Raw genomic sequence first — 72,089 nt, forward strand, 5'->3', positions numbered from 1 at the left:
AACTAACCTGTTTGGAGTTGAATCGGATAGAAATTTTGCCCCAATCAGTGATGAACTTGTGACAAACTTCTGACAACAATACAAGACCCAATCGGTGATGAACTTGTGACAAACTTGTGACAGCAATACAAGACCCACAAAATCCTTAACCCAAAACAAAACCTAAATGGAAGCTTGACCCATGGAGCTTCAATCTAACCCAAACAGAAGCCTAATCCCCTCCCTTGAATCTTCGGTTTTGAGATGAGAATATGAGTTTCAAAACTGGGTTTTTGGGTTTGGTCAGGGAGAGAAGAGTGGGTTCAGTATGGGTTCACTCAGAGGAAGAAGAGGTTGTGTTTGTGATGGTGGTTTGGTCAGAGGGAGTAGTGAAGCGGAGATGGGTTTAGCAGCGTTGCAGCGTGGATTGAGGGAAGGGAAGAGTGGCTTGGGTTGAGGGAGAACGAAGAAAAAAAAAATTAGACCAGGCAGAGGTGTAGGCATGAGAGAAAGAGAGAACCAAAAAAAATAAAAAAAAAATAAAAATTGTTAAGGGAAAACCAGTGGAGATAGGTGCGAAAAGGGAAGCGGTAGAGAGGGAAAGTGATTAAACAATATATTTTTTTTTTAATTTTTTTTACAATCTTGCTACAGTGGGCTGCTAGAAATAATAGTCTACTGTAGCCAGATTGCAAATTTTATAGGAATTAAAATCTTTGATGGAGCATGCTTTTTAACATTTATAGCATTTAGCATGTTAAATTTTAGCATTAATACCATTTAGCATTCTTAATGGGAATGCTTTTACCCTTGCCATACCCTGCCCAGTATCATGTTTACACATCTTATTGATCATTTTGCATCCTTAGCATGTCGTGCTTACTTTATGCTTTGTAGCATTTTATTTTTAATGTGTTTTATCTTTTGTTTGAGCTTAGTTTCTCATTCGTGATATACCCTATGTGCATCCTATCCTTCTTCATATCTTCATTTCTTTCCCTCCTTCTTGGAGCATTTGTCTATTCATGACAAAAATGAGGAGAGTATTGTCATTTGCATATGACCCTTGTGCACATTCTCAAGAGAAGAAATTCTATTTCTTGTGCATATGCATAAGGGAAGAAATTTCATAAGAGAGATGCATATACCAAGGAAGAGAAGATATCTTTATATAAGAAAACTTTGTTTTGTATTATTTTACATTATGTTTGTTTTCTTGTTTTCTTGATTTCTTTATGGTGCTTTAAGTTATTTTTAGTTTTTATACTTTGTTATTCTTATTGCATCGTGTTTGTGTGTTGGACATGCATACATACTTATGCTATTATCTTTTATTGATTGCATGTCCGAATGATCATTTGTTTTGCTAAGTAATCATTGTATCATTTCCATATGATTGTCATGTGTTTGATCTAGTTGCTCATATGTTTCACATCATATTTACTTGATCGCATTTTTACTTGTTACTTTATACTTGTCATTTATTACTTGCTTTACCTTGAGGGTCTAATGTGATTTGTGCAAGTGTTTTAGGATACAGGTATTTGATTTCAAGTTCATCACAGGTTTTAGATTTAGATGTGAGTGAATTTTGTCATTGTTCTCAAATTAACGTTTAAGTCTAGACTCTGTTATAGGGTGTTTTTGTCATGGAATAGCCAAAAGGGAAGATTATTAAGTTATGGTTTTTCACATAACATTTATGTTGACTTTATTTTATGATAAAAAGTGTTGTAATTATATTAATTTATTTCCTTGTATTTTGTGGGATGTAATTGTAATAGGTTTAATATTAAGTTGGCGAAGATTGCTCAAGACAATGAAGTTCATGCCTTGATCATGATTGACTCATGAGTGGACGACTCACGAAAGGTCACATGAGAAGCACATGCTAGAAATTGAAGAGTCAAGTGTCAGACTGTATTTCATGAGTCACTTTGCTACTTGGCTAACCTGCGAGTGACCTGTGAAACTCTCTGCTTGGATAATTTTAAGTGTGACTCTTATATCCTTCACTCATATTATATATAGCCTCATTAATCACAAAACTATACGGAGGTTATTCAGAAGAAAACCCTAGAAATGTTTTTACAACACACTTACCTTATTAGAGAGAGAGCTACTCATCCTCAAGAGATAAGTCCTTGTAATAATTTACCTTATGTTAAATTTTATGGCTTTGGAAATTATATTATTAGTGCTTATTGATTATAGTATATAGTTTCATGGTATTTATTTCGAGAAACTTTATTTTTCATTATTTAATCATTCTTGTCATATTATTATTGAAAATAATCTTGCAGTATTCGGTTAGAAATTTCCCAAATTAAAACATGCTTTGTAAACTGTTCATCATTATGAAACTTGCATTTCCTTCACCCCCAGTAATTATATTACTTACTAGGCTTTGTCTCATCCCATTCTTTTACAAAAATTTTCAGAGTAGGCAATTATCATTTTTAGACATGTTTTTGTGGCTAGCAGTAATTAGACAAATTATTGATGGAGGCTAGACTTTTGTGATGATGATCTTTAGATGATATACATCCTAGAGTAGACTTGACTTATTTTTTTGTATATAATAGTAGTGATGATTTTTATTCCCACTGATAGAACAAACTAAAGATATGTAATTATATTTATTCAGACTTCCATTCTTTTGTAGCCAATAGTCTTTGTAATTATTATATAAAGTTATGACTTACTTTAGAAGTATTTTTACTGAAATTATTATGAAAATTCTTGATGTTAATACTTGGTATGAATTATTTAGATTGAAGTGTCAAAAAATGAAAAATTTATAGGTACCTTTGGATTGTATTTCTCGTGCTTTGAACCCTATTGGGTATGGGGCGTGACACCTAAGCTTTCAAAAAAAAAAAAAAATTAAACCTTACATTCTAATTTAATTAACACCAACCATTAACCATCAAAAATCAAAAAAAAAAAAAAAAAAAAATCAAAAAGAAAAGGGGGGAAGCTTAAACTAAACTTGATGATTGATAGAGAGATATTGCCACATGCCGCCTACCATTCGCCTTTTTCTTGTGACAATAAAGTGCAGCAAGAAAACCTCAAATCAATTGATAAAACGATAAACTCATCAACAAATCAAAGGAAAAAAGATTAAATGAAAAACTCCAGTGAGATGAGTGAAACACGAGAGAATGAACTCAGAATATTGGTCATATATTCGAAAGATGAAGTACATATACATATATAGCATACACAAGAAAGAAATACTGAAATATACAGTAACAACATATAACCTTTACATTATCTATAGTTTCGACAGAATCTTGACTCTCGAATTAACACCAATAATAATAGCCAAAGCCAATCACACGTAATATAAGTTACAAACTTATAATAGCTTCTTCTAATGTACAGCACAACTCGTAGCTAGCTTCCACAGTTCGATAATGAAAGATGTCAATATGTACATACACGACATGTCCCTTTGTCATTCATGTGATGCACGACACGTTGTACTGCTTATCAAGAAGTGCATGCACTTTGTAACCCAATCAATAGACAATTAATAACCCATGAAACCATCCCAACTGAGAGACAAATAAACCACTGAAGCAAAGTCAACCTTGCATATGCTAACACTGCCAGAATATGTGTAATTTCAATAAAAGCCACCTGCAGTAACAGAATAACACCCACTGCCAACCAAAACAATGGGTTACGAGGAAAGTGCTCAACCACAGTCATCTTCTTCACTTGTCTTGCATTTATAATGTTACAGACTTGGCAGAGGACAAAACTATTGAAGATAATGGTATTACTAACCTCCTTGTTAATACCAATCATGGTCTGCCATTTGAATTGCCATGTCACTGAGACGCCAGATTGATACAGAGCTTGGATGACAACGTTAGTCCACATGGTCATGTTGATAAGTGGTTCAGTTTTTCTCAATGGTGGCTTTTCCATCAGTTTCTTTGATGGTGGCTCTGTCAATAATCCAAGGCCACCAAGAAGAGTCACAAAAAAGTTTACCCAGACTAATTGGATGGTTGTAATTGGAGAATATCCGTAAATCGTGGTCGTGATAAAGGTTATCAACAACCCTGATATATTCATGGTGAGCTCAACTTGCATATACTTGCGAATATTGTCATAAATACATCTTCCGCATCTGACAAGAGTCACAAGACTGTCCAAGAAACTGAGATTTCCAGCCACGATGATGATGTCAGAACTTTTCCTAACCATTTCACTGCTAAAAGTCTGTATAGTGATCCCTACATCAGCTTCCTTTAGTGCTGGAATCACATTTGTTTTAATTCCAACCATTGCTACTGTGTGACCTTTTTTCTTCAAACATTGCACTAGAAGGAGCTTGTCAGAAGGGATTAAACTTCCCATTAAGATGATTTTATCCACTTCATCCATCTGCTTTTCGTTGATGTAATTTTGAAAATCTTTAGCCTCAAGCTTCAATTTATCTGCATTGGGAAGTAGTCCACACTTGCAAGCTATGTCTTCCAATATTGAGACATCATCTTCTGAAACTAGTATGATATTAACTCCAGCATTTATCCAAGCTTCTATTTCTCTTTTTGTCGAGTCAGCTGCCTCTGAGTTTACTGATCGCCAACCACTTTTGTCAATACAGACAGTTGTGACTGAATTCATGGTGAGACAAGCCAAGGGTTCTTGAACAATGGCCTTGCCAAATAGCATCTTCTTATTCCAATAACCAATGGCAAGAGTGACTACAAAAGGTATCCCTTCTGTTACTCCAAACAGAAACGTAAGAATTGAAGTTGATAACGTGTTGAACTTCCCATTTGGCGTCAAGAGAATTTTCTTACTCGTATCCATGATCTCTTTACTTGCAACTGCTTTCCCCTTGAGGTCTGGGAGGTTAAAATGAAATCTTTTCTTTTGAAGCATAAAATGGAAGAACAACACTACAAGGTTGAGGATGGAGAGTAAAAGCCCTGTAATTTGTATGCTAGTGTTCAGCTTATCAAGTTGCACTGGTAATGGGGTCTTGTTGAGGGGGCCATAGGTAACCTTGTTTAACAAGTCACCCAATGTCGTGTTCATGCCCACTGATGTAACTAGCATGCGACCTTTTCCATCAATCACCTTTGGACCATAGAACAGAAATGGGTTCTCGTTGTTAATGGTAGAGTCAAGATCATCATCCAGTTTTATGTATTCACCAGATACGAGCAAACCATCAGCAGGGACTAGAGATCCCCTCTCGAGGCATACTATGTCACCCAACAAAACATCTGAGATGGATACTTTCTGCGAGCTTCCCCCTCTAATGACCTCAACTTCCACTTGGTGCATTTCCGAAGTATTCTGCCTTCTTGACATCTGCCGCGAACGTTCGAGCCAAAGTTTCCGTAAGGAATGAAGAACCACAAGCACCATGATGAAAAGAATTGTGATGACACCTATATGCCAATCTTTTGGGCTTTTCATAACGATCCCAAAGCCAAGTAACAGCATTGCATACACACAGAGAAGAATAATAATCCAATCATTGCATGCTTTCAAGAGTGATTTGAAGCAGCCTCGTGCAGGAGCCTGTGTTAGGGAGGGTGATGAATTAGCAGTATCTATGCGTTGAGTACATGGATCTTGCTTAATGGAGACTTGAGCTGATGCAGATGAGATTTCCAAATCCTGGGAAATAACAATAAGATGATATATTAGAGTTTTGCCAATAACATAATTATTTACAATACAATACAATACAATACCCAAAAAAAACTGTGACCTAACTCAATAAAATGGGTATGTGCCATACTGCCATGTGTAACTCATTTGGGAACAAAATGATGCGAACATTTACAAAACATAGTTTCTATCTTTTCATGCTTTCTCTTCAAGAAACATTTAATAACTCAAATGATCAAATATGCTAATAACCCTTATGCTTAATATGTGAACAATTGTTTTCATTATCAAGTTAAAATCTGCATCTCATTTAGCCCAAAAGAATAAATAATCATAATCTGAAACTTGATTCGAAGATGCTAAACTTGACAATTCTACCACTGCACTTTTCCGTGGCAATGATAAGGCAGCTTCTTATGGAAATAGAATATTGAAGTAGCAATATAGTCTTCTATGTTTTTTCTTTTTTTTTGGATAATATATTGGTTCATTATATAACCATATTTTTTGGCGAAGACTTTGATAAAAAATAAAATAAATAAATAAATAAAACACACACTTTTTGATGTGAAATATACCCAATATCCCACACTTTCACACCAAATATCTATATTTTACAAATGGTATGAAAGAATGAAAACATGATGGGGAAGAATGTGAATACTATTAGATGTAAAAGAATAATTTCCTAGAAATAAAACCCAGGCCAAAATACTAAGGAGTACTCAATATTCTCTAAGTGTTTTTTTGGTCATGGACTAATTGCATGGGATGCCCTCTTGTTAATAGAAAGATCAAATTGATTGAATGACTAAAAACTAAGGGCACTTTTGGTATATTAAATGGAGATCACGATAGCAATAATAATCTTTACTATTAAATATAAAAGATAATGTAATGAACTATTTTTATTCATAAGTTTAGTTGTAAAACGAATTGTTACGTATAAAAAGTTTGTAAAAAGATTATGTATATGAATTGTTTGTATTTTTTAAAATATATTAATTTTAAAAATGATTACATGTATTAAAGAATTACTATTATATTTATAGTAATTTTTTATACAACATTTCTGGTCATTTTGGAGAGTAGTAACTCCTCAATTGAAAGAATAACTTCCTTTTTTTTGGGGAGAAATAACCATTCCCTACAACGAATATGGAACCAAATAATTGAATAATAATTATTTCACATAAATAATAATTCATTATAGGACCTATTACCGCATAACCAACATGCCCCAAGAGTCCACCTTACAAGTTACAAGTTGCATTTAAGATTTTATTTTCAATGTGTAATTAATTAAAGATCTTGCGATTAATTTTAAATAGTTTCCATTTCTTGTTTATGAAAGGAAAGGAGACTAGAAAATTTTGAGATGTTGTAAAGCGGAAACTGTTAACATAAAATAACAATAATAATAATAAAATATTTCATTGTATGTGTTGCTTTGTGCACCACACACTAAAAAAAATAATTAAAACCAAATGGCATGATGCCAAAATATACAACTCTTTAACTATAATGACTTTAGAGTTTTGACATAGATGTAGACTGAATCTACTATATATGGACACTTATTTTGAGTTAGGTCTGACCGAATATTTTGAACTCAACCTAATGTTTTTCTAAGATAAATCATTTTCACTTTTATGTTGCAAATTTTTTACGGGAAAAAGTAGTGCTTTTTAATATTTCAAATCGTATTTTAATATATATATATATATATATATATATATATATATATATGGTAAAAGCATGTACAAAAAAGTTCCAAATCACCTATAAAAAAAAAATAAAAAATAAAAAAAATAAATAAAAGAAAAGGAGAAAAAGAACTCGGGCGAGTTTAAAGCAAGGCTGTCGAAATATGCCCCAAGATTTTCAAACCAAGCCAATGACCATCATGTGATTGAGCCGAAGTATATATGCCCTAAGATACGATCGACCAGCGTCTTCCAGGCCCTTTAGGTAGAGGGTAAATACAAGTTTGTGAGTTTTTCACATCAAATGAAGTATTTATGGATCTGATTAATGAGTGTTCTTAGAGGATTCATTAACTATTTTAGAAAAAAAATTTATACCACTTTTGTTATTAAAAAAAAAATAGTCATAAAATTCAGTTGATTTTTCTTTTTCTTTTTTTATAAAATGTTTTAAAAAATATATTCTAAATTAATACCTTTAAACATATATGTTAAGACCTGTTTGGTACCAGATTTCAAATATTATTGTTCAAAATGATGGAAAAATTATGATTTAAAAATTGTTATGAAAATACGTGTTTAAAGTATTTAATATTTATAAAGAAAAAAATATATTTGGTACCATGTTTCAAATATATTATTTTAAAATATAAAAAAACATAATTGTGTATTTAATATGAGTGTGTATTTTTTTTTTTTTTAAAGTGAGTATTAATTTATCCGACATGTATAATGATTTACTATTATTTTAACACTAGTATTATGCCCGTGTGTTGCACGGTTTTAATTATAAACTTTTAGTATAATTTTATTAAGAAATAATAAATTAATAATCACTTGAATATAGATTATATAAATTGCAAATAATTTATTGTTCTAAAAAGTATAATGCAATCACGCAACATATTTATATGAAAAAATTCATAAATTTAATAACTAAAAACCTATGGAAACTTAACCAAAGCTATTTCATTTGCCAAAAAAATAAACATAATTCTCTTTTAATCAATATAAGAATACAATAAAAAAAAACTGTATTTATAGAAAATTTTCAATTGTGAAGATGTTAGATTTCTAATCAATTTAGGAATTATAAGAGAAATAGAATTATTAGGAAAAAAATATGTATTAAAAAATTATCACAATTAAAGTATAAAAAAAAAAAAAAAAACAAAAAAACAAAACGTAAAACTCTTCACTTAGGATGCATATTTATCCAAAAAACTTGGAAGTTAGGACTTGGGAGAGTTCTATTAGACATAGAATTTCAAATTATATTGAAGATAAATTATAAGAGAAATTATTAGGTAGTTTGGAATTAAAGAAATACCTATCCTATGTGAAATTCTAATCAATTATATATATATATATATATATATATATATATATTGTTAAAATATGTTTCTATCCAAAAAAAAAAAAAAAATAGCGTATATTTTTTTCTAAAATTATTTTTTATCTATAATTTTAAATTTTAAATAAAATACTAATGGTTACACGATCCTAATCTAAGTAAATTAGTTATTTTATCCATGTTTTATTTTATTTTTTACTTGTCTTATCATTTTAAATCTAAAAAAATTATGCAATATGGATTAGACCTTGTTTTTTAGTGTAGTATTTAAAAAATGAGAAGAATTAGATTACACAATGTCTACGTTGCTGCAATTTAAGATGAATTAGACCTCTTTGTTTTTTAGTATAGTATACGTCGCTGCAATTTAAGATGCATTAGACTTTTTTTTTTATAATACACTACACGTAAAAAAATAAGGATTACATGGATAAGATGAAGAATTTGGATTGTAATCAAATAAAGATTTTTATCAATTTAGAAATTATAGGAGAAGAAAAATTATATATATATTTTTAAAATCTAAAAATTTTAAAAAATTTCTACAATATGGTGAAGTTACTTGGCGCAACCACGGCATCTAAACTCAGCTTTTATTATATAGTATATGATTTGATGAGAGAGAAATTTCATCTCATTACCGTTGGCCCTCTCCATTCTTTCTCTTCATTTTTGTTTTCTTCTACTTCATCCATCTCATTTTCTCGCTATCTCCCATCTCTTCTGTCAAATTCTTTAAAGACTCACAAATAATACCCAAAAAAAACCTAAAGAAATCCCAGCAGTAAGACTGTTCAAATACCAAAACCAATCATCCACAAAATCAAATCCACACTTTCTTTCTTATTGGAAAATAAAGAAAGAAATTAAATCAAACCCATGCCACAAAATCAAATCCACCCATGAAATCAAGTCAAATCCATGTCACAAAATCAAATCAACCAAAATTGAGAACCTCTTCTCTTCCCACATCTTTTTTCTTCCGATCTGAACACTACTAACACACAAATTTGCAAAAAAAATAAAATAAAATAAAATAAAATAGTTCGCAAAATTTCAATTTGCAAAACCCATAAAATGACTCAACACACCAAATCTGAAAACTGAAGAGAGAGTCAGCTGGAGATAGAGTGAGAGAAAGAAAGAAAGAAAGAAGAGAGCATGCATGACTGAAAGAGGCAAAATCAAAATCAAAAAACAAAAAAACAAAAACAAAAACAAAAAAGAAAGAAGAAGAAGACTGTAGGGAATTAAACCAAATTCCCAACTTGTGAGAAACAAAAATAGAGAAAACACACGCTAAAGAAAAACAATCACACGCACAAGACAATATTTACGTGGTTCGGCAATTTGCCTACATCTATGGAGTTGCAGGGATTTCACTATTATCAGGGAAGAATACAAAGTACAACATGCGGCTACAATCTTTTCTATCTATATAAAACACAACCTCCTTAAAACCCTAATCACCAAAGTCGATTTCTACATATACATAATGGGCCAAAAAAAATTTCTCGGGGGTGTTGCCCTCGGACCCCCAAGAGGCTTCTCCATGAGCGCTCCAACTTGGGCCGCTCCATGAACTAAGTCTCAGTAAATCTCCCATTAAAAACCACGCAATATTATTCAGGTCGGGTCGTCAAACCGGATCAAATAAAACTAAACTCCATAAAGCCCAACAAAGAAAGCGTGCAACATGCAAGAGAGAAAGAGGGAAAAAAAAAGGAGAAGAAGTAGAGAGAGTGGCAGCATGCAAGAGAAAAAGGGAAAGGAAAAGAAAAAAGAAAGAAAGAAGAAGAAGAAACGGTTTGCAACAGAGAGAGAAATTTCTTAGTATTGTCAAATCCATGGGTCCCATGCTTTTGTAAGTATTTACAAAAATACCATTAAACAATATATAATTTGAAAATTAAAATTAATATAGAAAGTTTTTTAAATACAATATTTAAACATTCTAAATTGAAAATCATGACACAAACACTCCTACCAAATATGTTATTTCTTTTTAAGCTAACAATTCTTAAATTTTTAAACACTGAAATTGTCACTTACTAAATAGGTCCTTAACTTTTGTCTTTTACTTTTTTATTTTTTTTTGGGCCCACTTTCAGCCTATAATCCACTACTTGAAAGCCTCTCTCGGAATCTACGAGGAAGGCAAAAGATAGCTGTGATTTTTTTTTTCCACAGTGCTCTTTAGGTCAGATGAAAAAAAATAAATCTTGGCCGTGAGTCCGTGACTTGTATATAGTTCCATCAAATCAAGTATAAAGTATAAACCCAAGTTAGCTTAAACAAAACAAAGTTTTACTATCAATCATCTCTATAGACTATAGAGAAATAAAGAGATCAAATTTAATTTTACGATTTTCTTTTGCTTTTCAATTTGATAATTTATAATATCGCGATGAATTGTAATGATTTTTATCAAAATTATAAAATCTATTTAAAATAATAAAAAATGCTTTAGAAAAGAGAAAACGTATACTTTCACAGCTTTATCTGCTCTTATAGTACGTGAATTTGCTCCTTTTTAATTCAGTTTCAAAACAATTTCGTACCAACGGTGTCTTGCAGATATACTTGACAAGGTCTCTACCATTAACAGAAAGAGTAAGCGTGTAATTCAGATCAAGTATATGACTTATAAGCTCAAACAAATTAACCAAAGTCTACCATAGATCCATAAGAGAGAGAGAGAGAGAGAAACTTACTGCTTCTCTTATGTCACTGGGGCTGACATTGTCTAGAGCAATAGAACCTTTCTCAGATTCGCCACCCTTTCGATCCCGTAGCATTGAAACAATCCATTGCCAACCGTTTCGGGCACGGGCCTGTGTTGGGGAGAGTGTGTTAGGCTTCTGCATTGAATCCAAGTCCCCCTCTACCATCAAGGCAATGTTTGCTTGTTGCAGTTTTGCATCACCAATACAGTTGTTGGAGATTTTCACAGGCTACAAAATATCAATTAGATTATACATTAGTATTCTTGCTATTCTTTAATGTTATGTTTGGAAGAGGGAGAGAGAGATAAAGAGGAGTGAAGAATAAAGGTAAAGCAGCAAAGGTGATATCTATCCATATCTTCCTCCATTCAAACCTACGTTAATTTTTTAACTCAGTTGACTTGAAGGCAGACACAAGCATTAAGAAAGTATATTCCGGTCACCTTATCCTCTATTCTCCTCTTCTTTCTCCATGACCCTCCATCAAAACACGGTTAAAATCTTAAACTTTGTTAATGACTCGAAGGCATACTTCATCACCTCTTGTCTCTTCAAGATAACTAAAGCTCTTGATCATTCATCTACAAGTAGGGGAAAAGATAGCAGCGGTGTTTTTTTTCTTCTTTTTTTTCATGGCTTTGGCTTGTGGGGAGCTCAAACAATAAGCCCAAGCTCAAAGAAATTTAAGGTATACTTTTTACCATATATAGATCCATGGGAGAGAAAATAGAAACTTATACTTACTGCTTCTCCTGAGACATCCTGACTGATATTAGAGTACGAGGAAGTCCTTGAGGAAATTATATCCAGAGCAAGAGAACCCTTGTCAGCTTTATCTGCTCCTGGATCTAGGTCTCCACCATGGCCACCACTGACCTAATAGACCCAAATTATGAGTTTTTTTTCAGGTCACTAAAATTTTCACGTCTTTCAAAGTTACAAAAATAATATCGACACATACATTTTCTTACCTAATTTCGTAACTTGTTGAAGCAATCAACTATGAGGGCTGGAAAAAAAAAGTATAAACCCAAGCTAGCTTAAACAAACCAAAGTTTTACAATCAGTCATATAGAGAAATAAAGAGATCAAATTTATTTTACGATTTTTTTTTTTTTTTTTTTTTTTTTTTTTTTTTTTTTTGCTTTTCAATTTGAAAATATATAGTATAACGATAATTGTAATGATTTTATCAAAATTATAAGATGAATCTATTTAAAATTAAAAAAAAAAAGAAAAAAAAAAAGAAGTGCTTTAGAAAATAGAAAACGTATACTTTCAAAGCTTTATCTACTCTTATAGTACGTGAATTTGCTCCTTCAGTTTCAAAACAATTTCGAACCAACGGTGTCTTTCATTACCAGCACTGACCCAAAAGAGAAACGAACTCTACCTTTAAGGCCCTTAAATTTTTCAAACATACAAAGTAAGCATGCTCAAGGTCTCTACCATTAACAAGATTGACCTAAAAGAAATAAGAACTCTATCTTTAAGGCCTTTCAATTTTCAAACAGACAAAAGTAAGCATGTAATTCAGATCAAGTACATGACTTGTAAGCTCAAAAAAATTAACCAAAGTTTCACTATCTACTACTATAGATCCACAGGAGAAAAAAAAATTACTGCTTCTTTTGTGTCACTGGGGCTGACATTGTCTAGAGCAACAGAACCCTTCTCAGATTCATCTCCTTTCACTATGAGTTTTCGATCCCATAGCATTGAAACAACCCATTGCCAATGGTTTCGGGCAGGAGCTTGTGTTGGGGAGAGTGTGTTAGCTATGCGTTGAGAGCATAGATCTAGCTCAAGACCAGGGAATATTCCCTTCTCTAAATCTGTATCTAGAGCCTCTGCAATTTCTTGGATGCCTCCAACCTTCTGCATTGAATCCAAGTCCTCCTGTACCATCCCAGCAACGTTTGCTTGTTGCAGTTTTGCATCACCAATACAATTGTTGGAGATTTTCATAGCCTGCAAAATATCAGTTAGAATATACATTAGTATTTTTGCTATTCTTTAATGTTATGTTTGGAAGAAAAAAAAAAATGAGAGAGACGAGAGGAGAATAAAGGTAAAGGTGATATTTATCCATATCTTCCTCCATTCAAACCTACGTTAATTTTTGAACTCAGTTGACTTGAAGGCAGACACAAGCATTACGAAAGTATATTCCGGTCACCTTATCCTCTATTCTCCTCTCCTTTTTTCATGTCCCTCCATCAAAACACAGGGTTAAAATCTTTAACTTAGTTAATGACTCGAAGCCATACTTCATCACCTCTTGTCTCTTGAAGAGATAACTAAAGCTCATTCATCTACAAGTAGGGCACAAGAAAGCAGCGGTTTTTTTTTTTTTTTTTTTTCATGGCTTTGGCTTGTGAGAGCTCAACCAATAAGGCCAAGCTCATTTACCATATATAGATCCATGGGGGAGAAAATAGAGAACTTATACTTACTGCTTCTCCTGAGTCATCCTGGCTGATATTAGAAGTCCATGAGGAAATTTTGTCTACAGCAAGAGAACCCTTGTCAGCTTTATCTGCTCCTAGAGCTATGCTGGCCATTGACAAGACCGTTTGTTGAGACTCTAGGTCTCCACCATGGCCACCACTGACCTGAAATAAGACCCAAAATATGAGCTTTCTTTTTCAGGTCATTAAAATTTTCACGGAATTCAGAGCAGTCTTTCAAAGTTAGAATATTTAGACAAAAACAATATCGACACATCCATTTTCTTACCTCGTAACTTGTTGAAACAATCAATAAGTGTTGGAAAAAAAAAAAAAGTGCCTTTTAACTCTTATTGTCAACCACTTCAATATGTTGTGATATTGGGCATGTTACTAGATTTATTCATATGCTTAAGCACAAACAAACCAAAGTTTCACTATCGATCCCATTCAGATCGACCCAAGTTCCAAGGGGAAAACATATATAGAAAACTTACTGCTCCTGTGTCATCTAGGCTGATATTACTGTAAGAGGAAATGGATGATGAGGCTACAGGAAAAAGAGAACCTTTCTCAGATTCATCTCCTCCTGGAGAGACCGTTTTCTGAGACTCAAGGACCTCATTTCTAGAGCTTTTGCTGGTTAACATTATTTAGCTTGTCTAAATTAGGCACTCCACAGTATGCCAAACCTTGCTGGAAAAGACACTTTCTGCAATAAGGAAAAAAATACAAATAAATAAATAGGGTAACCTAAACAAAACCGTTATGGAGAAAAGGAAAAGATTGAAGAAATAACTGTATTGATGGTGAAGAAGAAGAGCTTTATAAGTAGATGACAATGTACAACATCTCCCAAACTATTCTCACTAAGATTATAATAAGAAATGAAAGCTTTACAGCAGCTTCGTCGAAATGACAAAGAAAGGATGAAAAGAAATTAATCTTTAGACTGAAAGCAGCTTCGTCGAAGCCTCGAAGGAATGAGAAAGAAATTAAGAATGCTAGACTGAAAGAAAACTTATCCGCGTTATCAATCTTTAGATTTCCATTTCTCATATCATCTTGACTGACTTTGAGTCGTAAAAAAGATCATTAAGCGCCATATCTGATGACATGCAATTAATGATAATCTTAGTCTCTCGACTGACTCTGGGGACGGCCGTATACGTGAAAAAGAATCATGATATGGACTTATAACGGCGGAAACGTCGACCCCGTTGTCACTTGGGGAGATCCACAAAAACAAATATGGTATTATTATTTCATCAAACTATAATTAATTTATAAAATATGTCACTTGAGTGAGCAGAAGGTGAAGGACAATCTTAGAGAATATGAATGAGAGTTTAATTTTAATAAACCAATTTAAATTTTGATTATTTCATCCAAAAAGAGAAAAGAAAATGATAAATGACAAGTTATGATTGACATAAAACAAAGTAAAACACTAAAAATGAGATAGAAAATTTCTAAATTTCTGTTCTAGCTAAACTATTTATAAAGAAATTTTGTTTATCGTTTACCTTTGGCAGCTTCATTAAACTAATGATTAATAATAGGGTTACAAAAATTTCACAACAATTTTATGTGAAAAACTATTAATGGTAAGTAAAAATGTGATGTCAATGGTGAATTCAGATAAGAACCAGATAATAATATATTGTCACCTAAGATTTGTTGTGAATTTTAAAATTTAAAAAAAAAAATGTGAGAAGGTCTATAGACACACAAAATATACAACAAATTTGACACTTATTTATGGAGATTGTTAGTAATATGTAAAAATGTAATATTAGTAATAAACTTGAATGAAAATCAATATAAGCTTACCACATCAATTAGTATTAAAAATTGCACATTTTCTTTTTTAGAACAAACACACACAAAGAATTGAAAAATATATTCTAACACAAAAATACATTACAATCCCCACTCAAAAATTATAATAACTTTCAAGAAAAAGTTGTCAAAAAGTTTTTGTATACACTAACATTCCTCTTTGTGAACTAAAATCAAAGCCAATGAAACCATGTTGTTAACGGGGAGGCATAATGGATCTAGAGGTGAAAACTAACGTAATACACAAGTAATACAGTCTATAATTGTATGTGTTGTGTATGGAAGGATATGGTGGATAATGGCGTTTTTAGTATAACTTTCATCACGTAGTCACGTGTCAACCTAGTGTCCATTATCCACTCGTGGAGCTTAACACGGTAGGCTAATAACACAACTTATTTCCAAATGAAAAATCTATTACCAGTTTATTTCACTTTTTTACTACCTTTGTGATGTGAAAAAAAAAAAAAACAATTGTAAGTCTATACGTAAATGAGAGACAACAATTAGGACAAAAAGTTATAAAATAGCGTATGATTCTAAAACTACTCATATAGGGTGTGTTTGGATAAAACTTATTTTGCTGAAACTGAAAACTGAAAACACTGTAGCAAAATAATTTTTAAATGTGTGAATAGTGCTGTAGGACCCATTTTTAATGAAAAATTAATAAAAAATGAAATTTGTGGATCCATAAATAGTGCACATGTGCACTATTCACTGCAAAAAGTCAACATTTGCGATTACTGTTCAATGAACAGTAACCGCAATACTCCAAAAACGCGTGAAAACCAAAAAAAAAAAAAAAAAAAAAAAAAAAAAAAAAAAGAACAAAAACGCAGAGTAGAAAACATGGACGTGAATAAGTTGAATACAAACACACACTATAACTCAACTTTTTCTCTCAAACCTATATCATCTTGAATTAATTATTAATATTACTTTTTTATATATACTAATCACAATTTATCATTTTATCAAACCATAATCAATTTATAAAATATGTAGTGGGCATAAAAATTTTTATATATATTTAAATATACTCGTTATTATGACTTTGAGGACATGTACGATTTTCATCTCATATATATATATATATATATATATATATATAAAAGCAAATGGAAAAGCATTTTCACCCGTTAAAAAAAACGCGGGGGGAGGGGGGGGTGGGGGGTGGGGTGGGTTGTAAGCACGCCAATGTTGACCAACGCGGTTTTAATTAGTTCATACATACACAATTTTCACTTGGCTGGGGGTCGGCAAATGGAACCATTGCCGTGAATAATGGAGCAGGAAAGAAATCCTTCTTCTACACGAAAATGTTTCACCTAATTGAGATAAGACTAGTCTTTTATCATTTTGCACTTATTTAAAATCATATACTATATATATAATATAAGCTAGACTTAAAAATTATGGTTGCCCTAAGTAATTGTATCAAATTGCAACAATTTTTTTTCTCTAAGAATAAAAACAAGGCTTTAGTTGTTCTTATTGATAATGGAACCTACTAAAAAGTAGGTGGCTATTTTTAATAGATCTTTTTGAAGAGTAATGTTAGAGATATAAATTTTTTTACAAACTGCTAATGTAGTAAGTGGTTATGGGTAAATAAAAAAGTGATATTAAAAATTGACTTAGATGAAAATCAGTAAAAAATTGACTACATCAATAATTTGTAAAAATATTATAAAAAATAGTTTGTAATTTTAACATTATTATTTTTTTTTTAATCATCATAACTACTTTTTAATGCACTACATGAATTTAGCGACATGGCATGACCATTTATGATGGGACAGAAAACTAGATCCGTAACATAATTCAAGTAAATTCATGGTATTCTTCTATTAAAAAAAATTTAAAGGTAAATTCGTGGTACTTGCTTTCTTTTGGCATTGTAACTTGATTTGGTGTGGTGTTGGGAAATATTCCTAGGTTGGAACATTGATATGAAATCAATGTCATGCACCGATCGACCTCAGAAATTTCAACGTCTTGCAAGTCCTGACCAAGACCAATCACATCTTAATGATCAAGTGGACTCTTTAGTCTTTGCTAGCAGATGAGAGGATAAAAACTGACTAATTAAATAATCATAAGAGCTCATGAGTGGTAGATGGGCTGGCAGTGATTCTGATCCATACGCTGGCCCTGATATATCCAATGTCAGCGAAGGAGGAAAACAAAAATACTGGTGACATTAAATTTTATTTCGCAACTTTTTTTATCATTTAATTATAAATGTTAATCAAAGTAATACCACTTTTTCATATACTTATCATGAATAAAAAAAACTTTCATATATCTTTTTTTATATATAAAAAAAAAAAGATTAAGTTACTTTATAAATTGAAAAAAAAAAAAAAATTTCTTTGGAGCATTAAGACATGATTTTTACTCACTTATTACTAACAATAGTAGTTTGTAACCCGTTTGTACACATGGATAAATTTAAAAATAAACATATTTTAACCTTATCCCATTTGTGCATTTTCCATACTTTGGTAATGCAATGCACTTAGACACCATATGTGTTTGCTACCTTTGCCATACCCTGCTCAATATCATGTATATACATCTTATTGATCATTTTGCATCCTTAGCATGTCATGTTTACTTTATACTTTGTAGCATTTTGTTCTTAATGTGTTGTCTTTTGTTTGAGTTTCATTTCTCATTCATGTTATTCCCCATGTGCATCCTATCCTTATTCATATCTTGATTTCTTTCCCTCCTTCTTGGAGTATTTGTCTACTCATGACAAAAATGGGGAGAGTATTGTCATTTCTATATGACTCTTATGCACATTCTCAAGAGGAAAAATTCTATTTCTTGTGCATATGCGTAGGGGAAGAAATTCCATAAGAGAGATGCATAAACCAATGGGGAGAAGACATCCTTTTATAAGAAAACCCTGTTTTGTATTGTTTTACGTTATGTTTGTTTTCTTGTTTTCTTTATGGTGCTTTAAGTTACTTTTAGTTTCTATACTTTGTTGTTCTCATCCCATCGTATTTGTGTGTTGGACATGCATACATCTTTATGCTATTATGTTTAATTGATTGCATGTCCAAATGATCATTTGCTTTGCTAAGTGATCATTGTAGTCATTTCCATATGACTGTCATGTGTTTGATCAAGTTGCTCATACATTTCACATTATGTTTACTTGGTCGCATTTTTGCTTGTTACTTTATACCTGTCCTTTATTACTTGCTTTACCTTGAGGGTCTAATGTGATTTGTGTAAGTGTTTTAGGATACAGGTATTTGATTTCAAGTTCATCACAGGTTTTAGATTTAGGTATGAGTGAGTTTTGCCATTGTTTTCATATTTTGTGGGATTTAATTGTAATGAGTTTAATATTAAGTTGGTGAAGATTGCTCAAGATAGTGAAATTTGTGACTTGGTCGCGATTGACTTGCAAGTGGATAACCCGTGAAAGGTCACATGAGAAGCACATGCTAGAAGCTGAAGAATCAAGTGTCAGACTATATTTCGCGAGTCACTATGCGACTTGACTAACCCGCGAGTGACCCGCGAAACTCTCTTCTTGGATAATTTTAAGTGTTACTCTTATATCCTTCACTCATACTATATATACCCTCATTAACCATAAAATTGTAAGGAGACTATTCAGAAGAAAACCCTAGAAAGCTTTTTACAACACACTCACCTTGTTAGAGAGAGAGCTACTCATCCTCAAGAGAGAAATCCTTGTAATAATTTATCTTATGTTAAATTTTATAGCTTTGGAAATTATATTGTTAGTACTCACTGATTATAGTATATAGTTTCATGGTATTTATTTTGAGAAACTTTGTTTTTCATTATTTGATCATTCTTGTTATATTATTATTGAAAATGATCTTGCAGTATTTAGTTAGAAATTTCCCAAATTAAAACAAGCTTTGTAAACTGCTCATCATCATAAAACTTGAATCTCCCCCACCCCCCATTAATAATGCTACTTTCTGGGTTCTATGTCATCCCATTCTTTTACAAAAAATTTCAGAGTAGACAATGATCATTTTTAGACATGTTTTTGTGGCTAGTAGTAGTTAGACTAATTACTGATGGAGGTTGGACTTTTGTGATGATAATTTTTAGATAATGTACATCCTAGAGTAGACTTGACTTATTTTTTTGTATATAATAGTGGTGATGATTTTTATTCCCACTGATAGGACAAACTAATGATATGTAATTATATTTATTTAGACCTCCATTCTTTTGTAACCAATAGTCCTTGTAATTATTATATAGAGGTCTGACTTACTTTGGAAGTATCTTTATTGAAATTATTATGAAAATCCTTGATGTTAGTACTTGGTATGAATTATTTAGATTGAAGTGTCAAAAAAGGAGAAATCTATAGGTACCTTTGGGTTGTATTTCTAATGCTTTGGACCCTTTTGAGTTTTGGGCGTGACACCTAAGTTTCCAAAAAAAAAAAAAAAAGAAAAAAAAGAAGAAGAAGGTATGGGGTGGGAGGCTTAAACTAAACTTGATGATTGATAGAGAGACATTGCCACATGCTACCATCCGCCTTTTTCTTGTGACAATACAGTGCCGCAAGAAAACCTCAAATCAATTGATAAACCGATAAACTCATCAACAAAACAAAGGAAAAAAGATTATATGAAAAACTCAAGTGAGATGAGTGAAACGCGAGAGAATGAACTCAAAATATTGGACATATATAAATATATGAATAATGCCGTGAAACTCATTTTTAATAAAAAAGTGACTAAAAAGTAGAGTTTGTCTGTTTGATGAATGCACGGTTCACGGGAGAATAATCAAAAATTGCAGCTGAAAAAAAAAAAACAAAAAAGAAAAAGTGCAACGTGATCCAAACCCCACCATAATATATACAAGAAATAAATACTGAAATATACAGTAACAACATATAGCCTTTACATTATCTATAGTTTCGACAGAATCTTGACTCTCGAGCTAACACCAATAATAACAGCCAAAGCCAATCACACGTGATATAAGTTACAAACATATAATAGCTTCTTCTGACGTACAGCACAACTCGTAGCTAGCTTCAACAGATCAATAATGAAAGATATCAATATGTACGTACAAGACATGTCCCTTTGTCATTCATGTGATGCACGAGCACGACACGTTGTTCTGCTTATCAAGAAATGCATGCACTTTGTAACCAAATCAATAGACAATTAATAAACCATGAAACCATCCCAACTGAACGACAAATAAACCACTGAAGCAAAGTCAACCTTGCATATGCTAACACTGCCAGAATATGTGTAATTTCAATAAAGGCCACCTGCAGTAACAGAATAACACCCACTGCCAACCAAAACAATGGGTTACGAGGAAAGTGCTCAACCACATTCATCTTCCTCACTTGTCTTGCAATAATAATGTTACAGACTTGGCAGAGGACAAAACTATTGAAGATAATGGTATTACCAACCTCCTTGTTAATGCCAATCATGGTTTGCCCTTTGAATTGCCATGTCACTGAGACGCCAGATTGATACAGAGCTTCGATGACAACGTTAGTCCACATGGTCATGTTGATAAGCGGTTCAGTTTGTCTCAATGGTGGCTTTTCCATCAGTTTCTTTGATGGTGGCTCAGTCAATAATCCAAGGCCACCAAGAAGAGTCACAACAAAGTTTGCCCAGGCTAATTGGATGGTTGTAATTGGAGAATGTCCGAAAATCGTTGTTGTGATAAAGGTTATCAACAACCCTGCTATATTCATGGTGAGCTCAAGTTGCATATACTTGCAAATATTGTCATAAATACATCTTCCACATCTGACAAGACTGACTAAGACACCGAGATTTCCATCCATGATGATGAGGTTACAACTTTCTCTAACCATTTCACTGCTACAAGTCTGTATGGTGATCCTTACATCAGCTTCCTTTAGTGCTGGAATCACATTTGAACTAACTCCAACCATTGCTACAGTGTGACCTTTTTTCTTTAAACATTGCACTAGAAGGAGCTTGTCAGAAGGGATTAAACCTCCCATTAAGATGATTTTATCCACTTCATCCATCCGCTTTTTGTTGGTGTAGTTTCGAAACTCTTTTGCCTCAAGATTCAATTTATCTGCATTGGGGAGTATCTATACTCAGAAGCTATGTCCTCCAATATTGAGACACTATCTTCTGAAATCAATATGATATTAACTCCAGCATTTATCCAAGCTTCTATTTCTCCTCTTGTCGAGTCCATGTCAACTTCCACTGGGTTTAGTGATCGCCAACCACTTTTGTCAATACAGACAGTCGTGACTGAATTCATGGTGAGACAAGCCAAGGGTTCTTGAATAGTGGCCTTGCCAAATAGCATCTTCTTATTCCAATAACCAATGGCAATAGTGACTACAAAAGGAATCCCTTCTGTTACTCCAAACAGAAACGTAAGAATTGAAGTTGATAATGTGTTGAACTTCCCATTTGGTGTCCAGAAAATTTTCTCACTCGTATCCATGATCCCTTTACTTGCAACTGCTTTCCCCTTGAGGTCTGGGAGGTTAAAATGAAATCTTTTCTTTTGAAGCATAAAATGGAAGAACAACACTACAAGGTTGAGGATGGAGAGTAAAAGCCCTGTAATTTGTATGCTAGTGTTCAGCTTATCAAGTTGCACTGGTAATGGGGTCTTGTTGAGGGGGCCATAGGTAACCTTGTTTAACAAGTCACCCAATGTCGTGTTCATGCCCACTGATGTAACTAGCATGCGACCTTTTCCATCAATCACCTTTGGACCATAGAACAGAAATGGGTTTTCGTTGTTAATTATGGAGTCAAGATCATCATCCAATTTTATGTATTCACCAGATACGAGCAAACCATCAGCAGGGACTAGAGATCCCCTCTCGAGGCATACTATGCCACCCAACAAAACATCTGATATGAATACTTTCTGCGAGCTTCCCCCTCTAATGACCTCAACTTCCACTTGGTGCATTTCCGAAGTATTCTGCCTTCTTGACATCTGCCGCGAACGTTCGAGCCAAAGTTCCCGTAAGGAATGAATAACCACAAGCACCATGATGAAAAGAATTGTGATGACACCTTTATGCCAATCTTTTGGGCTTTTCATAACGATCCCAAAGCCTAGTAACAGCATTGCATACACAAAGAGAATAAAAACAATCCAATCATTGCATGTTTTCAAGAGTGATTTGAAGAAGCCTCGTGCAGGAGCCTGTGTTATGGAGGGTGATGAATTAGCAATATCTATGCGTTGAGTACATGGATCTTGCTTAAGACCGGGGATTCCTTTCTCTAAATCAGTACCTAGAGCCTCTGCAATTCTTTGGATGCCTCCAAAATTTTGTATTGAATCAAAGTTCTTCTCCTTTACCATCTTGGCAATATTTGCTTGTTGGAGTTTTACATCACAGATACAGTTGTCATTATCACCATCCAAATTTACAGTAATGGAGACTTGAGCTGATGCAGATGAGATTTCCAAATCCTGAGAAATAACAATAAGATGATATATTAGAGTTTTGCAAATAACATAATTATTTACAATACAATACAATACCAAAAAAAAAAAAAAATTGTGACCTAATTCAATGAAATGGGTGTGTGCCATACTGCCATGTGAAACTCATTTGGGAACAAAATGTGATGCGAAAATTTACAAAACATAGTCTCTATGTTTTCATGTTTTCTCTTCAAGAAACATTTAATAACTCAAATGATCAAATATGTTAATTAATCCTTACGCTTAATATATAAACAATTGTTTTCATTATCAAGTTAAAATCTGCATCTTATTTAGCCCAGAAGAATAAATAATCATAATCTGAAACTTGATTTGAAGATGCTAAACTTGACAATTCTATTTGAGAACTACCAGTCTACCACTGCACTTTTCCGCATGGCAATGTAAATGCAGTTTCTTATGGAAATAGAATTTTTTGTTTTTTTGGATAATATATTGGTTCATTATATAACCCTATTTTTTGGTGAAGACTTTGATAAAAATAAAATAAATAAATAAATAAAAATAATTACTCCTCGATTTAAAGAATAATTATTTTTGAGAAACAACTATTCCCTACCATGAATATGAAACCAAATAATTGAATAACTATTTCACATAAATAATAATTTATTATAAGACCTATTATCGCATAACAAACATGCCCCAAGAGTCAACCTTACAAATTACAAGTTGCATTTAAGATTTTATTTTCAATGGGTAATTAATCAACAAAGATCTTGCGATTAAGTATAAATGAATATAGTTTCCATTTCTTGTTTATGAAAGGAAAGGTGACTAGAAAATTTTGAGATGTTAACATAAGAAGAAAAAAAAGAATAATAATAAATGCATTTTAATTTCTACGCATGCTTTTTCTTTAAATGGATGATGAGAGAAAGTAGTACTTTTTAACATTTCAGGTCGTATTTTAATATAATGGTAAAAACATGTACCAAAAGTTCCAAAACACCTATTAAAAAAATAGAAATAATTTAAAAAGAAAAAAAAGAAAAGGAGAAAAAGAACTTAGGCAAGTTTAAAGCAAGGCAATGAGTCGAAATATGCCCTAAGATTCAACCAGCGTCTAGACGTAGACAGTAAATACAAGTTTGTGAGTTTTTCACATTCCATGAAGTATTTATGGGTCTAATTAATGGGTGTTCTTAGATAATTAATTAACTATTCTAGAAAAAAATTTATACCATTTTTTGTAAAAAATATAAAAAACTGTCATAAAATTCAATTGATTTTTATTTTTTATAAAAAAAATTTCTTAATTAATACCCTTAAACTTATGTTAACTTTTCTCTTTTACCTTTTTTTTTTTTGTTGCCCACTTTCGGCCTATATTCCACTACTTGAAAGCCTCTCTCGGAATCTACAAGGAGGGCAAAAGATAGCTGCGATTTTTTTTCCCTCAGTGCTTTAGGTCATTTGAAAATAAATAAATCTTGACCGTGAGTCCGTGACTTGTATATAGCTCTATCAAATCTACTTAACCATATATATGAGTCAAGGGCTCTAACTACGGTTCTTTTTTAGTTTATTCAAATTTTGTCTTTTTGTAATAAGTAAAAATGGTGAGTTTGATGAGAAAGAAAAGTTTTTAACATTAAATTTTAACAAGTTATTATTAACTATTATTAATGAAAAAAATAATTTTAGTGGTAAGTTCAAATTAACATCATTAATAATCTATAATCGAAAATTTATTATAAAAATATTATAAAAATATTATAGACGTAACACATAATATTTAATACTATTACCGTAATTATAAATAAATAAATAAAAAAGGTATTACAAAAAAAAGTACTACATCAACAATATTTTTCACGACATTTCCATTACAAATTTTCAATAGTAAATTGTTATTCTAAATTGAACTTACTAATAAAATTACTTTTTTGACCACTAATAACAACATATAATAACCTACTACTTATGATTTATAATAAAAATACTATGGACTTAGTATTTCTCTTGTGAAAGATATTAAGACATTTTATTGTCATCATAATATTTTTACAACAGCTGAGATATTAATTCTATTTTTTTTTTAAACTACAAAAAAAAAAAAAAAAAAAAAAAAAGCTTTAAAAAATAGAAAACTTATACTTTCAGAGCTTTATCTGCTCTTATAGTACGTGAATTTGCTCCTTCAGTTTCAAAACGATTTCGTTCCAACAGTGTCTTGCAGATATTACTTGACGAGGTCTCTACCATTAATAGAAAGAATAAGCGTGTAATTCAGATCAAGTATATGACTTATAAGCTCAAACAAATTAACCAAAGTTTCGCTATCCACTACTATAGATCCACACTCCACATGAGGAAAAAAAAAAAAAAAAACTTACTACTTCTCCTGTGTCACTGGGGCTGAGATTGTCTAGAGCAACAGAACCTTTCTCAGATTCATCACCTTTTCGATCCCGTAGCATTGAAACAATCCATTGCCAACGGTTTCGGGCACGGGCCTGTGTTGGGGAGAGTGTGTTAGATATGCTTTGAGAGCATAGATCTTGTTCAAGACCAGGGATTCCCTTCTCTAAATCTGTATCTAGAGCCTCTGCAATTTCTTGGATGCCTCCAAACTTCTGCATTGAATCCAAGTCCTCGACCATCAAGGCAATATTTGCTTGTTGCAGTTTTGCATCACCAATACAGTTGTTGGAGATTTTCGCAGCCTGCAAAATATCAATTAGATTATATATTAGTGTTCTTGATATTCTTTAATGTTATGTTTGAGAGAGAGAAAGGAGTGGAGGGCTTGGAGTAGAGTCCACCATTAATGAGGAGAACCCTTTTTTGTTCTATGGTGCAAAGGTGATTGATGGAAAGGGTTGCATGCTAGTTGCATCAGTGGGCACGTACACTAGATTGGGTGATTTGATGAAGCAGCCCATGACCCCGAAAAGACCCCCTTAAATTTTTCAAACATACAAAGTAGGCATGCTCAAGGTCTCTACCATTACCAAGATTGACCAAAAAGAAATACGAACTCCATCTTTAAGGCCTTTAAATTTTCAAACAGACAAAGTAAGCATGTAATTCAGATCAAGTATATGACTTATAACAAGCTCAAACAAATTAACCAAAATTTCACTATCCACTAATATAGATCCACACTCCACAGGAAAAAAAAAAAAAACTTACTTCTTCTCTTGTGTCACTGGGGCTGACATTATCTAGAGCAACAGAACCTTTCTCAGATTCATCACCTTTTCGATCCCGTAGCATTGAAACAATCCATTGCCAATGGTTTCGGGCAGGAGCTTGTGTTGGAGAGATTGTGTTAGCTATGCGTTGAGAGCATAGATCTTGCTCAAGACCAGGGATTACCTTCTCTAAATCTGTATCTAGAGCCTCTGCAATTTCTTGGATGCCTCTAACCTTCTGCATTGAATCCAAGTCCTCCTCTACCATCATGGCAATGTTTACTTGTTGCAGTTTTGCATCACCAATGCAATAGTTGGAGATTTTCACAGCCTGCAAAATATCAATTAGATTAAATATTAGTATTCTTGCTATTCTTTAATGTTATATTTGGAAGAGAAGGAGAATGAGAAAGAGGAGAGGAGAATAAAGGTAAAGGTGATATATCTCTGAATCTCTCCGTATCCTTCTCCATCCCAACCTACATTAATTCTTGAACTCAGTTGACTTGAAGGCAGACACAAACATCAAGAAAGTATATTCTGGTCACCTATTCTCCTCTTCTTTCTCCATATCCCTCCATCACCTCTTGAAGATAACTAAAGCACTTTCATCTACAAGTAGGGCAAAATATAGCAGCGGTTTTTCTTTCTTCTTCTTTTTTCATGGCTTTGGCATGTGAGAGCTCAAACAATAAGCCCGCTCAAAGAAATAAAGGTATACTTTTTGCCATATATAGATTCATGGGAGAGAAAATTGAAAACTTATACTTACTGCTTCTCCTGAGTCATCCTGGCTGATATTAGAAGTCCTTGAGGAAACTATGTCTAGAGCAAGAGAACCCTTGTCAGCTTTATCTGCTCCTGGAGCTATACTGGCCATTGACAAGATCGTTTGTTGCGACACTATGTCTCCACCATTGCCACCACTGACCTAAAATATGACCCAAAATATGAGCTTTATTTTTCAGGTATTAAAATTTTCAAGGAATTCAGAGCAAGTACTTCAAAGAGAATGTTTCTACGAGTGTTGGAAAAAAAAATGCCTTGACACTTATTGTCAACCACTTCAATATGTTGTGATATTGGGCATGTTGCTAGACATTTATTCATATGCTTGAGCACAAACAAACCAAAGTTTCACTATCGATCCCATACAGATCGACCCCAAGTTCCAAGGGAAAAACATATATAGAAAACATACTGCTCCTGTGTCATCTGGGCTGATATTACTGTAAAAGGAAATGGATGAGGAGGCTGCAGGTCTGTCGAGAAAATGAGAACCTTTCCCAGATTCATCTCCTCCGGGAGAGACCGTTTTCTGAGACTCAAGGACCTCATTTCTAGAGCTTTTGATGGTTAGCATTATTTAGTTTGTCTGAATTAGGCTGGAAAAGACTCTTTCTGCAAAAAAAAAAAAAAAAAAAAAAAAAAAAAAAAAAAAAAAAAAAAAAATCAATAGGGTTAACCTAAACAAAACAGCTATGAAGAAAAGAAAAAGATTGAAGAAATAAACTGTATATATTGATGGTGAAGAAAAAGAGCATCTAGCTCCCAAACTATTCTCATTAAGATTATAAGAAGAAATGAAAGTTTTTTCAAGTGATTTAAAAGTAGCAACGTTGAAGGAATGAAAAAGAAAGGATGAAAACCGAGTAATTTGAAAGCAGCTCCGTCGAAGGAGAACGAGAACGAGAAAGAATTAAGAATGCTGGTGAGTGGTGAATGAATACTACAAGAAAAGAAGGAGAGGAAAGGAGATAGGATTTACGGGAAAGAGAGTTTGTACTTGAAAAGGAGAAAATGAAAAGAGAGTATTTAGAGATAGTAGAGCAAAGGGTGAAAGGTGAGCTTAAATAGAGGAGCTACTTTAACAGCTCATTCATAGGATGCGTGTGGCGCAGAGAATTTGTTTTTGTGTTTTGTGTTTTTGTATGTTTTTTATTTGAGTGTCATTATGTTTGAAAGAACGAGAAAATGAAAAAAGAAAAGATAAAATAAGGTGCTTTCTATGTAGTAAGGAGGAAATGTTTGTTTCCAGATTACCTTTCTTTTCACATTTTGAGATAGTGGAGCAAGGGGGAAAAGAGAACAACTAGAGAAAGTTTAACAGCTCATTCATAAAATCCACCCGACGCGGAGATTTTGTTTGTGTTTGTGTTGTGTTTTTGTATACTATATATATATATATATATATATATATATATATGTGTGTGTGTGTGTGTTTATGCGTATTATATGTGTATATTGCATTCCTTAACAATATCATTGATTCTTTTTAGAGTAACGTTACAGTTACAAATTTATCTACAGCATTTTTGCAAAATGTTGAGGTACAAATTCTTATTGGTTTATATCTAAGCTTATCACTTATATCACTTTTTTACTTACCAATACTCACTTACTATATCAGCAATATATCTCTAGCATTTTCCTCATTTTAAAGGCTATTAAAAAATTTATAGATCTAAATTCTAAAACAACTTATACTAGCCCAAAAACATTTGTGCAACTACAAAAATACCAATAACAAAGCTAAAAAAAATTAAGTTTAATTAACCAATTTTACTCAAACAAACAATTGACCCTTTAAATTGTATTAAATAGAATAATTTTCCCTTTAAATTGTTTTAAATAGAATAATTTTGTCTTTACCTAGTAGACGAACACATCAAAAACTCAAAAAAAAAAAAAAAAAAAGGGCTGAGCTAGAGGTCAGAGTTGCCTCCCTTAACTCAAAATCCTAGTTCCGTCCTTGTTTTTTATTTGAGTGTTAATATGTTTCTAAGAATTCCATTTACATAAATTAATTACAATTACAAAGTCTCTGTTCAAAGTTTAAGAAACTTTCTTTTTATATTATAAATCTTTCTAAGGCTCACCAGCTTTAGATGGTTAAGTCTTTGGCTTGGCTCAGCTAGTCAATATGTGACATTAAGAAATTAAGGACAATGGTATTATTATTTCATCAAACTATAATCAATTTATCATTTGCCTTTGGCAGCTTCGTTAAACTAATGAATAATAATAGGGACAACAATTTCAAAACAATCTTATTTGGAGAATTATTAGTGGTAAGTAAAAATGAAATGTCAATGGTGAATTTAGAAAAGAATTGGCTAATAAAGGATTGTCACCTCAAATTTATTGTGAAATATTTTAAAAAAAAAAAAAAAAAACATTATGAGAAGGTCTATAGGTAATATATATATATATATATAAACACACACACACACAACAAATTTGACACCTATTAATAGAAATTGTTAATAGTACGTAAAAATGTAATGTTAATAGTTAGTCAAAATGAAAACCAATATAAGCTTAATTAACACATCAACGAGTATCAAAAATGTAAACACAATTTTTTTTTGAAAAACAAACCCACAAAAAAGAGAAAAAGATGTTTTAACTTTTAACATAAACTCCAACAAAATATTATAATAACTTATAATAACTTTTAAAGGAAAGATGTTAAAGTTTTTGTATACATATATAATATTGCTCAAATCAATGAAACCGTGTTATCAACAGTGAGCATAATGGACCTTGACGTGAAAACGAAGGTAATATACAATCTAGAATTATTTATTTTTTTTGGAAAGTCAGCTTTTCAGTCCACAGCCTGTTTCATACCTTCAGTTTTTTCTCTCAATATATTTCTCTCAAGCCTTGTCATCATCATTTTATAATTAATATTACTTTTTTATATACACTGGGATAGGCAGTAGCACGCCAATGTTGACACATTCACTGCCAACGCGGTTTTAACTTTGTCTACATGCACAAATACAATGTTTAATTGGTTGGGGCTCGGCAAATGTAACCATTGCCGTGGAAATTGGAGCAGGAAAGAAATCCATTCTTTTACACGAAAATGTTTCACCTAATTGAGATATGAGTATGACTAGTCCTACCACTTTGCACCCTACTGTGTCTGTTTGGGACAAGATAATTTCAGTTTATCCTGTGTTACTGCATTTTATAGTACTATTTATGAGTTTTACTGTATTATTCAATAAATTTTTATTTTTATTTATAATACTTTTAGTAAAAAAATTTTAATTTCAACTAAATAAATTATTCTTAAACAGAACTAGAAAATAATACATTACCTTTTAACGTGGCAAAGTATTCAATATTTTTAAATTTAGTAAATAAGAGACACTAAGTTTCTAAAATCCTATATCTTGTATGTGGGCTTTCAGTTTCTTGTGGTGTTTACTGCAACAGCAACAAGCATCAACATCAGGGAATCTTCCAAGAAATCTACCTGTTGGTGATGATATTGCATACATGATCAAGCCGTCGTCAATACTTCCGAGGAGGAAGAGTTATCTCATACATTATACACCTATGCTTGCATAGTATTTTTAGTGCTAACTATATTTGGTCTGAATATAAAAGGCTCTCAATAGGGTAAATTATTGAGTAAAATTTAGATACAATTACGTAGGTGCAGTTCGTTATTAAATTTAAGCATATAACTCAATTATATTGAATTATCCTTGAAAATGATGACATTGTGCCTTATTGAATATTACAACTATGTTCGTTTGGTAAAGATTATTTTTGTCAACTTATTTTACTATTCAGTTTATTTTTGCTATTATTCATGGGTCTCACTATACTTTTTAGTACTATTTATAGATCGCACTGTACTATTTCAGCCAACCTTTATCTTTATTTACAGTACTTTCAGCAAAATATTTTCAGTTTCAGCAAAAAAAGTGGATCTCAAACGGATATAATAAAAATTTGGCTTAAAAATCATTGTTGCGCTAAGCCATTAGGTTGCAATTTTTTTTCCTAAAAATAGAAACAATAGTTTAGTTGTTCCTATTCATAATGAGATCTACTAAGACGTACATGGTGATTTTTAATTGGTTTTTTTTTTTTTTTTTAATGCATCACATGAATTTGGTGATATGACATGGCCATTTATGATTGGACAGAGAACTAGATCTAGATCTGTAACATTATTCAAGTAAATTCATGGTATTCTTCTATTAATTTAAAAAAAAAAAAAGGTAAATATCGTGGTATTTGCCCTTTTTTTTTTGGCATTGTAACTTGATTTGGTGTGGTTTTGGGCACCAACTGACCTCAGAAATTTCAATGTCTTGCAAACCCTGACCTAGACCAATCACATCTTAATGATCAAGTGGAATCTTTAGTCTTTGCTAGATCGAGATGATATAAAATTGACTGATTAATAATCACTAGTTAGAGGTGCTTTCTTAAATAATAATAAAAAAAATAGTGAAAGAACCCCAATTGATAACACCACCGTTGATTAAAAAAAAGGGAAGAACAAAAAGCTAAAAAATGCAAGACGAATTCAGCCAAAAAAATTACTAATAAAAAAAAAAGAATGAAAGGGCAAGACGCTTAAAGGAAAAAAAGAACACACTGTGAGGTGTGAACGTAATTAAATGCATAGAAAATATGCATAGTCAGATACACTGAAAAAGGAGGGGTAAATCTGGTATTTGGCTGGCATGGTGTTTTCTTTTCAGTTTTCTTTCTAATTGGGGGAAAAAACAGTTTGATGGGTCTGAGGAGAAAACGCCCGGACCCATCAAATTAACAACTATCAAAAGTGTTTTCTCTCTCATTTTTTTTTTTTTTTTTTCATACTTTCTAAAATCCATCCAACCAAACATACTCTTAACTGAGAAAATTAAGATAAAATTTCTACTTGAAGAAGTATAACTATACACATAAAAAAATATGTCATACAAAGTTAGTCTCATTTGTATAAGAATTTTTATCACAAACAAAATTATGTAGCTATTTAACATATGGATATCTATTTTACTATAATAATTTCTTAGTACTTATTTACTAAAGACAATATATACTCACTAAAAACTTTTAAGAATGTTAATGAATATCATCATCTTTCAACAATAAACAACTGATTTTTACTAAGACATGTCACAATATTTAAATTTTCTTAATGAATGATATCATATGCTACAATTGAAGTTGTACGGCACCGAGACCCCAAGACCCATATAGGCCCTTGGGCCCAGGCCCAACGGGAACAGCCCCATTGCCCTAAGCCCTTCTTGGAACTGCCTTTGCGTAAAAACTAGTTTTGGGCCCTGAATTCTTATAAGTGCTCGGCATAAGCTTTCCCGAACAAGCGTATGAACCGTGTCCGGGAAAATCATGATATGCTCGGTAAACTGCATTACCGAGCACTATCGACTAAGCTGGAACCAAGTTCCAAGGCCATAATTGTTGCACCCCACTCTCACCTAATTACTCACTTAAATCAGATAATATTGGACCTTTAATAGCACTAGTGGAGGTTGTAATCGTAATCTCCCCACTAACCTTAGCTATAAATAGCAGAAGTTTGGGAGGAAGAAGGGGTTCAGAAAAATAGAGAGAAAACAGTCAAAGGAGAAAAGGATACTGAGTGTTGCTTTGAGTCTCTCTGCCGAGAACGACCCAGAGTAGGAAGTCCTTAAGCCCACTACAAATAAATTGTGAGCCCAAGTGAGTTAAGGACCAACAGTCTCATCCTTGGTTCCCACAATTGGTGCCCACCGTGGGGCTCTCCTACGAAGCTGTGGTTCGAAGGAGACTCAAACAAGGGAAATGTCTAAGGAGCGTTCAGGAGGGCGGGCGCCAAGTAGTTCCATAGGATCTTCTCGAGGATCAACGTGGAGGGAGAGAAGGCAGAAATGGCGGGAGGATAGGGAGCACCCCAGAGGAGAGGAAAGGTCCGGATTGGGAGAAGGGTCGGCTTAGACACACCGAACGGTTTCAAGCGTCTCGGCGCATCAGCAATATGATGATAGAGACCGAGAGTTGGAGCGGTTGCGTAGATTGGTAATGGATTTGGAGCTGGAAGCAAGGGGTCGGCGCCAAGAAAGGAATCGCAAGCCCCAGCAAGGGAGAAATCGGGGCGAGGAGGGCTCCAGCCGATCTGGTACGCATCGATTCCGAGACTGATCACGCTCTCAGGAGTCACACCGGCACTCCTGGGAGACACGTCATCAGCGGGACCGTTCACGGTCGCATGGATACAGTGACCGAGGGTCAAAATCGCTGGAGGAACGGCATCACCACAATGCCGCCATGGACGCCATGAGTAGAGCCTTACAGATGGCTGCCCGGTCGCCGTTCTCCAATGAGATTGAACGGGCCCCTATGCCGAGCAGATTCACGCGACCACCATTCAATTCCTACGAGGGGAAGACAGACCCCGTGGAGCATGTCAGTCATTACATCCATATGATGTCTTTGCATGCACACAATGATGCATTGATGTGTAAAGTATTTCCCTCCAGTCTCAGCTCAACGGCCCTAAGATGGTTCAATGGGTTACGGAAAGGCTCCATACATAGCTTCGTCGAGCTAATTCAAGAGTTCGGCACTAGATTCGTGACATGCAGCCGAGTGCAACAGCTGGTTGACGCGCTACTTTCCATGAAGATGAGGGTTGGAGAAACCCTCCGGAGTTATGCCAACCGATACTGGGAACTCTACAACGAGATTGATGGAGGGAATGAGAAAATTGCAGCAAGCACCTTCAGGATGGGGCTCCCCGAAGACTCTGAATTGCGGGAGTCGTTGACGAAAAGACCCCCCGAGGATATGAGGCAACTGATGAGACGCATAGAGGAGTACAAACGCTTGGAGGACGACCGGCTGCAGAGCAGGGGGAAAGCTCCATTAATTGGGAGATCTCGGCAAGGCGTTATGCCGGCAAGACCCAAAAAAGACTTCAGAATGCAGGAACCAGAGGTGCAGATCGAAGGGGTTAATGTGGCGTTTAAAGAACCCGTGCACAAAATCTTGGAGTGGATCAAGAACGAGTCATTCTTCAGATGGCTAAACAAAATGGGAGGCGACCCGTCTCGGAGGAACCAAAACCTATACTACAACTATCACAGAGACAAAGGACACACCACCGAGCAGTGTCGGGTATTAAAAGATCATCTCAGGCAGCTAGTAAAGGCAGGGTACCTGAAAGAGTTTGTAGTAAACTCCACTGACCGAGAAGCCGGACAGGGCGTCCAACAAAAAAGGAACCCCTTCCCACCTCCACTGGGGGTAATTGAAATCATCCATGCTGCACTAAGAGGAACGGCAGCAGCAAAAAGGGTATTGACAGTGGCTTGCACGGGAGGAGATTCAGCTGAGAAAAAGAAGAAAGTTGAACGGCTGCCCATCTTGTTCGGAGAAGACGATTTGGAAGGAACTGTCCAACCTCATGACGATGCTTTGGTGGTAACGGCCCGGATAGGCGGGTTCCTGGTGAAGAGAGTAATGATCGACCAAGGGAACGGGGCTGACGTCATGTACCCGGACCTCTTCAAAGGGCTCGGATTAAAGACCCAGGATTTGGCGAAATATGACACGTTGCTGGTCTCATTTGACGGGAGAGTCGTGATTCCCAAGGGACAAATCTCTCTCCCGGTGGACATGGAAGGCAAGGGAGTTATAGTTACCTTCATAGTAGTCCGATCATTCTTACCGTACACCGCAATCCTGGGGAGGCCGTGGATTCACGCCATGAAGGCTGTTCCGTCCACCCTCCATGTGAAAGTAAAATTTCCCACTGAGTATGGAGTTGCCGAGGTGAAAGGGAACCAACAGGTGACGAGGCAGTGTCTTGTCGCCGCGGTCAGATGGAAAAATGAACAGCTCGGACAAGCTGAACAGGCTGAGAAAGAAACTTCATAGCAATTACAGAAGCCTGAGGGGAAACGGGGGCGGATGTGGCCGAGGAGGTATTGAAGGTTAGAATTCTTCCAGATACTGACGGGTATTTTCAGATAGGTACAAGCATGAATGATTGGGAAATGGTGGAGATGTTGTTGTTCCTTTTGCAGAACGTAGATGTTTTCGCATGGAACCCATATGAAGTGTCCGGCGTAGATCCCGAATTCATTGTCCACAAACTCAACATGGACCCATCATTTCCCCCGAAGAAGCAGAAACCGAGAAGAGCATCAAAGAAACATGTCGACGCAGTAAACCTGGAGGTCCAACGGCTGAAGGAGGCCGGAGTCATAAAAGAAATATTTTTCCCGAGATGGCTAGCAAACACTGTTGTAGTGAAGAAGAAGAACGGCAAATGGAGAGTTTGTGTGGACTTCACAGACTTGAATAGGTCGTGTCCTAAGGACCCATTCCCAATGCCCAAGATTAATCAACTAGTAGACGCCACGTATGGACACCCGAGGATGAGCTTCCTGGATGCCTTCCAGGGATACCACCAGATTGCCTTGGCACCCGAGGATCGAGAAAAGACAGCATTTATATCCCCGAATGCAAACTATCACTATGAGGTCATGCCGTTTGGATTGAAGAATGCCGGAGCCACGTACCAGCGGATGATGATGATAATGTTCCGAGAAAAAATTGGATGCACGGTTGAAGTATATATTGACGACATGGTGGTAAAAAGCAGAGAAGAGTCACAGCATACGGAAGACCTTAGGGGAGTATTCAAGATACTACGGCGGCATAAATTGCGCTTAAATGCCGAGAAGTGCAGTTTCAGAGTGGGGGCTAGCAAGTTCCTAGGTTATCTGATCTCTACTCAGGGCTAACCCCGACCAAATAGAGGCCGTGAACCGCCTCAAACCACCAAGCAATCCCAAGGAGGTACAAGTGCTCACTGGAATGTTAGCTGCCCTAAACCGATTCATCTCCAAGTTTGCCGATCGCTGCCGGCCGTTTTATCAACTTCTGAAGAAGTGGAAGGGGTTTCGTTGGGACGAGGGATGTGATGAGGCTTTTCGAGAGCTGAAGGAATACTTGGCGAAGGCGCCAAGGTTGACGGCCCCGGAGCCCGGGGAGGATTTGTTTATGTACCTCTCAGTCACTGACCATGCCGTAAGTGCTGTGTTACTAAGGGACCAAGGAGTACAAATGCCAGTGTATTACATAAGCAAAACCTTGGTAGATGCCGAGACAAGGTACCTGCCCCTGGAGAAGTTAGTTTTAGCCCTGGTGCACGCCACTAGGAAGTTGCCACATTACTTCCAGGCTCATACGGTGTTCGTCCTCACCGAGTATCCATTACAGTCACTATTAAAGAGATCAGACTTCACAGGCCGAATTGCCAAATGGGGGACTTGGTTGGGATCGTTTGACATAAGATACTGACCTAGAAGCTCGGTGAAGGGACAGGTTCTCGCAGATTTCGTCGCAGAATTCACACCCAAGGATGACGGTAAGGTAATCTATAGTGCAGAAATTCGCCCGTGAAGGGTATTTGTGGACGGCGCTTCAAATGCTTTGGGGGCCGGGGCTGGTATTGTCATAATCACCCCTGAGGGCATACGATTGGAACACTCCTTCAGATTGGGATTCAAAGCCTCAAACAATGAAGCCGAGTATGAGGCCCTGCTGGCCGGTTTGAGGGCCGTATTGCATTTGGGCACAAAAGATGTTGAGGTTTACTCGGACTCTCGGCTGGTTGTTTATCAGATCACAGGAGACTTCGAGGCTCGGGACTCTCGGATGAAAGCTTATCTAAGTGCGACCAAGCAGATTATCGGTCAATTCGGAACGGTAAAGGTGTCCCAGGTAGCTTGGTCACAAAACAAACACGCCGACTCACTTGCCACGTTAGCCTCATCGACTACCGAGGACACGCCACGGCTAGTCACAATAGAACTTATAAGGGAGCCAAGTATCAATGTGAAGAGTATTCCCGACCAAGCCAGAGTAGAGGTTGCGAAGGTAGCAGTGGCCAATCCGTGCTGGATGAACCCGATCATAGATTTCCTTGCCGAGGATAAAGTTCCGGAGAATGAAGACGAGGCCAATAAGATTCTTCGGGTGGCTCCCCGATACTGGCTATCTTCGAACCACAAATTGTACCGAAGGTCTTTTGCAGGACCTTACCTTTTATGCTTACATCCCGAAAAAGTCAGAGAGCTTTTGACTGAGCTACATAGGGAGTCTGCGGCGGCCATGTTGGGGGACGTTCTTTAGCACACAGAACGATGACCCAGGGGTTTTGGTGGCCACAGATGCAGAAGGATGCCGCTGAATATGTTCGGAGCTGCGAACAGTGTCAAAAGCACGCCCCTTTGATCCATAAGCCTGCAGGTCGTCTAAATCCCGTCAGCAGCCCGTGGCTGTTCACGCAATGGGGGCTTGACATCCTCGGACCATTTCCCCGAGCAACAGGGAACCACCGTTTTGTATTGGTGGCAGTAGATTACTTCACAAAATGGGCGGAAGCCAAGGCCTTGGCCAATATCCGAGATACTGACGTGAAAAGGTTTGTATGGAAAAACATAGTCACAAGGTTTGGGGTGCCAAATTCGCTAGTAACAGACAATGGGCTACAGTTCGATAGCAAAGCTTTTCGAACCTTTTGCAGAAAACTCGGCATCAAAAACAAGTATTCAACCCCGGCTTACCCACAAAGCAACGGCCAAGCTGAGGTGGTGAACAAGACTATTTTGAACGGGCTCAAGAGAAGGTTGGACGGGGCGAAAGGAAAATGGGCAGAAGAGCTACCCAGTGTATTATGGGCTTACCGTACGACCCCCAGAAGATCCACGGGTGAGACCCCGTTCTCTTTGACGTACGGAGCGGAGGCTGTGATACCAACTGAGGTGAGCTTATGCAGTACACGGGTCGCAGGGTTTGACCCCGTCCAGAATGCCGACCTGATGATGGAGCGTTTGGACTGGCTAGAGGAATGCAGGGAGGCTGCGACCATACAGCTCGCCAAGTATCAGCAGAAACTAGCCTAAAGATACAACCGAAATGTAAAGGGGAGGGAATTCAGTGCCGGAGAACTGGTGCTAAGAAAAGTCGTGGGAAACATGCGAGACATAGCTGCAGGGAAGCTTGCTCAAACCTGGGAGGGACCATACAGGGTTACAACCATCGCTGGTGCAAGGGCTTACTACTTGGAAGACCTTGACGAGAGGCCGCTTCCCCAGCCGTGGAATGCCAACAACTTAAAGAAGTTCTACGCATGACCATCCGTGTAAGCCAGAACTTGTATTTTGCTAAAAGCAAGATTATGATGAAGTTATTTGTATATGCTGTTTTTGGTTCCATACTTGCACACCAAGAGAATTGCAAATAAAATCCCTAAGGACAGAAACCTAGCCCTGGCTCGATTAGAATCGCCGAGCAGGTGGAAACTTAATAACTAAAATCTCTAAGGACAGAAACCTGGCCCTCGGCTTGATTAAAATCGCCGAGCAGGTGGAAACCTTATAACTAAAATCTCTAAGGACAGAAACCTGGCCCTCGGCTCGATTAAAATCACAGAGCGGGTGGAAACCTTATAACTAAAATCTCTAAGGACAGAAACCTGGCCCTCGGCTCGATTAAAATCGTCGAGCAGGTGGAAACCTTATATCTAAAATCTCTAAGGACAGAAACCTGGCCCTCGGCTCAATTAGAATCGCCGAGCAGGTGGAAACCTTCTATCTAAAATCTCTAAGGACAGAAACCTAGCCCTCGGCTCGATTAAAATCGCCGAGCAGGTGGAAACCTTATAACTAAAACCTCTAAGGACAGAGACTTGACCCTCGGCTCGATTAAAATCGCCGAGCAGGTTGAAACCTTATCACTAAAAACACAAAGGACAGAATCCTGGCTCTCAGTTAAGCTAAATTCACCGAGCAAGTGGAAAGCCTTATCACCACCAAGGAATAAAAGGGTAAAAAACAAAAACGTCACCCTCGATAGGATCACGATCACCGAACATACGGGAACCCTAACCCTTTGCAAAAGCTAACTCCTTTGGCACTCTCGGATTCTCCAAAGCACCGCGCAATAGGTTTTGGGAGTATCATTCCATTAAATGGCCAAAACACTGGCATGATCCAAGTAAAACATACAAATAGATAGAAATTCATTCAACGGATTAAAATGAAAGTCAGAAAAGGAAAGCGTTTTACCAATCAAACAAATAAAGGTAATTGTTCATGCACCACATCCCGGTGACTTAGGCAAATAAACCATTAAATTGGAAATATGATAAAAACAAGTAAAAGCATAAAAGGACTGTAAGAAAATCAGCTGGAGGGTCGGGCCGGATCCGTCACTTCTGGCTGGTCGGTCAAGGGGAAACGCGAGTCTTCGCCGAGAAGGTCCTGTACAGTCGGGATGCTGGTGGCTTCCATGTCCTCTGGCTCGGCATGAGCGTCAATTTGTTCAACCAACTCCCTCATGCTGGTCGTTTCCTCCTCATCAATTGCAGCCGGAGTATCATGCATGGCAGGAACAGGGCTCAGAAAGGGAATTTGGTCGGGGTCTCTCAAGTGTGAATCCTCGGGAACACCCAGTGCTTGGAGAGTGGCGAACCACCCGGCCTCAAAGCCCAGGTTCCGAGCTTGAGCCACTACCGGCTCTGTAGATTTCTCAGCATCAACGAAACCTTCGTTATACCACTTTTGCTCAGTGGCCGCCAGGGCTTCCCTAAGGTCGACCAACTCCTCGACATTGGCAGTATTGAGGCTGATGGCTTCAGCTAGCTTGACCTCCGTCTCATTCTGCCTAGTCAAGAGCTCCGCACACCTTTTTTCCGCCAATGCCCTGTTCTTCTCCGCGGCAGTAGCCTTCTTCTCGGCGGACTCAGCTGCCTTTAGCTTTTCCTTCGCCGTTTTGGCCGCTGACTCCCGCACTCCCTTTTCGCACCCGACTTCCTCGGCAAGTTCCCGTGTCCGGCCAGCTACTATGTGAGCCAGTTGGGCAGCCTAGCAAGCACAAAAGTTAATGAAGAAGCAGAAGTGAATGTATGCGAAGAAATAAATAAACTAAATAATTACCGCAATGACGTGCCACTTTAACCGGCGCCCCACGGACTCCTCAGATCCCTCCTCGAAGGCGTGCACGTCCTCAAGAAGGAGAAGGCCTTCAGCCAAAGTTTGGGCAATACGGCCACCTTCGCCCTTCTCCCACATCCGAACACAGGCGGTTAAAGGCAACGACTTGCCGTCCAATAAGAACTTGGGCTTCCACGCTGAAGCCACTTGGGAGGACGACGCAACCCCCGTACCAGCCTGGGTCTGCGGCTCACGGATAACGATTCCCCCTGTTGGCTGGGGAGGGGTCTGGACGGCAGCATCCCCCGGGCCTGTGGAAGGTTGATCGGTTACCATTTGTTTCTTACGGGCTCGTCCAGCCTGAGAAGAGGGTGGAGGCTGAGGCCCCTAGCCCCGGCCCTGAGAAGGTGGGGGCTGGTTGGGCTGCCATGCACCGGGCACAAAGCGGTCAAGGGTCATGACCCTCCTTGACACCATCTTTCCGTCGGGTTGGATAGCTTCAGCCGACAAGGTAGCTGCTTCAATCACTGGTTGTTGAGGCTCGGCCGGGGGATTCTCGGGCTACGACTGCTCTTGAACAGGGCCTTCTTGCTGGATAGCTTTGTGGGCTAACTCTCTAAGGCGCCGAGACACCCGTTCCGCGGACTCGTCTCGCAAAGGGGCTAGCTCGTCCGAGCAGGTGAAGCACCGTCCAAACTCCCTCGCCTCCCCCGTAGTAAGATTCGGCGGCAAGAAGTTTGCGTACCGGATGTCTATATATGACAGCAGAGGATTGTCAACCAGAAGTGCCTGCTTAAAGTTCTGCCAGGTGGAGTAAACTGGCTCTAATCCGAGGATCAGGTGCGAAGCCTGGAGTTGTCCGTCCCAATGCACGTATATCTCGGAATGAAGGATGAAGTTCAGATCCTTGGCATGGACGATTCTGATGTCCTGAACAAACACTTTGCCGTCTGCAAAGAAACAAGTGTCATATTAGTAATTGAATTATAAAGATTTACTTCAATAAAAAGAAAAGGAAAAGTGGAGGAAAACAATTAGATCAAGGGATTGGTACAAACCCACTTCACGCCGTGAAAGGGGGCAAGGGACGTCCCCGGCAAACCAATTGCCATGCACCCGAACGAACTCCCCGGCGGAGTTCCTGTTCGAATCAGGCAGGCATGATATTAGCCGTACCCGATTATCTCTTGTCTTTAGGTAATAGTTGGTAGCTTTGTTCCCACAGAGGCTATACATATGGTTAATGTCATGGTAATTTAACTGTAAATCAAAGGTATGGTTCAACCTACTGACGCAGCTAACTACCCGGTAAAAGTTGGGGGAAAACTGGTCGGGACACAGCCCGTAGTACCTAAGTGTATCGGTCAAAAGGGGATCCACGGGGAACCTGACCCCGCCTTCTAAAATTGCCATCAGAGGAAAGAAGGCTGTACCAAATCCTCGGTGGAGAGCAATATCACTCTCGTGGCAGTAAGCCACATCCACGTCATCGGGAATACTAAATGTGCTCCTAAAGGTGGCCAAGGCAGCCGGGGACTCTAGAAGGTAAGAGTAACCCATCTATAACACCTAATGCTATAAAAGGGAACTTGAAGAAATAAGCTGAAGGAATAGAAAAGGGAAGAAAAACTTACTTTGGGTTCTAAGGAGGAAGGAAACACTGGGCAGGTGAGTAAGCGCACAGAGAGTTGGTCGGCAGAGAGTAAGCACGAAATATCAGAGGTGGAGGAAAAATGAGAGAATGATCTGAGGGGAACTATTTATAGAGTCAGAAAGGGGGGCAAAGAAACGTTTAATCAAGCAATAAATGGGCACGATTTACGAACGGCCCTGCGAATTCCAAACGTAACCAATACGCGCGCCGCTTCAGTTCACGAAGCGTCAAGCAATAATGACAACTGTACCTGGAGCCGCGAAACGGCACGTCTTTTGAGATGAGCATTAATGAGAAATCGTAACCACAACTCCAAGGCCATAAAAATCTCCGAGGTCAAGAGACTCGACCAGCTCCTTGATTCTTCCCGGCAACCGGGTATGAATCAAGGGGGGCTAATGTACGGCACCAAGACCCCAAGACCCATATAGGCCCTTGGGCCCAGGCCCAACGGGAATAGCCCCATTGCCCTAAGCCCTTCTTGGAACTGCCTTAGCGTAAAAACTAGTTTTGGGCCCTGAATTCTTATAAGTGCTCGGCATAAGCTTTCCTGAACAAGTGTATGAACCGTGTCCGGAAAAATCATGATATGCTCGGTAAACTGCATTACCGAGCACTATCGACTAAGCTGGAACCAAGTTCCAATGCCATAATTGTTGCACCCCACTCTCACCTAATTACCCACTTAAATAAGATAATATTGGACCTTCAATAGCACTAGCAGAGGCTGTAATCGTAATCTCCCCACTAACCTTAGCTATAAATAGCAGAAGTTTAGGAGGAAGAAGGGGTTCAGAAAAATAGAGAGAAAACAGTCAAAGGAGAAAAGGATACTGAGTATTGCTTTGAGTCTCTTTGCCGAGAACGACCCAGAGTAGGAAGTCCTCAAACCCACTACAAATAAATTATGAACCCAAGTGAGTTAAGGCCCAACAGTCTCATCCTTGGTTCCCACAGAAGCTCTTCATCAAATATCTTTAACCATACACAATGAAAAATTTTGTCATTCATACCTTCTTCTTTATCATTCTACATGAGTCTAGGTGTAATATTTAGTTTACTTAGTTTTTAATGAACTCCCATTTTAGGAAAGAAAAAAATTTAAAAAAAATAACCAAAAGGCATGTGTCATCGAATTTTCCACTAAATAAATTATAAGTTTCAAATATTTAAATTTAGAAAATCAATGTTCTCTAGGTAATAAATAAAACACCTTATATTATCATTCCAACTTTCTAAGCATTACTACCATCTAAAACTTAAAGTATATGAAGAGAATTTTTTGGATATTAAGATTTAGTGGAGGTATTTTAGACATTACACAATGCAATATTTTAAAAATCATAAGCATTCATTAGGGTTTAAATGAGAGAATAACAATATGACATTTTTGCTATTTTCCAAAATATTAAGGGAAAAATTGCTTAATTTTAAAATTTAAAGAGGAATTGTGGACTATCCTAAATATAAAGGATGAAAAGTGTTTTTATCTTAAATTTTTTATTTTTTATGCGTAAAAAACTATGCGTTTTTACTTAAAATGGTGTGTAAAGATAAAAACACAATAAAAAATACAAAAAGTCAATTTAAGAAAACTGTATTTAAAACAGTGAATTTTGATCAGTCCATAAACAGTATCATGAAACTAGTTAAAAAAAAAAAAAAAAAAAATGCAAACGTAGCTTAAACGCAGCTTTAATGATAAGTAAACGCACACTAAGTCTATAACAGTGATTGCTTGAATTGAAATTTTCTCCCAAAAAAAGAAAAAAAAAAATCTTGAATTGAAATGAAATGGAGTCAATTGGAAACTGGAAAGAAATTTATACAGGATTTTATTTGCCAATTGCCAGCTTGCAGCATAAATCTCTCCATATCTTTCTGAATGCTTTTCATAAGGGCAATCAAGAAAATTTATATTTGGCTTTTTTTGTAATAAAACTCAAGAATAATGTTAGATGTATAAATTATTTTACAAATTTTTTTTATAAATTATTAATGTGATGAATGATTATTAATAAATAAATAAATAATATTAATAATAAATCTAAATAAAAATTAATAAAAAAACTGTTATATTGATAATTTGTAAAAATATTAATATAAAATAATTTATAGTCATAATTTTACTCAAAAATCAATATATTTTGTTAGAATTGGGAGGCAAGGTCTCAGGTTATCCTACGCGGGGCTACTGCCCTTTTGTACGACTATCAAGAGTTGGTAGCTAATCAACGGACACGATTTTTAGGGGGTGAGCGTAATGATGTTTCTTTGTTGTCCTGTTTCCTGATTTCCAGGCTAGTTTGTGTAGCACTGCGTTGCATCAGGAGCCTATCTTAGTTTTTTGACCTTTTGTCCATTTAATTAATAGAATTTTTCCTTTTAAAAAAAATTACAAATCATATTCCTTACTTTGGAGTTTTAAAATTTAGATTTTATTTCATAATATTTAGGAGTGTTTAGATTTTATATTTGTTGAGAGAAAAATTTTGATGTTTCCAAATAGAATATGGGGTAGCCAAGTTAAAACTCAACGATGGGCCCTTGAAATAAAGCCTTTAAGCTATCGGTGTTGTGTAAGTCCGCCCAAGCAAAAGATAGAGGCTGCACCCTAACAAGAAAATAACAATAAACCCCAATAAACACGTTAGTGTTATTAGTTTGTTATATTATTAGTCTTTTTACAGCGTCGTAGTTTAAATCAGTCCTCTAGCGGTACGGTATTATCTCCAGCGATAGAGGTGAAATTATACTTAGAGTCCAGCAGTCAATGATTAAATAAATTTAGGACAGTGTTCACTCTTGGGGATCCTTGTGTGTCTTAGTTAGGGGAATTTATAGTACTTTCAGCTATCATTACATCAATGTGAGAGAAAAATTCAATTGTTATAAATACATTATGTCATTCATCATAATAATAATAAACAATGATTAAAGGCTCTATAGTTACAAATAAAAGAGGAAGAATAGATGAAATGAAGGGAGAGAAAGATCCCTAGCTCAGTGCAGCAAGTATTAGACTAAGATTTTGGTGAGTCTGTATTCATAAGGCATGAATGAGACAATATGGGCTATTTTGAGTGAGTGGGATGAGGTTAACTTTGAGGTTAAGGCTTTTTGATAATTGTAGTCTATTTGTGACTAGTTAAGAGACATTTATGGGCCGTGATTGTGTGAAAGGGAAAAAGAGTATCTGAGATTAGATGAGTGTGGGCTAAAGATGATGAGTAGTGAGCTTGAGGAAAGCTAAACCATGAACAAAGTAGTAAACAAACCAAGGGTTTTAGAGGGAGTGGTTGTCTTGGTCAATTATGAGACGTTCATGGAGTAGGAAGGTGTAAGCAAGGTGGTGAATGTTGGTGTTATGGTGACTATAGGCTGAGAAAGGTTGTGAGTGAGCTCAAGAGAGCTTGGGGAAGCTTAAAGAAAGCCAATAGGGATTGAATTTTTGCAGAGTGTAGTCAATGATAGGAATTTTTTAGAAAGGCTTCCTCCTTTCAATGGGCTGAGGTGTGTATGTTTTATAATAGAGTTTTAGAGAAGTATTAATTGACAAGAATCCAAAAACATATGACTACTTAGAGGTGCTGAATTAAGGCCAGGCTTTCTTGATCAAAAGTAGAAAAATCCATTTTAGGGGGTTGTCTTGCTTCTTTGGGTAATGATGAGATTTTAGAGTTTTTTGCATTAAATGCCAAAATTTTCGGGATTGAGCTTAATTATTGTATATCAAGAGCGAATCCTAATGCTGCAACTGAGATTTGGACTCCCAAGAAATAAGATTTCAACACCCCAAGCTAGGTGTCAAGCTCTAGTCTACTTCAAAGGGTTCTGCTGGAGATCCCTTTATACCCTCCAAACCACATGTTCCCAAATTTTCCCCTTTAGGATTCATGGGCTTGGCACATGAATCACATCTTGAATGTTTTTAACATTTATAGCATCAATTTGTTGAAATTTGTTTTCAACTCCCCTTCCGCTAGAGGTGCAGTCTTGAGGAAGATGATTGAGTCCTTTCATCCTTTTAATTTCAGCTGATATGACAGCCCTTGAGCATTATTCACGTCAGGTAGAGGTGGCAAAAAATTGAAGGGACAGCCTTTAGTCCATTCTCAAAGGCTTGGTTCCCTCGTATGAGTATCTAGTTGTTTTTTTTGTTAGGAATGAACAAGGGCTAGTTGCCCACTTTCAAACCTCTTGCTAGGGGACCTTTTTGGGCTGGGACTCTTCTCCATTTTGGCACTTTTAGTTGGGCCACATGGCCCTTTCTTTGCTTGGGCTTGTTCCTTACTTCATGAGATTCTTAAGCCTACAAAATGAGCATTAAAGATATGCTTTGCCATGAGTTTTTTACTCCTCATGGGTTTTAGTTGTTAATAGAAATAAAATGAATCTATGAGCTTTTATGAAATATTTATGATAGATTTTGTGTATTAATTTTCATGGGCTTTAAATAACAACTTGTATAGTTTCTCTCTAGATAATCATAATGGACATTGTTGGGTCTAGAGAATTTGTGACCCTGGCCCACTTTACATTAGGGCCCAAGGCTCGAGCCAAGGAGAGGCATTGCCAAGGACGTATAATGAAAGTCCAAATTGCCTTGAGGCACAGTCGAGGATGATTCTGTCCTCGGCATCCCGTAGTGCCCCTAAAAGAAAGGGCGAGCACAGTGCAGGAGCGGCCCAAGTAAAAGGCTGCCAATGCTGCAATAAAGAACTCTGCGCCTGACAGGTCCATGCTCTTCGCCATACTCCTCAGCTTTTACAACCACCCCCAACCACTCTAGGTATGGGTTGATGGGACAAGTCTCAACCCCAGAAAGTTGAGCTCACACGTGGACACTGGAGAGAGGGTAAATGCTAGTATACAAAGGAAAGAGCAACAATACAAAAAGGGGGGGACAAATCGTCTCCCGAATCATGGAGTCCTAAATAAGGAGGATAATAAGAGCACGAAGCTCCATAAACTCCTCGGATGAGGTCCAATGACCGGAGCCACCCAAGCCACGCCGGGAAAAGGTCTAGTCAGCTACGCCAAGTTCTCCCTCATGAATGTTATCATGAAAACCACGTCCAACCATCGTTCGACGATCAAGACCTAGTCTTTCAAACCCACGCTTTACAAATTATATTATTTGGGCTTTTAACGTACGAACCTAATATCATCTTGGGGTCGTTACAAATTGAGTCCTTACAATTGGTACCGTCTGTGGGGAAGGCTTGTGCGTTGGCACTCCATCACTTCCAACGGCCCGTTGTTGTGCCCTAACATAAAGTCCCACTAGGGGCTACGCTTCGAAGTGTCAGTAGCCCTGACGATTCTAGGGGCTTCCAACCTCAGATCAACGTCCCGCACCTTGGCCGAGGGGCTAATCCCCCCAAACTTAAAGAAATATCTAAGTTTTGGACAGAACCAAGGTATTACATCGTCCTCGGACTCAAACCTATGGGGAAACCAACTACTTAAAGAAATGTTTAAGTTTTGGACAAAACCAAGGTATAGCATGGTCCTCGGACTCAAACCTATGGGGAAACCAACTACTTAAAGAAATATCTAAGGTTTGGACAGAACCAAGGTATTGCATGGTCCTCGGACTCAAATCTATGGGGAAACCAACTACTTAAAGAAATATCTAAGTCTTGGACAAAACCAAGGTATAGCATGGTCCTCGGACTCAAACCTATATGGAAACCAACTACTTAAAGAAATATCTAAGTTTTGGACAGAACCAAGGTATTGCATGGTCCTCGGACTCAAATCTATGGGGAAACCAACTATTTAAAGAAATATCTAAGTTTTGGACAGAACCAAGGTATTGCATGGTCCTCGGAGTCAAACCCCATGGACTCAAACCTATGGGGAAACCAACTACTTAAAGAAGAATCTAAGTTTTGGACGAAACCAAGGTATTGCATGGTCCTCGGACTCAAACCTATGGGGAGATTAGTCATTAGAAAAGCAATTAAGTCTTATACAGAATGGGAATCCTGTCCTGTCCTCGGATCCCCAGTACTAGGAAAACTAATGTAAACAAGTATTTTGGCTCGGTACAATTATACCTCAGTCCTCGAACCGAACGCCGAAAGGGGTTAAAGTTATGAATGTTGCTAGAAGTGTGCAAAGCACCCCACTCCTCGGTGGTTCTCTCCGACAGTTCATTTTTGGGTTACCCATCCTCGAATGATCGCCTCATACGCAACACATCACATTTAGCTGTTATCTCGGTTAGTCTTGTATGTATAAACTTTTTTGGGTCGGCATTATTATGCCTGTTAATCTCAATGAATTCAAAATAATAGCTTTTTGATTAACAAGAGTTTTGGCTCTGAGTATCGTTTAGAATAAAAAATATATATAATATACCACATCTGTACGGCATCGAGATCCCGAGACCCATATGGGCCCTGGGCCCAGGCCCAACGGAACAGCCCCATTGCCTTAAGCCCTTCTTGAAACTGCCTTCGTGTAAAAACAAGTTTTGTGCCTTGAATCCTGAGAAGTGTTTGGCATAAGCTTTCCTGAACAAGCATATGAACCGTGTCCGGGAAAATCATGAAATGCTCGAGAAACTGCATTACCGAGCACAATCGACTAAGCTGGAACCAAGTTCCAAGGCCATAATTGTTGCATCCCACTTTCACCTAAACACCCACTTAAATCAGATAATATTGGACCTTCAATAGCACTAGCGGTGGCTGTAATCATAATCTCCCCACTAACCTTAGCTAAAAATAGCAGAAGTTTGGGAAGAGGAAGGGGTTCAAAAAAATAGAGAGAAAACAGTCAAGGAAGAAGAAAGATTGAGTGTTGCTTTGAGTCTCTCTGTCGAGAACGACCTAGAGTAGGAAATCTTGAAGCCCACTACAAATAAATTGTGAGCCCAAGTGAGTTAAAGCCTAATAGTCTCATCTCTGGTTCCCACAATTGGCGCCCACCGTGGGGCTCTCCTACAAAGCTGTGGTTCAATTGAGACTCAAACAAGGGAAATGTTTGAGGAGCGTTCAAGAGGGCGTGCGTCGAGCGGTTCCATAGGATCTTCTCGGGGATCGACGTGGAGGGAGAGAAGGCAGAAACGACGAGAGGATAAGGAGCACCCTAGAGGAGAGGAAAGGTCCGGATTGGGAGAAGGGTCGGATTAGACCCACCGAACGGTTTTGGGTGTCTCGGTGCATAGGCAGTATGATGATAGAGACCGAGAACTGGAGCGGTTGCGCAGACTGGTAATGGATCTAGAGTTGGAAGCAAGGGGTCCACGCCAAGAAAGGAATCGCAACCTCCAACAAAGGAGAAATCGGGGCGAGGAGGGCTCCAGTCGATTTAGTACACAGCGATTCCAAAACCGATCACACTCTCAAGAGTCACATCGGCACTCCCGAGAGACACGTCATCACTGGGACCGTTCACGGTTGCATGGATACGATGACTGAGGGTTAGAATCACCGGAGGAACGGCAGCCCCACAATGCTGCCATGGACGCCATGAGCCGAGCCTTACGAATGGCTGCCCGGTCACCGTTCTCCAATGAGATGGGCCCCTATGCCGAGCAGATTTACACGATCGTCATTCAATTCCTACGAGGGGAAGACAGACCCCGTGGAGTATGTCAGTCATTACATCCACATGATGTCCTTGCATGCACATAATGCTGCGTTGATGTGTAAGGTATTCCCCTTCAGTCTCGGCTCAACGGCCCTGAGATGGTTCAATGGGTTACGAAAAGGCTCCATTCGTAGCTTTGTTGAGCTGATTCAAGAGTTCGGCAGTAGATTCGTGACATGCAGCCGAGTGCAACAGCTAGTAGACGCGCTACTTTCCATAAAGATGAGGGTCAGAGAAACCCTTCGGAGTTATGCCAACCGGTACTAGGAACTCTATAACGAGATTGGTGGAGGAAATGAGAAAATTGCGGCAAGCACCTTCAGGATGGGGCTCCCTGAAGACTCTGAATTACAGGAGTCATTAACGAAAAGATCTCCCGAGGATATGAGGCAACTTATGAGACGTATAGAGGAGTACAAACACCTGGAGGATGATCGGCTGCAAAACAGGGGGAAAGCTTCGTTACTCGAGAGATCTTGGCAAGGCGTTGTGCCGACAAGACCTAAAAAAGACTTCAGAATGCAGGAACCAGAGGTACAAATCGAAGGAGTTAATGTGGCGTTCAAAGAGCCCGTGCACAAAATCTTAGATCGAATCAAGAACGAGTCATTCTTCAGGTGGCCAAACAAAATGGGGGGCGACCCATCTCGGAGGAACCAAAACCTATATTGCACATACCACAGAGACAAAGGACACACCACCAAGCAGTGTCGGGTAATAAAAGATCACCTCGGGCAGCTAGTAAAGGCAGGGTACCTGAAAGAGTTTGTAGTAGACTCTACTGACCGAGAAGCCAGCCAGGACGTCCAACAAAAAAGGAACCCCCTCCCGCCACCATTGGGGGTGATCGAAGTCATCCATACTGCACCAAGAGGAACGGCAGCAGCAAAAAGGGTATTGACAGTGGCTTGCACAGAAAGAGATTCAGCCGAGAAGAAGAAGAGAGTTGAACGACTGACCATCTCATTCGAAGAAGACGATTTGGAAGGGATGGTCCAACCTCATGACGGTGCATTGGTGGTGACAGCTCAGATAGGCGGGTTCCTAGTGAAGAGGGTGATGATCGACCAAGGAAGCGGGGCTAACGTCATGTACCCAGACCTGTTCAGAGGGCTTGAATTGAAGACCCAGAATTTAGCGAAATATGACACGTCGCTGATCTCATTTGACGGAAGAGTCGTAATTCCCGAGGGACAAATCTCTCTCCCAGTGGACATGGAAGGCAAGGGAGTTATTGTGACCTTCATAGTAGTCCGATCATTCTCACCGTATACCGCAATCCTGGGAGGCCGTGGATTCACGCAATGAAGACTGTTCCGTCCACCCTCCACGTGAAAGTAAAATTTTCCACTGAATATGGAGTTGCCGAGGTGAGGGGGAACCAACAAGTGGCGAGGCAGTGTCTTGTCGTCGCGGTCAGGTGGAAAAGTGAATAGCTAGGACAAGCGGAACAGACCGAGAAAGAAACTTCATAGCAATTACAGAAGCCCCGAGGGGAAACGGGGGCGGACGTGGCCGAGGAGGTATTGAAGGTTAGAATTTTTCCAGATACTGACAGGTATTTCCAGATAGGTACAAGCATGAATGATCGGGAAAAGGTAGAGATGTTGTTGTTCCTTTTGCAGAACGTAGACGTTTTTTCCTGGAACCCGTATGAAGTGCCCGGCGTAGATCTCGAGTTCATTGTCCACAAACTCAACGTGGACCCATCATTTCCCCCGAAGAAGCAGAAACCGAGAAGAGCGTCAAAGGAACATGTCGACGCAGTAAACCTGGAGGTCCAGCGGCTGAAGGAAGCCAGAGTGATAAGAGAAATATTCTTCCCGAGATGGCTAGCAAATGCAGTTGTAGTAAAGAAGAAGAACGGTAAGTGGAGAGTTTGTGTGGACTTCACAGACTTGAACAGGGCGTGTCCCAGGGACCCGTTCCCAATGTCCAAGATTGACCAACTAGTAGACGCCATGTATGGGCACCCAAGGATGAGCTTCCTGGATGCTTTCCAGGGTTACCACCAGATTGCCTTAGCGCTCGAGGATCGAGAAAAGACAGCATTTATCTCCCCGAGTGCAAACTATCACTACGAGGTCATGCCGTTTGGATTGAAGAACGCTGGAGCCACGTACCAACGAATGATGACGAGAATGTTCTGAGAAAAAATTGGATGCATGGTTGAAGTATATATTGACGACACGGTGGTAAAAAGCAGAAAAGAGTCACAGCATACGGAAGACCTTCGGGGAGTATTCGAGATACTACGGCGGCATAAATTGCGCCTGAATGCCGAGAAGTGCACTTTCGGTGTGGAGGCTGGCAAGTTCCTGGGTTATCTGATCTCTACTCGGGGAATAGAGGCTAACCCCGACCAAAAAGGGGCCGTGAACCATCTCAGACCACAAAGCAATCCCAAGGAAGTGCAAGTGCTTACCGGGATGTTAGCCACCTTAAACCGATTCATCCCCAAATTCGTCGATCGCTACCGGCCGTTTTATCAACTTTTGAAGAAGTGGAAGGGGTTTCATTGGGACGAGGGATGTGATGAGGCTTTTCGAGAGCTGAAGGAATACTTGGCAAAGGCGCCAAGGTTGACAGCCTCGGAACCCGGGGAGGATTTATTTATGTACCTCTCAGTCACCGACCATGCCGTAAGTGCTGTGTTACTAAGGGACCAAGGAGTACAGATGCCAGTGTATTACATAAGCAAAACCTTGGTAGATGCCGAGACGAGGTACCTGCCCCTGGAGAAGTTGGTTCTAGCCCTGGTACATGCCACTAGGAAGTTGCCACATTACTTCCAGGCTCATACGGTGTTCGTCCTCACCGAGTATCCATTACAATCACTGTTAAAGAGATCAGACTTCACGGGTCGAATTGCCAAATGGGGGACTCGGTTGGGATCGTTTGACATAAGGTACCGACCCGAGAAGCTCGGTGAAGGGACAGGTTCTTGCAGATTTCATCGCAGAATTCCCACCCAAGAATGACGACAAGGTAATCTGTAATGTAGAAATTCGTCCGTGGAAGGTTTTTGTGGACGGTGCTTCGAATGCTATGGGGGCCGGGGCTGGTATCGTCATAATCACCCCGGAGGGCATACGATTGGAACATTCCTTCAGATTGGGATTCAAAGCCTCAAACAACGAAGTCGAGTATGAGGCCCTACTAGCCGGTTTGAGGGCCGTATTGCATCTAGGTGCAAAAGATGTTGAGATTTATTCAAACTCCAGGCTGGTTGTTTATCAAATCGCAGGAGACTTCGAGGCTCGGGACTCTCGAATGAAAGCTTATCTAAGTGCGGCCAAGCAGATTATCGGTCAATTCGGAACAATAAAGGTGTCCCAGGTAGGTCGGTCACAAAACAAACATGCCGACTCACTTGCCACGTTAGCTTTATCGGCTACCGAGGATACGCCACGGCTAGTCACAATAGAGCTTATAAGGGAGCCAAGCATCAGTATGAAGAGTATTCACGACCAAGCCAGAGTGGAGGTTGCTAAGGTAGCGGTGGTCAATCCGTGCTGGATGAAGTTGAACATAGATTTCCTTGCCGAGGATAAAGTTCCGGATGATGAAGACGAGGCCAAAAAGATTCGTCGGGTAGCTCCCCGGTACTGGCTGTCTTTAGATCACAAACTGTACCGAAGGTCCTTCGCAGGCCCTTACCTTTTATGCTTACATCCCGAGAAAGTAAGCGAGCTTCTGACCGAGCTACATGAGGGAGTGTGTGGCGGCCATGTTAGGGGACAATCTTTAGCGCACAGAGCGATGACCCAGGGGTTTTGGTGGCCACAGATGCAGAAAGATGTCGCCGAATATGTTCAGAGGTGCGAACAGTGTCAAAAACACGCCCCTTTGATCCATCAGCCAGTAGGTCGTTTGAACCCCGTCAGCAGCCTGTGGCCGTTCGCGCAATGGGGGCTTGACATCCTCGGACCATTCCCCCGAGCAACATGAAACCGCCGTTTTGTATTAGTGGTTGTAGATTACTTCACAAAATGGGCGGAAGTCGAGGCCTTGGCAAACATCCGGGATACTGACGTGAAAAAGTTTGTATGGAAAAACATAGTCACAAGGTTTGGGGTGCCAAATTCGTTAGTAACAGACAATGGGCTACAGTTCGATAGCAAAACTTTTCGGACCTTCTGCAGCGATCTCGGCATCAGGAACAAGTATTCAACCCCGGCTTATCCACAAAGCAACGGCCAAGCTAAGGCAGTGAACAAGACTATTTTGAACGAGCTCAAGAGGAGGTTGGATGGGGCAAAAGGAAGATGGGAAGAAGAGCTACCCAATGTATTATGGGCTTACCGTACGACCCCCAAAAGATCCACGGGCGAGACCCCTTTCTCTTTGACATACGGGGTGGAGGCTGTGATACCAACCGAGGTGAGCTTATGCAGTGCATAGGTCGCGGGGTTTGACCCCGCCTAGAACGCCGACTTGATGATGGAACGTTTGGACTGGCTAGAAAAATGCAGGGAGGCTGCAACCATACGGCTCGCCGAGTATCAGTAGAAACTAGCCCAAAGATGCAACCGAGATGTAAAGGAGAGGGAATTCAGTACTGGAGAATTGGTACTAAGAAAGGTCGTGGGAAACATGCGAGACATAGCTGCAGGGAAGCTTGCTCAAACCTGGGAAGGACCGTACAGAGTTACCGCCATCGCCGATGCAGGGGCCTACTACTTGGAAGACCTTGACGAGAGGCCGCTTCCCCGGCCGTGGAATGCCAACAACTTAAAGAAGTTCTACGTGTGACCATCCGTGTAAGCCAAAACTTGTATTTTACTAAAATCAAGATTATGATGAAGTTGCTTGTATATGCTGTTTTTGATTCCATAATTGCACCCCAAGAGAATTGCAAATAAAAACTCTAAGGACAGAAAACTGGCCTTCGGCTCGATTAAAATCGCCGAGCAGGTGGAAACCTTATCACTAAACTCTAAGGACAGAAACCTGGCACTCGGCTCGATTAAAATCGCCGAGCAGGTGGAAACCTTATCACTAAAAACTCTAAGGACAGATTCCTGGCCCTCGGCTCGATTAAAATTGCCGAGCAGGTGGAAACCTTATTACTAAATTCTAAGGGCAGAAACCTGGCCTTTGGCTCTATTAATATCGCCGAGCAGGTGGAAACCTTATCACTAAAAACTCTAAGGACAAAAACCTGGCCCTTGGCTCGATTAAAATCGCCGAGCAGGTGGAAAACCTTATCACTAAAAAGACTAAGCACAGAAACCAGGCCCTCGGCTCGACTAAAATTGCCGAGTAGGTGGAAACCTTATTGTCACAAAGGAATAAAAGGATAAAGGACAAAAACATCATCCTCGGCTGGATCAAAATCGCCAAACATATGGGAACCCTAACCCTTTACAAACATTAAATCCATTGTCACTCTCGGATTCTCCAAAGCACCGCGCAATAGGTTTTGGGGTATCATTCCATTTACGGCCAAAACATTGGCATAGTCCAAGCGAAACATACAAATAGATAGAAATTCGTTTAACGAATTAAAACCAAAGTTTAAAAAAAAAAAAAAAAAAAAAAAAAAAAAAAAAAAAAGAAAAAAAAAAAAAAGAGAAGCTGTTTACCGATTAAACAAGCGAAATAGAGGAAATTGTTTGTTCACCACATCCTGGTGACATAGGCAAATAAACCATTAAGAAAACTGAAAATGCAATAAAAATAGGTGAAAGCATAAAAACAGAGAGGCTACAAAAAATCAGCTGGAGGGTCGGGTCGGATCTGTCATTTCTGGCTGGTCGGTTAGGGGGTAACGCGAGTCTTCGCCGAGAAGTTCCTGTACAGTTGGGATGCTGGTGGCTTCCATGTCCTCCGACTCGGCATGAGCGTCAATTTGTTCAACCAACTCCCTCATGCTTGTCATTTCCTCCTCCTCAGCAGAAGCCGGGGGATCCTACACGGCAATAATGGGGCTCGGAAAGGGAATTTGGCTGGGGTCTCTCAGGTTGGAATCCTCGGGAACTCCCAGTGCTTGAAGAGCGGCGAACCACCCAGCCTCAAAACCCAGGTTCCGAGCCTGGGCCACTACCGGCTTTGCAGATTTCTCGGCATCCGCAAAGCCTTCGTTGTACCATTTCTGCTCACAGGCCGCCAGGGCTGTCCTAAGGTCAACTAGTTCCTCGGCATTAGAAGTATTAAGGCTGATGGCTTCAGCTAGCTTCACTTTCGTTTCGTTCTGCTTAGCCAAAAGCTCCGCACACCTCTTTTCCGCCAACGCCCTATTTTTCTCCGCGGTAGCGACCTTCTTCTCGGCGGACTCAGTTGCCTTGAGTTTTTCCTTCGCTGTTTTGGCCGCTGACTCCCGCGCCCCCTTTTCACGCTCGACTTCCTCGGCAAGATCTAGTGCCCGGCCAGCCACTATGTGAGCCAGTTGAGCAGCCTAGCAATCACAAAAGTTAGTAAGGAAGCAGAAGTAAATGCATGGGAAGAAATAGATAACTAAAGAATTACCGCGATAGCATGCCACTCTAACCGGCGCCCCACAGACTCCTCAGATCCCTCCTCAAAGGCGTGCACGTCCTCAGGAAGAAGAAGACCCTCGGCCAGGGTTTGGGCAATACGGCCACCCTCGCCTTTCTCCCAGATCCGCACACAGGCGGTTGAAGGCAAAGGCTTGCCGTCCAACAAGAACTTGGGCTTCCACGCTGGAGCCACTTGGGAGGAGGACGCAACCCCCGGATCAACCTGGGTCTGCGACTCACGGATAACGATCCCCCCTGTTGGCTGGGGAGGAGTTTGGACGACAGCATCTCCCGAGCTCGTGGATGGTTGATCGGTGACCTTTTGTTTCTTACGGGCCCGTCCAGCTTGAGAAGAGGGTGGAGGCTGAGGCACCTGGCTCCGACCCTGAGAAGGTGGGGGCTGATTGGGCTGCCGTGCACCGGGCACGAAGCAGTCAATGGTCATGACCTTCCTTGAGACCATCCTTCCGCTGGGTTGGATAACTTCAGCTGACAAGGTAGCCACTTCAATCACTGGTTGCTGGGGCTCAGTGGGCGAATTCTCGGGCTGCGGTTACTCTTGAATAGGGTCCTCTTGTTGGATAGCTTCGTGGGCTAACTCTGTAAGGCGCCGAGACACGCGTTCCGCGGACTTGTCTCGCAAAGGGGCTAGCTCGTCCGAACAGGTGAAGCGCTGTCCAAACTCCCTCGCCTCCCTGGTTGTAAGTTTCGGCGACAAGAAGTTTGCGTACCGGACGTCTATGTATGACAACAAATGGCTATCAACTAGAAGTACCTGCTTAAAGTTCTGCCAGGTGGAGTAAACTGGCTCTACTCCGAGGATCAGGTGTGAAGCCCGGAGTTGTCCGTCCCAATGCACGTATATCTCGGAATGAAGGATGAAGTTCAAATCCTTGGCATGGACGGTTCTGATGTCCGGAACAAACACTTTGCCGTCTGCAAAAGAGCAAGTGTCATATCAGTATCTGATAATAAAGATTTACTTCAATGAAAAGAAAAGGAAAAGTGGAGGAAAACAATTAGATCAAGGGATTGGTACAAACCCACTTCACGCCGTGGAAGGGGGCAATGGACGTCCCCGGCAAACCAATTGTCGTGCACCCAAATGAACTCCCCGGCGGAGTTCCTGTTCGAATCAGGTAGGCATGATATCAGTCGTACCCGATTATTTCTTGTCTTTAGGTAATAGTTAGTAGCTTTGTTCCCACAGAGGCTATACATATGGTTAATGTCATGATAATTTAACTGTAAATCAAAGGTATGGTTCAACCTACTGACGCAGCTAACTACCCGATAAAAGTTGGGGGGAAGCTGGTCGGGACACAGCCCGTAGTACTTAAATGTATCTGTCAAAAGGGGATCCACAGGGAACCTAACCCCACCCTCTAAGATTGACATCAGAGGAAAGAAGGCTATACCTAATCCTCGGTGGAGAGCAATATCACTCTCATGGCAGTAAGCCACTTCCACGTCATTGGGAATACTAAATGTGCTCCTAAAGGTGGCCAAGGCAGCTGGGGACTTTAGAAGATAAGAGTAACCCATCTATAACACTTAATGCTATGAAAGGGAACTTGAAGAAATAAAGCTGAAGGAATAGGAAGGGGCAGAAAACTTACTTTGGGTTCTAAGGAGGAAAGGAACACTGGGCAGGTGAGTAAGCGCACAAAGAGTTGGTCGGCAGAGAGTAAGCGCGAAAAATCAGAGGCGGAGGAAAAATGAAAGAATGTTCTGAGGGAAACTATTTATAGAGTCAAAAAGGGGGGCAAAGAAACGTTTAATCAAGCAATAAATGGGCACGATTTACGAACGGCCCTACGAATACTCAAGGTAACCGATACGCGCGCCGCTTCAGTTCACGAACCATCAGGCAATAATGACAACTGCACTTGACGCCGCGAAACGGCACGTCTTTTGAGATAAGCATTAATGAGAAACCATAACCACGAGTCCCAGGCCATAAGATCTCCGAGGTCAAAAAGCTCGGTTAACTCCTTGATTCTTCCCGGCAACCGGGTATGAATCAAGGGGGGGCTAATGTACGGCACCGAGATCCCGAGACCCATATAGGCCCTGGGCCTAGGCCTAACGGAATAGCCCCATTGCCCTAAGCCCTTCTTGAAACTGCCTTCGTGTAAAAACAAGTTTTGGGCCTTGAATCTTGAGAAGTGTTCGGCATAAGCTTTCCTGAACAAGCATATGAACCGTGTCCGGAAAAATCATGAAATGCTCGGGAAACTGCATTACCGAGCACAATCGACTAAGCTGGAACCAAGTTCCAAGGCCATAATTGTTGCATCTCACTCTCACCTAAACACCCACTTAAATCAGATAATATTAGACCTTCAATAGCACTAGCGGTGGTTGTAATCATAATCTCCCCACTAACCTTAGCTATAAATAGCAGAAGTTTGGGAAGAGGAAGGGATTTAGAAAAATAGAGAGAAAACAGTCAAGGAAGAAGAAAGATTGAGTATTGCTTTGAGTCTCTCTACCGAGAACAACCCAGAGTAGGAAATCTTGAAGCCCACTACAAATAAATTGTGAGCCCAAGTGAGTTAAAGCCCAATAGTCTCATCTCTGGTTCCCACAACTTCCATTTACAATGTAATTATTGCAGAAATGAAAGAATACTTAGAATAAAATAAAGCCATATTTTATTAATACAAAGAAATAGTACAGCGTACAATAAAGGGCTTACACAAGCCTATACCCAAAGCTAATCACAAAAACAAAAAGAAAAGCAAAAATAAAAAGATACAAGGAAACGAAAAATCCTTCTAAATTCTGCTTTAGTAGCGATTATGTATGACAAGATGACCCCATTGGTGGAAGGGAAGAAGAAGAAGAAAAAGAAGTAAAAGCACCAGGATGGACTCGGTGATGGGAAAGAAGAAGAAGCGGAGGCAAAAGGAGGCATCAGTGAAGGAAGAGAGGAAGAAGCAGGGATGCTTAATCCCCGCTTCAGCCCTGACTCCTAACACGCAGGTGCCATATTAGCTATGCTCGAAAGAGAGTGGATGGTACTGATGATGAGCAACCCTAGTTCCGTTGCACCAAAAATTTGATGCGACTAACACCTGCTTCGAATTTTGGCTGAAGGAAGAAGAAAAATATCTTGAGTCTCTGTCCACCTTGCCCTGATCGAGTCATCTTAAGTTTCGGAGCGACCCAATGCTTGTGAAGAGGGTGTGGTCTCTTCACCTGCACCTTTGCCTCAATCATATCATGCTCTAAATTTTGATTGTACTGGTAACGAAAACCTTGAGTGCAGCTGGAGGTTTAGGACTTTGGAAAGACTTAAGGGTCTGTACGTAAAGGAAGTGAGCTCTTACCTTGCTTCTAATATGGAAGGCAAGGTTGGTGGCATTTAATCTACATAGATTTCCAAGAAGAGCTGCAAATGAGATAATTTTCACTCAACTCCCAACGCCATCTGCAACCGTCGGATTTAAGTGACCTCGTAAAGGGAATTTATTAAAGACGCGCCTCGTACACTGAAACGGCAAGAGCGCGGCGTGAGTAAATCTAAAGGAATGTTTCATAACCCGGCGTATCTCCCAGGCAAATGAAGAGACACTGACATTAATGAAGGGAAAAGCTGAGCAAGCCATGATATAGGCCCGACAGCACCAAAACCCTCCTCCCCAACCAAGAAGTCGGGTAGCAGGATTTTGAGGGGCTATTGTGGGGCTAGAGAATTTGTGACCCTGGCCCACTTTACATTAGGGCTCAAGGCTCGAGCCGAGGACGTATAATGAAAGTCCAAATTGCCTTGAGGCACAGCCGAGGATGATTCTGTCCTCGGCATCCCGTAGTGCCCCTAAAAGAAAGGGCGAGCACAGTGCAGAAGCGGCCCAAGTAAAAGGCTGCCAATGCTGCAATAAAAAACTCTGCGCCTGACAGGTCCATGCTCTTCGCCATGCTCTTCACCATGCTCCTCAGCTTTTACAACCACCCCCAACCACTCTAGGTATGGGCTGATGGGACAAGTCTCAACCCCAGAAAGTTGAGCTCACACGTGGACACTAGAGAGAGGGTAAATGCTAGTATAAAAAGGAAAGAGCAACAATACAAAAAGGGGGGGATAAATCGTCTCCCGAATCATGGAGTCCTAAATAAGGAGGATAATAAGAGCACGAAACTCCATAAACTCCTCGGACGAGGTCCAATGACTGGAGCTACCCAAGCCGCGTCAGGAAAAGGTCTAGTCAGCTATGCCAAGTTCTCCCTCATTAATGTTATCATGAAAACCACATCCAACCATCGTTCGACGACCAAGGCCTAGCCTTTCAAACCCACGCTCTACAAATTATATTGTTTGGGTCTTTAACGTACGAACCCAATATCATCTTAGGGTCGTTACAAATTGAGTCCTTACAGACATTTAGGATGAATAATTACCATGAGTTTTGGTAATAAATATTATGAATGTTATGATGTAAGGTAAATAGTGACCATTAGTTCTCATATAAATTCCATGGGTTTATATTATGGTTGAAATAAATAAATGCCATAGGTCCAAAATAAATAATCATAATTTTCCATGAGCTTTTATATTAGTAACACAAATTCATGATTCTCCATGGGCTTGATATATGTTTGCCATGGGTTTTGGAAGAATGAATAGTGTTACAAAACATAAATACTTACCATGGGTTTATAATAAGGTATGAAATAAATAAATATTATGGGTTTAAAATAAATCATAACTTTCCATGAGTTTTTATATTAGTAACACAAATTCATAATTCTTCATGGGCTTGATGTATGTTTGCCATGGGTTTTAGAAAATGAATAGTGTTACATAACATAAATAGTTACAATGGGTTTGATAAGATAGATTTCATAGGCTTGTAATATTGTAGTAATAGGTTTAAGAACTTGAAACATTGTTGATCATTGGACTTTTAAGTGAAATAATTATGATATAGTATTTTGCCAAGTATTAATAACCTTGGGCTTTTGATAGAATAGTGCCAAGTAGTTAACTTGGGCTTTTAAATATTGTCAGCGAGAACTGGGCTTTGATATTGCCAATGAGAATTGGGCTTTTTTGTGATGTTTTATATCATAACCCAATTTAGATAATGAGATATGAAATATTTGTGATTAACATAATAATAGAGCAAAAAATATTTGGGAAAACCCAATAACTTATTAGTGGTGTTTGAAAATAAATAGGTGGTACTCAAATAAAATTAAGTGTAAAAAAAAAAAAAAAAAAAAAAAAAACCCTAACAATACTCAAAATTTAGATTTTACTCCTTATATTTTAAAAATATATTTAGATTTTACTCTATAAAGTTTTGGGTGTTTCGATTTTATATCTTAAAGTTTCATAATATGGGTGTGTAAAATTGAAGCACTCCTAAATTTTAGAGAGTAAAATTCAAATTTTGAAACGTTGAGATTTAAAATCCAAACACCCTAAACATTAGGAGATAAAATCTAAATTCTGAAATTTTAGAGTGCAAAATCCAAATACTCTCAAACTTTAGGGGTGCAATTTGCAATTTACCCATAAAAATTATTTTTTAAGATAATAGATATTGAAAAGAGATATCAAATAAGGTAATTTCCTAAATTAAAGATTAAGATTAAATAAATATGGTACATATAAAAAAATTAAAAATAAATTTATGTACCATATATATTTTAACAAAATATTATTACTTTTCAAATTAAATTCTCATGTAGAATTCTTCTAAAAAAATTATCATGTAAATTAAGGTAATCAAAGGATTAGATGAAAAATAAAATAAGAATTAAAAATAAATACAAAAAGCGTTATATATTTCAAAAATATAAGACAAGCTTTAAGGCTCTGTTTGGGAGTTCATAAGGGAATGTAATAGAATGATCATAAGGGAATGGAAAGGAATGGAAATGAATGAAATGTATTTAAGTAAGGAAAAAGAATGGAATGGAATGAAATGAAATTAAGTAATCTTGATTGGATTTTTTTAAATAAAGGAATGGAAAGGAATGAAAATGATTGGAATGTAAATAATCCTGTTTGGGAGCAATATGGAGGGAATTGAATAAAATCATTTTATGACAATATTACTATTAGACCCCTATTTTAAAATTAAGGGTTGAATATATAGGGGTGTTTTGGGAGTTTTAGTAAAAAAATCATTAAATCTAATTTCATTCCCTCTCATTCTTCCCAATTTCGGAGGGAATGAAAATTTGAGAATTTTATGGAATAGAGATAAATGAGTATTCCCTCCTACCCATTCTATTCCCTCACACTTAAACTCCCAAACAAGGGAATGAGCTTTTCATTCCCTCCATTAAAACTCTCAAACAAGGGAATGGAAGAATATTCTAAAATTATTCTTTTCATTCATTTCCATTTCATTCCATTCCCTCCTCTCAAACGAGGCCTAAAGGATTGACTAAGTGATTCCTAGTATGAAAACTCTTCTCTCATCTTAGAGCGACTCTCATAGGATTCTTCCACGTAATAACCTGGTATTTGTGTTATAAAAAAATTGAAACTCTAACATTTTCCAAGGATAATTGAATGTTTCTGTTATTCATTTAGGGCATCTCTAAGTAGAGTTTAGGGTGGTCACAGGACCACCCTAACCTAGAAAAAAAAAATTATTATGTATAAATTTTAAATTTTTTTATTTTTTTATCTTTAAAAAAGTTTTGTGACCACCCTAATTTTTTTTTAGGCACCATATTATTAAATTTTAAACAAAATTTGACAACGAATTTGATTATAGATTAAGGCTATAATTCTGACCATAAAGGAAGACTTCTTGTTATTGCATCCTTCTCAACATATATGAGCAAGCTTGCATCAAGCTCAAGCAGAGTTTGAATATCTCATTAATCTTGTCAAGTCAAGCTTGATAACTCAATGTTTGGCTTGGTTTGGCTAGATTAGAGCCCTAATCATTGTCAACAAATAACACTACAATGGAAGTACTTACCCAAAAAAAAAAAAAAAAATTGAAAGTATAGATGTGACCAATTGTCAAAATGGGATAAGGCAATGAGTGCAATTGTTGGTTAGTCATACTTAGCAAAAAAGAATCGGACTAAAATCCTCTTGAATTGATATTATTGGCCTCATACCAAGGTTAATGATTCAATTATTATATGATCATATCCGCTAAAATATGATTAACTTAGACCAATATGATTAATTTAAACATTATCCTCTGTCAATCTTGGCAAGAGTATGTCCTTTACTTTGTTTATGTTAATATTGATGTACTTTCAGATATATAATGTCAATTCTTTTGCTCATAGATCTTAAGAATATATTGAAACTCTTAAAAAAATCCCTATTATGGGCAATCAAGTACAAACCATAATTTTTATAAAAAAAGTACAAACTATAATTTTCTCAAAAAAGAAAAAAAGAAAAAAAAGTACAAACTATAATGCTAGGGTCTTTCAAATTAGGTTACATAACTATAGGGGCCTTTTAAATTAGGCTGAATGTTAAGAGTTATTAGACTGCATCTATTAACCTTAAAAATTTAAATTAAACCTGTACAAGTATCTTTCATGACATTGTGTTGAGGCAGAGTATTCTTCAAGGCGACTATATTTATAAGATCAAAAGTTGTCGGTTCAATAGGTCCCAGTGTGTAAACGCTTTTGAGGCGCTATGAACATTATCGACTTCATAACTTGAAACATGGTCTTCACAGCCGCTAGCTATTCCTAACAATTAAAAAATCTGTTAGGAAAGATGGTGACAATAATTATCTTTATACTAGACTTGTAATGTTAGGAACATCTTTCTTGTAATTGTTGACATAATAAGTTGTGATTAGTCCAATATGACTTTTATATGGGCACACAAGACACCAATTTTATTTTCATCACTCACAACATGCTTGCTTAGATGTTGTGAATTTGATGTTCCTAAGTTTGTTGTTTTCTAAAATAGGGACTTCCACTTTGCGTGTGCGTGTGTGTTGGGGGTGTAAATTTTGAATTTTGATTGCTTTAGCTTTGCATTTGCTAATATGTTCAAGATATTTAATTGATTCTCCAAGTTTGATATTTTAGCTCAATGCTTTGTAATTGGCAAAAGTTTTCCACACATTGGCCTTTTGCTGGTATTGCTTGACTCTTAGTACTTCTTTGTTTCTTATTATTGGCATCTGAAAAATTTTATTTTGTACTTTCTATAATTGAATGAGAATAAATATGCACTTAGTTTGGTTGACACTTGACACGTCCTTTTAACTGTAAGCTGTCTATTGAAACCCCTTGACATATAATGTTGCAAAAATGCGGGTTTTATTTGTGTCTCTAAAAATTTCTTCTCAAAAAAAAAAAAAAAAAATTGTCTCTAATTTCTTTAGTGGGTCTTTAGTTCTAGTCATTTAATTGACTAGTGTCAGTGTGAAATCAGAATTTGGTTTATTTCACTGTTTTAATCATTATTTAATGAATTTTTACAATTTTTATGGTACTTAAAAGGGAAGTTAAATTATAGATTTGTGCATATTATTCTTGGTTTGAGGATAGAAAAACAAAACTAGCCATATAGAAATTTATACAAGTCGAACAACCAAAAAATAGGAAACATATATGGGGTGGGGGAGGAGGAGGGGGAGGGGAGAGGTGTGTTGTGAGCCATGACATATAGACAAACTATTGGAATTGCCGCATCTTCTACTGCTTAAAAAAAAAAACTCATGGTAAAACTGCCAAAAGGAATTGCTATATGTTCAACTTTAACAAAATAAATAAACAAAAAACATAGTAAAACTGCCAAAAGATTTTATAAAAGAAAAAAGTATACTACCTGTACAACTAGGGAAGATAATGCTAAAAAAACATGAAATGGTTTCCTCTAATCAGACAGACAATTATGTAACAAAGCACTTCACCAAGTTAAGAAACAAATTTCTGCTCTCATTCTTTGTTGTTCATTTTGCTTATACTAAAAATGGAAATTAGTATAAGCTAAGGATGGGTGAGTGGCAGCTCAAGGTTAGAAGTGGAATTACGAGGGATATTAATAGTTCTTAGATGTGAGCCAAGTAGTCTAGTCAAGCAATTCCATAACTCAGCCGTGCACTTTGTAACCCAATCACTAGCCCATGAAACCATCCCAGCAAGAAGACAACTAAACCACTGCACCCAATTCAACCTTGCATTGCCTATGATAATATGTGCAATCTCAATAAAAGCCACCTGCAGTATGAGAATGACACCCACAGAAACCCAAAACAATGGGTTACGATGAATGCTCTTAAACACATTCTTCTTCTCCAATTCCCTTGCATTTACTTGGTTAAATACTTGGCAGAGAACAAAACTATTAAAGATAATGGTTTTACTAACTTTTTTGCTAATACCCGGGATAGTTTGCCCTTTGAATTGGAATGCCACTGAGATGGTAACTTGATAGAGAGCTTGAGAGACAATGTTTCTCCACATGGCCTTGGTGATAAGTGGTTTAGTTTGTTTCAATGGCAGCTTTTCCATCAGTTCCTCTGTTGGTGACTCGGTCAATAATCCAATGCCACCAAGAAGTGACACAACAAAGTTTGCCCGTAGCAATTGGATAGACGTAATTGGAGAATATCCACAAAACATTGTTGTGATAGTGGTTATCAACAGCCCTGCTATATTCATGGTGAGCTCCAGTTGGATGTACTTCTGAATATTCTCGAAAGTACATCTTCCAAACCTTAAAATGGTGACCAAGAAACTGAGATTTTCATCACCAATGATGATGCCGGAACTTGCTCTAGCCATTTCAGTGCTACAAATCCTCATAGTAATCCCCACATCAGCTTCTTTTAGTGCTGGAATCGCATTTGTTTTTACTCCCACCATTGCTACTATATGGCCTTTTTTCTTCAAACATTGCACTAAAGTGAGCTGGTCAGATGGGATTGAGCTTCCTATCAAGATGATTTGATCAGCTTTATTCATCCTCTCTTCATTGCTGAATTTCCGAAATTCTTCACCTTCAAGCACCAGTGCATTTGAGCAGGGAAGTAGTCCACACTTGAGAGCTATGGTTTCCAACACTGACATTATCTTCTGTAAACAGAGTGATGTTAAATCCAGCATTTTTCAAAGCTCCTATTTCCCTTCCAACCAGCACCGAGTTTAGTGTTGGCATACACAAACCTGTTGTGTTAATACAAATGCTTGTGACTGAACTCATGGTGAGGCAAACAAAAGGTTCTTGAGCAAAAGCCTGTTCAGAGTCTTCAGACATCATCTTCTTATTCCAATAAGAGATGGCAAGCGTGATTACAAAAGGTATTCCTTCCATTACTCCAACCAGCAATGTAGCAAGTGAAGTCGTTAAGGTACTAATCTTTCCATTTGGTTTAATCACAATTTTATCAATCGCATCCATTATCTCTTTGATTGCCTTTGGTTTCTCCTTGAGCTCTGGGAGGCTAGACTTAATATCTTCCTTCAGAAGCATAAAACGGAGGAATAACACTACAAGGATGAGGATAGATATTGAAAGACCAAAAATTTGTGTGCCTTTGTTCACCTTGTCAATTTGCGCTGGTAATGGGGTCTTTTCGGGGACAGGGGTAACCTGCTTCATCAAATCACCCAATCTAGTGTTCATGCCCACTGATGCAACTAGCATGCAACCCTTTCCATCAATCACCTTTGCACCATAGAACAAAAAAGGGTTCTCCTCATTAATGGTGGACTCTAAATCATCATCCAGTTTTAAGGATTGGCCAGTGAACAAACCATCGGCAGGGACGATATAGTCCCTCTCTAGGCGTACTAGGTCACCAATCAAAAGATCGCCAATGATTACTTTGTGTAAACGTCCCCCTCTAATAACATCAACCATCATTCTCTGCAATTCAAATGGTTTATGCTTCCCTGACATCCTTTGGGAATGTTTAAGTCGACGCTGATTACGCAGTGAATCAATGACCACAAGTATGATGATGGCAAGAATTATGATGACCCCTTCATACCAACCAGTTCTCATGCCTTCCTCCTTGACACCAAAGCCAAGTGACAGCACCGCACACGCGAAGAGAAGCAAAATGGTGTAATTATTGCATGATTTTGGGAGAAATTGAAGGAAGCCTAGTGCACTAGTTTGTGTTGTGGACGGCATGCAAGCTATGAATCGAGAGCGCACATCAGCAGGGATTTTTCCCGTCTCTAAATTAGTACCCAAAGCCTTTGCAATTCCGTGGATGCCTCCAAACTTCCGTATGGATTCCAAATCTTTTTCTTTTACAAACTTGGCAATGTGTGCTTGCTGGAGTTGTACTTTTTCATCTCTGATACAGTTGTCATTCTCACCATCAAAATGTACACCTTGAGGTGATCCAATTAAAATTTCCACAATATCCTGCTATATCAAATAGAAAATAAATTAGTATTTTGGCTATTCTATTAAACTTGAATTCAGTTTTAGTTCTAAATCAGAGTCATAATCCCATTTGGACCGACAAGAGTGCTATTTGTTAAACTTAAGGCAAAAATGAGATCATGAAGAGAGGAAGAGGAAATTAAAATGATAGTATTGCACAGAATGATCATGTACATGGTGGGTGCACTGTATTTATACAAACATAACAGAAGGGTAGTTAGCCGTTCCACATTCACACAAGTTGACATCACATGATCAGATCATATATGTTTAGGGTAATCTCTCTCACACACATCTTGTTACACAAAGCGTACGCACAATTCAAATTTTGAACCAAAATCGTATCTTGATTCTTGAAGTCACAATTTCTATTCAAAAACAGAATTTTGTGTGTTTGTCACTAACAATTAGTCAATTACCCAACATTTATATGTTTTAAACTACACGTATGAACTATGAAACATGTTTAGAACCTAATTAAACTGCCTGCCATATATCTCTTCACTATTCATTATACAACTTATAGATATCCATGGGAGAGAAAATAGAAGAGCTTACTCCTCTTGTATCATCATCGAAGCTGTTAAAGGCACTGTAGTAGGAAGTGCATGATGAAAGAGGGCTGAGGAAAGCAAAAGAAACGTTGTCATCAGCTCTACGTATGAGATTTCGCTTACGCAAGCTCAAAAAAACTGCGCGCCAACGCTCTCTTGGAGGATTTCTGGGCGTTAGCTGAGACTCAAGGTCAAGGCCGGGGTTTGGGAACATTTCGGCTTCTCAAAACACAACTTTCTGCACTAACAAGAGCAATTAACTAATCAATAGATACACAAAATAACAGTTAATTAATTAGGTATAAAAGGAAAAGAACTTTGCATAATAGATAGATAGACATACTCGTACTAATGCAAGTAGAAAATCTATCATATATAAAATGAAAGCTGTTTATGAGAATTAAGATTGAGGTTTAATTGTTCCAAAAACAAATGCTTGGAGTTTCTTGTCATAACACGCTTCGCTTTAGCGTTCATTCAGTTCAGTGCGAAGCTTGTCACAGTGAGAACTTAGAAGCTTCGTAAGAAGCTCGTTCCACTTGGTTTTGTTGTAATTTGTTTCTTTTTGACTATTGAGTTGACTACTTGTAATTTCTATTGCTTTTTATGTGTCTTTTTTTTTTTTTTTTTCTTTTTTTTTTTTTAAATAAGGATGAAGCTTTATTAAATACCAACAACCAAACAGGCATCAACACGCTCAGCTCCTAGGAACCTTAAATTTTCATCTCCTTCATGTGAGGCCCAGCAGAGGACAGAGGAGATAGGAACAGACCTTAAAGCCTAGGAGGTGAGCAGTCCTCCTAATAAAATTATTTATTGTATAAACTAAATATTTTATCTCATTCAGATAAGATTAGTCATTTTTCTCAAAAAAAGATTAGATTAGTCATTGCACAAGGCGGCGATCCGAGGCTGGGTCCATGCTGGTCGAGCTTCAGACGAGGAGATCCGAGTCAGGTGGGTCGGGACCGATTGGATCTGATTTTCTTTGGGGTTGTTGGCCACGGATCAAGCTTTGTTGTGGATCTGCGTTTAGGATGGTATTGGACTGTTGGGGTATTGGTGGATTTGGGTTTGTAGCCCAGGATTTTGGGATTAGTTTGAATCTTTGAATTTGGGGCTTTTGTTTGAAATTTCTAGGATTAGTTTGAAACTGGGTTTGGTGGATCTGCATCTGGGTTTTCTAGGCGAGGATTTAGTCTTTTAGAAACAACATGGCCTATGTTGATTTAAGATTGTTGGACTAAATTATTGTTTGGTTACCAAGAAATTGCAAGAAAGAAAAAAAAAAAAAAAAACCAATATCAATAAAGTAAAAATGAAATTCTGCCAGGTTAAGAAAATTGTGAGAAACTTTTAGAAGAAAAAAAATACAAAACGGAAAAAATTAGTAAAGAAAAAAAATTATTTTTTAAAGTTGGTGTGACTTTTTTTTGCCACCTAAGCACTGGCATAGCTACTTAAACTTGGACACATCAGCCTCTGATCTAATTTTTTAATATTAAATATGCCACATGTATCAATTGTTTGTCTCATAAGTATTTTCTGCTACTAGTGAGTTAACGGTATGAACTAAATTAATTGTAAATTTACAATAATAAGAACTAAATTGACCGATATCAAAATATAAGGACCAAATTGACTGTAATCCAAAAATATGGATATCAAAATGGTATTTTCTCAAAAAAAAAACCAACATATAATGTTGTTAGTTATTAGCAAAAACACATATCCAAGAAAAGAAGAATCAAAGGATGTTTGGACAGAGGGCCTGAAGCTTTTCTATGTATCTGAGAACCCGAAGGAGAGAGAGAGAGAGAGAGAGAGAGAGAGAGAGAGAGAGAGAGAGAGAGAGAGAGAGAGAGAGAGAGAGAGAGAGATGGTGTGTTTGTTGGAAAGAAAGCAAGTGAGCAGAGCAAATGATGGGCAGAGCAAATGATAGGAAAGAGATAGACATGGTGGTGAGAGAATTTGCCATATTTATAAACAAAGATGATGATATTTCCAGGAACCTTCTAATTAGTTTTATTTTATTTGAGAGAGCATCTTTATACAACTTTTATGCTAGGTCGTGTTACATTTTGTGACTCTTTTGGTATATTTTATGAATTTAGGTTTGTCAATTTAATTTCCTAGATTTTTATTTATTTATTTATTTTTAATTTGAGACTTACAAAAATAACAAAACAACATTTTTGGGACACTTAACGAAGTAGTTCAAGTGAACAATATGATCGTATTGAATCAAATTCAAAATTATAGGATTAAAATGAATAAAAGTTCCTTTGAGTTCTACAATTTCTTGTAACTTATTTATATAGTGTTTATTAAAAAATATATATATATATATATATATATAATTTTTAATAAATTTTATGTTAAATATGCAATGAATAGTTAAAAGTAACCCTTTCTCAAAAAAGAAAAAAAAAGTTAAAAGTAACTCATTTCTTAAAAATCTAAAATTTATATTATTTGAAAAATAAATAAATAAACAAACTAAAACAAAAATCAAAAGGCAAATCAACTTTTTCCAAATGCACACTTAAATTAAAATTTAATCTAATCTTTTTTCTTTTCTTTTTTTTTTATCCTTCATAGAATCACAAGAGAAGGCGCAACCTTATATTTAATATTTATACCAAAACATTAGATGCACAGTTTCCAATAACCTTCCAATCAGTAATCACCAGCATATTTCTTAATCCACAATCCTTTTTTCTCGACCTCTTTTTAGTCAAATCAATACGTACACCGCGTGTCCTCTCTCTTCGTTGCATACTTGGCTTTTTTTTTATTTTTTTCTTTTTTTTTTAAATTTGTTTGAGAGAACATCTTTATACAACTTTTATGCTAGGTCGTGTTACATTTTGTGACTCTTTTGGTATATTTTATGAATCTAGGTTTGTCAATTTAAATTCCTGATTTTTTTTTTTTTTAAATTTGAGACTTGAAAAAATAACAAAATAATATCATTTTTGGGACGTCTAATGAAGCAGTTCAAGTGGACAATATGACCATATTAAATCAAATTCAAAATTATAGGATTAAAATGAATAAAAGTTCCTTTGAGTTTTGCAATTTTTAGTAACTTATGTAGCTTATTTTTGCTACTATTTATGGATCTCATTGTACTTTTTAGTACTATTTATAAGTCACATTGTATTATTTCAGTTAACTTTTATCATTATTTACAGTACTTTCAGTAAAAAGCTTTCAGTTTCAGTAAAATAAGAAGATCTCAAATAGATATAATAAAATTTTGACTTAAAAATCATGATTGCACTAAGGGTATTAATTTACAATATATTCATAATCTAATAAAATTGATTTTTTCAAATAATTCAATTAATTATGTATATTTTCAAACTAGTGTTATCTCAATTAGGTGAAACATTTTCGTGTAGAAGAAGGATTTCTTTCCTGCTCCATTATTCACGGCAATGGTTCCATTTGCCGACCCCCAGCCAAGTGAAAATTATGTATGTATGAACTAATCAAAACCGCGTTGGTCTCTACCAAAAATTTAAAAATTACAACCGCGTTGGTCTCTTTTGGTGCGTGTGTCCTGCTCTTCCACTGTTCTTTCCTCTTGCCTTATTTTTTGGCTGTAACGTTTCTTTCTTTTATGAATGAATATTAATTTTCAAAAAAAAAAAATTATAAAAGCAGAGAGAAAATTTTATTAGATTCCAAATTAGATTTTAATTGTGGGCTAATTTTGTGCTATGTGTCTACTTAAGTTTTTATAAATATTTGTGCTCAGTGAGTTAATGAATGCAAAATACTAAAAATCCAATATTAATGAACTATAAAAAATAAAAAATAAAAAACCAATCATATTTCTATTTAACAAAAATCACCACATGTTCTATCTTATTAAAATTTAGAATAAAAATGATCATAAGTAGCAGTATTAAACTTAAGAAGGAATTTAAACATGCATCTAATAACATTTATTTTTACAAATAATTCAATTAATTGTGTATATTTCTATGGAAAAAAAAATGTTTATCCATGTATATGCACATGTTACAAACTACCATTGTTAGTAATAAATGAGTAAAAATCATGTCTTAATGCTTCACTTTACCCTATTAATTGTATTTTGCTCCAAAGTATTTTTTTTTTTCAATTTATAAAGTAACTTAATCTTTTTTCTTATATATAAAAAAAGATATATGCAAGTTTTTTATTTATTTTTTTTTTATTTATATTCATGATAAGTATATGAAAAAGTGGTATTACTCCGATTAACATTTATAATTAAATGACAAAAAATTTGCAAAATAA

At 37.6% G+C, this 72,089-nt stretch overlaps 1 protein-coding gene and 1 pseudogene across 1 annotated transcript; both read right to left on the reverse strand.

Moving 5' to 3' along the window:
• Positions 1-3,434: 3,434 nt before the first annotated feature.
• Positions 3,435-21,761, reverse strand: LOC126728642 (putative calcium-transporting ATPase 13, plasma membrane-type). The gene is made up of 6 exons (XM_050434437.1): positions 21,165-21,761; positions 20,914-21,014; positions 14,362-14,503; positions 13,871-14,029; positions 13,174-13,385; positions 3,435-5,542 (listed from the first exon to the last, which is right to left on the reverse strand). The coding sequence occupies exons 1-6, from the start codon at positions 21,759-21,761 to the stop codon at positions 3,478-3,480; spliced, it is 3,276 nt and encodes a 1,091-aa protein (XP_050290394.1). The 3' UTR covers positions 3,435-3,477.
• Positions 21,762-64,717: 42,956 nt separating this feature from the next.
• On the reverse strand, positions 64,718-68,010 carry LOC126728643 (putative calcium-transporting ATPase 13, plasma membrane-type; annotated as a pseudogene).
• Positions 68,011-72,089: the final 4,079 nt, after the last annotated feature.

The sequence above is a fragment of the Quercus robur genome, chromosome 5 (genome assembly GCF_932294415.1).
Source record: "Quercus robur chromosome 5, dhQueRobu3.1, whole genome shotgun sequence".
Taxonomy (NCBI): domain Eukaryota; kingdom Viridiplantae; phylum Streptophyta; class Magnoliopsida; order Fagales; family Fagaceae; genus Quercus; species Quercus robur.

Coding starts and splice junctions, on each gene's coding strand:
- LOC126728642 (XM_050434437.1), bottom strand. CDS start 21,761: ATGGATGAAGTGGATAAAATCATCTTAATGGGAGGTTTAATCCCTTCT. Junction 14,504..20,913: donor TCAGTTGGGATGGTTTCATG/GTTTATTAATTG, acceptor AATGTTAACCAG/CAAAAGCTCTAGAAATGAGG. Junction 5,543..13,173: donor GCTAACACACTCTCCCCAAC/ACAAGCTCCTGC, acceptor ATCACCCTCCCT/AACACAGGCTCCTGCACGAG.